At 34.4% G+C, this 72,089-nt stretch overlaps 3 protein-coding genes and 1 long non-coding RNA gene across 4 annotated transcripts; 3 read left to right on the forward strand and 1 right to left on the reverse strand.

Annotated features, from left to right (window-relative positions):
* Positions 1–26,034: 26,034 nt before the first annotated feature.
* Positions 26,035–32,745, reverse strand: LOC111407764 (probable xyloglucan glycosyltransferase 6). Its single transcript, XM_023037427.1, has 5 exons — positions 31,877–32,745; positions 29,605–29,913; positions 28,450–28,740; positions 28,251–28,364; positions 26,035–27,099 (listed from the first exon to the last, which is right to left on the reverse strand). The coding sequence occupies exons 1-5, from the start codon at positions 32,585–32,587 to the stop codon at positions 26,461–26,463; spliced, it is 2,064 nt and encodes a 687-aa protein (XP_022893195.1). The 5' UTR covers positions 32,588–32,745; the 3' UTR covers positions 26,035–26,460.
* A 3,759-nt stretch (positions 32,746–36,504) lies between these two features.
* Positions 36,505–38,674, forward strand: LOC111408499. The gene is made up of 3 exons (XM_023038248.1): positions 36,505–37,124; positions 37,190–38,155; positions 38,359–38,674. Exons 1-3 carry the CDS (start codon positions 36,505–36,507, stop codon positions 38,672–38,674), a joined length of 1,902 nt encoding a protein of 633 aa, XP_022894016.1.
* A 7,317-nt stretch (positions 38,675–45,991) lies between these two features.
* Positions 45,992–46,776, forward strand: LOC111408240. Its single transcript, XR_002705311.1, has 2 exons — positions 45,992–46,318; positions 46,411–46,776. It is a non-coding gene; the product is annotated as an uncharacterized LOC111408240 (long non-coding RNA).
* A 23,513-nt stretch (positions 46,777–70,289) lies between these two features.
* Positions 70,290–71,775, forward strand: LOC111407765. The gene has a single exon (XM_023037428.1). It carries the CDS (start codon positions 70,560–70,562, stop codon positions 71,451–71,453), a length of 894 nt encoding a protein of 297 aa, XP_022893196.1. The 5' UTR covers positions 70,290–70,559; the 3' UTR covers positions 71,454–71,775.
* The last annotated feature ends 314 nt before the right edge of the window (positions 71,776–72,089 follow it).

Below are 72,089 nucleotides of genomic sequence, written 5' to 3' on the forward strand. Positions count from 1 at the left end.
AAAAAATAAGAGCAAATAGTGAGTTGGAGAAAAAGAGAGAAAATGTTGAGATAGCCATTAGAGAGAAAAAGAAAGAGCAATCACAAGAGAGACAAGAAAGAGAGTGCCCCGAGAGAAGAGAGAAAATACAAGCGAATTTCTTAGCAAAAGAGAGTAATTTGAGGAGGGCGGTAGTTGAAAGAAAAGAGATGATTTTGTTCATTTATAAGGAATCACTCCTCAATTTTGAGGAAACTAACCCACCCCTCCCTAGTTTGGCTAAGTCTTTGTTGCAGGAATTCGACAATGTATTTTCAGAGGATGCACTAAGTGGATTGCCACCTATTTGAAACATTGAACATCAAATTGACTTCATATCCTGAGCAGTCATTCCAAATTGACCAGCTTATCGAAGTAATCCCGAGGAGACTAAGGAGCTTCAAAGGCAAGTGGAGGACTTAATGAGCAAAGGATACATGAGGAAAAGTATGAGTCCTTGTGCGGTACCGTTTTTGCTTGTACCAAAAAAAGATGGAACATGGCGAATGTGCATGGATTTTAGGGTTATCAACAACATAACGGTAAAGTATCGTCACCCTATACCTAGGTTAGATGACATGCTTGATGAATTATATGGTGCTTGCATATTTTCTAAAATTGATTTAAAAAGAGGGTATCATCAAATTCGTATGCGGGAGGGTGATGAATGGAAAATGGCTTTTAAAACTAAATATGGTTTATATGAATGGCTGGTTATGCCATTTGGACTCACAAATGCACCTAACACTTTTATGCGTTTAATGAATCATGTTTTATGTGCTTTTATAGGAAAGTTTGTTGTGGTTTATTTTAACGACATCTTAATCTATAGCAAAGACCTAGGAGAGCATTTGGAACATTTAAAGTGTGTGTTAATTGCTTTAAGGAAAGAACAACTCTATGCTAATCTTAAGAAATGCACGTTTTGTATGAATAGAGTTATTTTTCTTGGTTTTGTGGTTAGTGCTAATGGGGTAGAAGTAGATGATGAAAAGATAAAAGCTATTAGAGATTGGCCAACACCCAAAAGCATAACGGAAGTTAGTAGTTTTCATGGTTTGGCTAGTTTTTATAGGCGATTTGTGAAAGATTTTAGCACTATCACCGCACTGCTCACAAAAGTAGTTAAAAAGAGTGTAGATTTTCATTGGGGTGATGAACAGGAACTTGCATTTAATACTATTAAAGGTTGATTGTGTAAAGCACCTGTTTTGGCATTACCTAACTTTGATAAAACATTCGAGATTGAGTGTGATGCATCAGGAATAGGGATTGGAGCAGTTTTAATGCAAGATCGAAGGCCTATTGCATATTTCAGCGAGAAATTGAGTGGAGCTGCTTTAAATTATCCTACATGTGATAAAGAGCTTTATGTACTTGTTCGAGCTTTGGAGACTTGGCAACATTATCTATGGCCGAAGGAGTTCGTAATACACACCGATCATGAGTCACTAAAGCACTTATGGGGACAAGGTAAATTGAACAAGAAGCATGCATGGTGGATGGAATTCATTGAGACCTTTCCATATGTCATTCGATATAAACAAGGTAAGGAAAATGTGGTGGCGGATGCGTTGTTGCGAAGGTATGTATTGCTAACTACTCTTGATTCTAAGCTACTTGGGTTTGAACATATTAAGGAATTGTATGAAAAAGATGTTGAATTTTTGGATATTTATTTGTCATACATAAAAGGGGCGGTTGATAGGTTCTTTAGGCATGAGGGGTATTTATTACGGAAAAATACGTTATGTGTTCCTAATTGCTCTATTCGGGAGTTGTTAGTAAGGGAGGCACATAGTGGTGGATTGATGGGACACTTTGGGTTTCAAAAGACTTTAGATGTATTGAAGGAGCATTTTTATTGGCCTAAGATGAAAAGTGATGTTGAGCGAATTTGTAGTCGATGCATAGGTTGTAAAAAGGCTAAATCTAAGGTTTTACCTCAAGGTTTGTACACACCTTTACCTACACCTAGTGAGCCTTGGGTTGATATCTCGATGGACTTTGTTTTGGGTTTACCTAAGACTAAGAGAGGTCAGGATTCTATTTTTGTGGTTCTAGATAGGTTCAGCAAAATGACACATTTTATACCATGTCACAAAACTGACGATGCCACAAACATTGCTGACTTATTCTTTAGAGAGATTGTGCGTTTAAATGGGGTTCCTAGAAGCATAGTGTCAGATCGGGATGTCAAATTTTTGAGTCACTTTTGGAGAGTTTTGTAGGGTAAGTTAAGCACTAAGTTACTATTTTTCACAACTTGTCACCCACAAACGGATGGACAAACCGAGGTAGTGTATGACATAATTGTTACGCATAGTAATCAATAAAAATTTGAAGAGTTGGGAGGAGTGTCTATCATTTGTTGAATTTGCATACAATCGAGCTGTTCACTCTACTACGTCATATTCTCCATTTAAAATTGTATATGGTTTTAATCCACTAACTCCTTTGGATTTAATTCCTTTACCTGTGAATGAACGTGGTAGTTTAGATGGCAAAAAGAAAGCGGAATTGGTTAAGTCACTCCATGAAAAGGTAAAAGCGCAAATTGAAAACAAAAGTAAGTTGGTTGCCTCGCAGGCTAACGAAGGTAGGAAGCGTGTGACATTCGAGCCAAGAGATTGGGTTTGGGTACACTTTAGGAAGGAGCGATTTTCGGAGCAAAGGAAGTCCAAGTTGCAACTGAGGGGCGATGGTCCATTTCAAGTGATTGAAAAGATAAACGACAATGCTTACAAGTTGGACCTTCCAGGTGAGTACAATGTTTCGACTACTTTTAATGTATCTGATCTCTCTCTGTTTAATGCAGGTTCAGATTCGAGGATGAATCCTTTTGAAGAGGGAAGGGATGATATGATCTAGGAGTCGAGCCCGACGAAGGCGAGTGCGAGACGAGACCTGTTGATAGTCGATGGCGGACCAATGACGCGATCAAGGGCAAATCAAGTTAAACATGCGATGGGATTGCTCGTTCAAGAAACCATTGATGGAAACATGTTCGGAACTCAAAATGGAGTAACTTTCATGTTCGGGTCGAAGGCCGAATCAACTTGGATCAATTTAATATCGAAGGCCGAAGACGGAGGAAATTAAGCCTATGCGACCGCATAGGCTTATGGGGCTTGAGACCGCATGGAGGCACACCGAAACTCAAGTCTGGATTTTTGGTTGAATCATGCGACCGCATGGAAAAATACTATGCGGTCGCATAGTTATTTTTTTTGGCGAATTTTCCAGTTTTGGTAATTTTCCATATTTTGTTAGATTTTGATTCTTTTCCATATTTTGGGGATCATGATCTAATTTTGCACGATTTTTACCTAGTTTTTAGGTTTAGTATAAATAGGAGTTTTCATTCAATTTGTTAAATAAATTTTTGACATTATTGATATTGAATTAAAGTGAAGCGTATTGTCTTCTCTTCGTCGTTCTGCATTGAACAACTTCGAACTTATCAAGTGTTAACTTATTGCGTTCAAACAACCGGATTTAATTCTTGGTTTGCGTGATCAAGGGGTCTTTCAAGCGTCGTTCTTGCTGGATTTTTTGGTTTGACTTTCTTTTGGGATTAATCCTAAACTCTTGGATTAATTTGGCTTTCTTGGGTTCGTCAATCTCATTGTGGATTTCGTAGTCAACGTTGCTACGGGGTTCGCATCACTTTCACTTTGCATCACTTTAGTCCTTTTTCGCATCTTTTCTCCTGAATTTTACCATGTTCATCGTTGTTCTCTACAATTCACAAATGTATGAGATTAAATCACAATTCAATCATTTTGCTCATTATTAAGTCATGTTTGTGACCTAAATAAGTGTGCAAAAACACACTTATCAAACCCCCCCAAACTTGAAATATTGTTTGTCCTCAAACAAGGTAGTGACTAATTCTAAATAAACATGGCTTAATACTCTGTTGTGGCTCAGGATTGGGCTCAGTATTTAAAAATTTATCTGTGCAAACATGACATCAACCTTTACCTGTTTAATGCAAATTGACATGCGTGTGTGAATTCATGCCAACATAACAGATTTATGATGAATTTGAGTCCCGACCCCAAGTGGTCAAATATATTCTTACTCGCTCAAGAGATACACAACCCCCCAAACTTATTCTTTTCACTCAATTATCCCAGGGTTGTGTTTTAAGATTAGGAATTTATATAGCTGTAGTCCTCATCCTCTCGTAGTTCGGATTTAGCATCACTATCACAAGTCTACATTCCAAAAAGTGAAGGCTCTCCTAGAATTGATTGCTTTAACACTCAAGATCAAACTAGATTACTTGTCTCGCCTCAGAGGTACAGTCTCTTCAACCAAATGTCTAAGGGCTTTTCGTCATGTTTTGTCTCCCCTTTGTTTTTCTCACCTTTCTTTAATTTCTGATTGATTGTCATCTTCTCATTTGCTTTCTATAAAACTCATGTAACAAGCTTTAGGCCGGTGATTCCCAAACCAGTTGGCTTTATGGCACCAGGTTTTAAACCCTTGCAGGCTTATTCACTCGAGTTATAAAGGCTCGATAAGATGACTTTTTATAATCTTCTTTCCCTCTTGCTTTCTATATGACTCATGTATCGAGCTTTGGGCTGGTGACTCTCAAACCAGTTGGCTTTAGGGCACTAGATTTTGAAATATCCTTACAGGCTTACTTGCTCGAGTCATGAAGGCATGAAAAGAAGTGTTTTATTCTCACATATCAAAATTGCGCCCTTTGTTATTTTTTTAGACATTTAGTTTCCAAAACCAATCCCCAATTTAAGATTTTCACCTACTCTTCATCCCACTGGTCTAGGCAATCCACACAATAAATTTCATGCACGGAGCCCCCGCTCATCTCAATGTTTTCCTATAATAGCTCAACTATCACCAAACTGTCTTAAGGTAGTTCATGGACTAATTCAATAGGAGGTTATCATTCGTTTCCTATGTTATGCCCAAAATCCAGTCATTCTCCTAATATGTCAAGCATGAATAGCGTGCATAGATAAAGTCAAGTGTTGCATCAACAAGTATCAGGTAGTCTAATTAGCACCAGATCCAAAGTTTTTTTTTTTGCAGTTTAAACTAGTCCAATAATATCATCATCGCTAACAAGGTTATCAAGCTCACACAAGCATGCACGAAGAAAATGTAAAATAACTTGATAAAATGCAAAAAGAAAATTATTTTTTATTTTTTAACACGCATCATGCACACATTATGCAGTAATGAAAAGTAGTGAAAAATAGATAATGATAAACACAGATAGAGACTTAAAATTATGTCAACCCCCCCAAACTTAGTTAATACATTGTCCTCAATGTAAGATTAACAAAAGATGAAAGACATAATTTGAAGGATAAAATGAAAACGAAAAATCAAAATGGGGAAAATAGTACTCCCCTGATCAAAACGGTGGCTGTGATGGAAAACTGGGCCCGGCATTATATCGGCAGGAGGGGAGGGGAGGGAAGGCGGGACAAGATCTCTCTCAACATGGTAGACTGCTGGGTCTGCTCCATCTGCATGGCTTGAACCCTCGTCTCCAAACTCCCTAGACGGTCCCAAGACTCGTTTACTCGCCACTGTATACCGTCCATCTGGCCAACGCACATGCCCAGACACTTGTCAAAGGTACTCATCTGTCGGCGTGCTGCGATGGATTCACTGCTGGCAATGGACGCGAAGTTTCGTGCAGATGCCATATCTGTCTGCACCTGCTGGATGGTGGTAGTTAGTGCCCCAAAGGATTGCTGAAGCTGCTGCATGTCTCAACCGTGTCCAGTCATAGTAGCAAACATCTGCCACAATAACTGGGTGTCCACGTCAGCCAGTAGTGGTGGAGCCTGTGGCATTTCAAGGTCCTCAGCTGCTGGCCCCTCTGCAGCCTATTGCTGTCGCCGGTGCTCGTTTTCCAATTTCTGTTGATGTTTAATTCTGGCGCGGTCCTGGGCCTCGAGTGTGAGGCGTTTGATAAATGGACTTGGTTTCTCGGGTGCCTCCCCTGGCTGAACTTGTATGCCGGCAGCTCTACAAATTTCACTTATCAGGCTCGAAAAAATCAGTGATGTGTGCCAGTCACCCCATGCGCCTATAACGTGTATCTGATTGTAAATGTAAGTGGCCAAGTTAATCTTGTTGCCCTGAACTAAGTGGTAGATAAAACCCGCCTTCTGATCTGTGAATGTCGTCCTATGGGAGATAGGCTCGATGTTGTGGTAGATGAACAACCATAGGATGGCTATAGACTGAGTGAGGTCAATCTGATACCAATCAGTAGTAGGGAGCAGCCAAGCATTTTCCCATCCCAATAAAACTTCTGCAACTTCAACCTAGTTGAAATCATGCGGGACTGGGACTATATTTGTCCAAGTGAGCTGATAGTTATCATGTATTACCTCAGGTGAAAACATTATCCATTTGCCCCGAACCCAAGTCTGATGCAGATGGTCGAATCTCAGTGTGTCTATTCAGCTTTGAAATTTGCATAGAATTCCCGCACCAAATTTTCATAGACGGGGTGTGGTCTTTCAATCACCTTCTCCCACCTGCAGTTTTGGACTAAATAAACCAATTCAAAACCTGGGAAATCATCTAACTTAACTGGTCTCTCGAGAATGAGCGCCCATTCCCGGACAACATTGGCATAGCAGGCTGCTTGGTCGGAAGAAAGAAAACTCTGGACTCCCCCTTCGGGTATCCTAGTCCGGGCTGTACCAGATGTGGAACCAACTTTCTCCTTTCCTTTTGATGTACGCTTTGGGGGCATCCTGCAAAGGTAAAGAAATAATAGTCAGTAAACTGCAGTATTAAAAAAAACGATAGGGAAAATGAGATAAGCGAGACAAATAATACACAAATCTCCCAAACTTGCTTCAACATGTATATAGAACACCATGGTGTGCACTTATCAAAATATGACAAAGAGGGAAGTGTAAAGAGAATGCCAAGGTGAAAAATTGGAAAGTTAGGCCAAAACAAGCACATTTGAAAAAAATTGGATCCATGACCGAGTGCGCATGTTCTGCCCCGGACATCGTCAAAAAATATCAAAATTTCCACGGGCAAGCTCCGGCATATGAGAGTATTCAATGAGATCTACCACATATTCAAATCTCAAAGCAAATGGACTTCGTTTGGAATGCCAAATAATGGTGGAAAGTAAGGGACGTAGGGTGCCGTGACATGCCGTGACCTAACCATGTGCCGACGTGTTGCAAAATGGATGTGATGTGATACGTGGCCTTTCAAATGATTTTGCATGTTGTAACATGCAAAGGTCAAGAAGACATGCTCAAGAACATCTAAGGAAGGCAAAATAACAAGTTACACACAAATGGAGGTCCAAACAACCAAAATGAATCAAGTAACTTGATGATTAAGTGTGCATGTTCGCCCCCGACATCATCGAGAAAACTTGAAGTTTTCGCGAGGAACCTCTGGGCATATGAAAGTATGTAGTGTAGAGTGACACATATTCATTTTTCAAGCTCACTGGACGTCGTACAGGTAATTAACGCAAGGGACGAACTGGGTGCGATGAGATGACGTGAACCTAACACTTAAGCCTAAATGTGTGGGGTTGGTATGTGAGTGTCTCGAGGTCAATTTCAGTGGCATTTGGGCATCAGGTATATGGGAATGCATATACTCAAAATGTCTAATGCGGAATTGTGCAAAACATACTACAATTGTCACGTAGGCAGTTCATCGAACACGTAGCATGCAAGATTGAAAAACCCTGCACTATACCAAATTGATAATGTTCCACCAATCCACAACACAAGCCAAGTTTAACATACACAAAACCAACGAAAAGCATTGCCCATCCTCCACAATCAGACTCAAATAGCTTATTCTCTTAACGAACCAAATTAGAGAAGACAAATACATAGAAGAAGGAAAGAGGAACATACCTAGACTTCGCACGGGATGCGTGGAATGTTGATTTACGGGTTAAATGGGATGGGGAGTCGAGTGAAATGTGGTGTGTTGAGTTGTGTGGGAGAGTGGTAAGTATGGTGTGTGAGGAAATTAGGGGAAAATGGGGGATAATGGCTCGGTCATGGTTTAAAACCATGACCGAGAGACTACTATGCTGCCGCATAGTAGATATAAGAATCTCCCTTTTGTGTTCGGTAACAGGCTATGCGGTCACATATAGACTCACAGTCTATGCGATCGCATAGGCTTTTTTTTTCTTTTTTACTGCAATGCATAAAGATATGTCCCTCGTAAAATTTTCCCTCTTAATTTTTTTTTTTGAAAATAAAAACGTTCTTTTATTTAGAAATGCGTGAACTCTACTCCCAAACACCAAAAATCATTTCAAACTCACTGACCATCTGTGTAATGCCTAGACAATTAAGGGGATGAGAATTCAATCCAATTATCATGCATGTACGACCGATGACCTAGAAAAATGCAAATGCAAAAATGAAATAATTCTAAAAGTAATGTGAAAAGTAAGCTAATAAAAGGATACAGTGGGTTGCCTCCCACGCAGCGCTAGATTATAGTCAATAACTCGACTTTACCGTGTTGCTTCATTCTGGTGGTCTAAGATGAACGGTAGACTTTTCCTTTGAAAAATTGCCGCCCCAATAGTGCTTTAGACGCTGCCCATTGACCTTGAATGTCCCCTTGCTGTCGTGAGTGATCTCAACTATCCCATGTGGAAAAACGTGTGCAATAGTATATGGACCAGACCACCTCGATCGCAGTTTTCCTGGAAACAGCTTAAGCCTAGAGTTGTAGAGTAGCACTTTCTGCCCCACCATAAATTCACGCCTCTGAATGTGCATGTCATACCATTTTTTGGTGCGCTCTTTGTAGATTCTTGAATTCTTGTAGGCTTCCATTTTGAGCTCATCCAGCTCATTAAGTTGTAGGAGACGTTTTTCACCCACAGCCTTCAAATCCAAATTCAATTTTTTCATTACCCAATAAGCATGATGTTCTATCTCAAGAGGTAAGTGGCATGCTTTCCCGAAAATCAGTCGATATGGTGACATTCCTATAGGGGTCTTGAATGCAGTCCTATAGGCCCACAAGGCGTCGTCCAGTTTCTTAGACCAATCCTTTCGTGACGAGCTTACTATGACTTCGAGTATTCGCTTCAATTGTCTATTGGACACTTCGACCTATCCGCTGGTTTGGGGATGATATGCAGTGGCTACACGATATTTAATGCCATATTTAGCCAACAATTGTTCAAACTGACGATTGCAAAAATGTTTGCCCCCATCACTAATTATAGCCCTCGGTGTTCCAAAGCGGGTAAAAATATGTTTCTTTAGAAACTCAATCACCACCTTCCCATCATTGGTAGGCGGTGCAATGGCCTCTACCCACTTCGATACGTAATTCATAGCCACTAATATGTACTGATTAGAGAAGGATGGGGGAAATGGCCCCATGAAGTCGATCCCCCAGACGTTGAATAGTTCCACCTCCAAAATATTATTCAAAGGCATTTCATTTTTCCTGGATATATTACCGGTGCGTTGACATCGGTCACACCTTTTCATGAATTCAAAAGCATCTTTAAATAGTGTAGGCCAATAAAAGCCTGATTGAAGGATCTTCACCACTGTTTTCGAAGCACCAAAATGCCCAGCATATGTAGATGAATGACAATGTTCTAATATTAAAGGCACTTCTTCCTCAGGTACGTAGCGACGAACAATTTGATCAGCCCCCCACCTGTATAGAATGGGATCCTCCGAAGGATAGATGATGCCTGAGTCGAGCAACTTCAAAACCTCAGCCCTAACCACTTCCTTCATGTGTAGATTCAATCTCCGCTGATCATCAATGCTTGGTTTGAATTTTTCCTCCATGAGTATTTTGTGCATGCATAGCGACGGGTTGATCCCCTTGATATCTACAATCGACCATCCAATGGCTATTTTATTCTCCCTTGGCACCCGAAGTAGTTTCTCTTCCTCCACCTCATTGACAGTACTTGAAATAATAATCGGAAGTGTAGAAGATTCGCCAGGTAAGCATATCGAAGGTGTGGTGGTAGTTGCTTGAGTTCCAATTTGGGAGGTTGCTAAATAGATGGTACTGACTTTGTAGTCCTAGTTCCTAGCTCTTCGAAGTAACGTCTGGGCACGTATGGCGGATTAGTTTCCAAAAATCGTGCACATGTTTCAATCTCACTTGAATCGGTGTGAGTGGATTGAGAATGTGCAATGCACGCCTCGTATGCATCGAAAGGATGATGTAGCCGAAATGTATCTTGAATTATTCTGTCAATTACATCGATCTGGAAACAGCTGTCTGACTCAGTAGGGAATTTCATTGCCTTGAACATGTTGAACAAGATTTGCTCTTCGCTAAGCCTCAATATAAGCTGCCCTTTCTGAACATCAACAATCGCTCTTCCAGTAGTTAGGAAAGGTCACCCCAATATAAGTGGAACATCCTTAGCTTCCTCCATATCCAAGATAAGAAAATCGACTGGAAATATGAACTTCTCCACTTTTACCAATATGTCTTCAATGATCCCTCTTGGATGTGTAAGGGATAGATTTGCTAACTGTAATGTAACTATTGTGGCTTTAGTTTCTCCCAAGCCGAGTTTTCTGAACACAGAGAGAGACATTAAATTAATACTTGCACGTAAATCACACAACGCTTTATCAAAATGACAATTTCCAATAGAGCAAAGTACAATAAAACTCCCAGGATCCTTTAGTTTTGGAGGCAACTTTCTCTGGATTCTGGCACTGCATTCCTCAGTTAGCATCACTGTTTCATGTTCTTCTATCTTTCGCTTGTTAGAGAGGATATCCTTTAGGAATTTTGCATAACTCGGCATCTGAACAAGTGCTCCAGCAAATGGGATGTTGATGTGTAGTTTCTTGAAGACTTCAAGAAACTTACTATATTGCTGATCCAATTTGTGCTTTTTCAACCTCTACGGGAATGGAATAGGAGGCTCATGAGAGTTGATAGGAATGGTAGTTGTACCCCGTGATGTATTGGAATTCTTCTTGACCACATCCCCTGTTGTTTGATCGGTCTGTTCTACAATTTCGTCATCTGAGATTGGTGCTGACCCCTTGCTAGCTACCGTTCTTTTTACATGTATCTCTGGTAGTTGTACTCCACTTCTGGTTGTTATAGCCTTTGCGTGCTCCTTAGGGTTGATTTCAGTGTTGCTGGGCAGATTTCCTAGTGCTTTACCCATCATGGAGATTGCCATCTGTCCCATTTGTGTCTCCAAATTTTTTATTGCTGCACTTTGATCTTGAAGAGTTGCATCTGTCTTTCACATAAACTGATCGTTGGCTTCCATATACTAATTGGTTGTTACCATGAACATTTCAAACATCTCTTCCAATGGTGGCTTTTTATCCTGCTGCTGATATTAACCTTGTGGTTTGTTTTGATTTTGATTGCTCCACGAGAAGTTTAGGTGTTTTCTCCAGCCCTGATTGAAGGTTTCTGAATGTGTGTTATTCTGTTGGAGTTGGCCCCATTGCACAAAATCTGCATGTTCGACCCCCTGTGCGAGAATTGGACAATTAACAGTATTGTGGTCTGTTCCACATTCTTCACAACTGGGCTTCTTGACTTGTTTAGCAGTGGCGGTCTGTGAAATGATCTCAACCTTATGGAACAAAGAGTCTATCTTTACAGACAGTGCTGAATAAGTATCTACTTCATAAACCCCCAACGATCTCTTCTGAACCACTCGATCTGTAGACCACATGGCTGAAGTTGTAGCCATTCTCTCAAATAGCTCACATGCTCCGTCAATTGTTATTGTGGAGATAGACCCGTCAGATGATGAATCCACCATGCTCTTGAAGGATGGAAGTAGTCCAGTGTAGAAAAATCGAATATATGTCTTCTTGTCAAAGCCATGTTGCGGGCACTTCCTTAACATATTTTTGAAACAATTTCATGCTTCTTCAAATGATTTGGACTCACATTGGTTGAATATAGAGATATCATGCCGCATTTTGGCTACCTTAGCTGGCGAGAAGAACTTGGTGCAGAATTTGTGGGCTAGCTCATTCCAAGTGTTGATACTTGCGACGGAAAGCGAATCTAGCCATTCAAGTGCCTTATCCCGCAAAGTGTGTGGAAACAACTGCAATCTTATAGCATCGTTCGAGATACCTTGATACCTAAAGTGTTGGCACATATCCAGAAATCGGGATATGCACGTTTGCGGATTTTCACTAGTCACCTCGTGGTATTGATGCCCATTCTGAAAGAGTTGAATCACATTTGTTTTCAGCTAGAAATTTGGTTGCCCAAATGGAGGATATACAATGCTAGATTGACTTTGGACCACCAACGGAGCTGTATTCCCATCATCTTCAACTACCATGTCTTCGTTGAGTGGAATTACCGGTCGATTTTGCTCGTTAGCCATTTGTTGTGCTGCTCTTGCTTCTCTTTGCCTATGACGGAATGTGCGTTCGATCTCTGGATATATGGGAACCAAAATCTTGATCAGGTGCTCCTTGCATACAAGCCCTGATATTGCAAAATCAGCACAAAATTAAATTGAAGTAATAACAAACTAAACCTAGTAAGATAACTATTACTAATCTAGATAAGTTCGAATTAGTGTCACAAAAGATAAAATTTAAAACTAAATTTAATCTCCGACAACGGCGCCAAAAACTTGTTCAAGAAATTATTTGTTTCGATTTTAAATCTACCGCAAATGTTCGGTTCGTTAACAAGTAGTAAAATGGACTATGAGTCCAAGTATCGATCCCACGAGGACTGAATTAGTTCGAATTAATCTAATATGACCTTAACCGAAACATGACAACCAAATTGAGGTTTTGTACTTTAACTAACAAAATATAATTGTCGATGCAATTATGAATGAAGAATTATACTAAGTGCAAAATAACTTGGATGAAATTTAGCTAGAATTTTATAGAATTAATGGATGTTCTAACACATTAGGATCACGAATCCCCAAACAATACCCGTTCAATTGCCAATTACGCAAATTTGACACACAATTCCACAAAAGATAAATCGATATTCCTATTTTAATTTAGCAATCTCTCTCGAGCAATGCCAAACCTATCCCAATATATGATTCGACTATATTTCTATGACGAATACTAATATACCGACATGCATTATAAATTCACGAATATCCAATGATTCACACAAGGCATAGAGGTATATTTCTATCCCCTATCGGACCCTATGATGATTTATACTATGTCGAACCTATTTTCCTTCTTTCGAATGCATAAAATAGGTCACCACAATCATATAATTACGTGCACAATAATTATATGAAAATAAAAACGAAATAAATCAATCAATTTTGGAACTAGTGTTCAAATACGTCAAAAATCCAAAACAACAATTAAACGTAGCATTACAAGGTTCATCGATCTCCTAGTAGTGATAAATCTCCTAACCTGCTAAAAAGAACAAAATATAAAAATATTTGAAGAAACGACATCACCCGAATCAATCTTCAATCCGATCTTCACTTGGCGCGATGTTGTTCTCTTGTTCTATCCTTCGTTTCTCCTTCAAAATCTCCCAAAAACATGTAAAAGCGACGTCCCCTACATTCTAGTCGAGTTTTTGTATTTATAAGACCCTAAAAATTGTTGTTTCCATAAGAGTTTCAGAAGAAAAATGAAACTAAATTTTTCCTCGATAATTGCTCTATGCGGTCGCATAGAGTAAACTTTTGCACCAAATCTTACACCAAACCAAAATTCTTCTCCAACCATTACATCAAAACTTACATCAAATGAACAGTGCTTTATTATTTTATTCATTCTTTCGATTTTTGATAATGTATTTATTTAAAAAATTTATTTATTTTATAACTATATAAATTACTAAATCATAATTTTGTTAAATTAACAAATATATTGATTATTAAATTATTCACGTATTTTATATATTATGTTAAATTGACAAAAATAGTTGATTATATTATTGATTTATGATAAACAATTACGTTAAATTTAAAAAAATAATAAATTTTAATAATATAACTTTACGTTAGATTAAACTTTAAACGTAAACTTTACGAATTAAACTTTACATTAAATTAACAATTACGTTAATTATTATTGATTATATTATTAAAAATAATAAACTTTAATAATATAATTAATAGTGTAATTAATTATCATCATCATCATCCTCATTATCATTACTATTATAGAACGAAAATGACACAAATACCCTTCACCATTATCTTTAAAAATGAAAAATAAGGGCAAAATGGACATTGCACCATTTGGTGTAAAAAATGGTGTAATGAATAGTGTTGCACCAAATACAGTGCAACACTTAATGTTGCACCATATTTGCAACAAAATTTGGTGCAATGGTTGGAGGATATTTGCACCAAATTTTGGTGCAATTTGGTGCAATAGGGCATGCATTGGAGATGCCCTAAGCATTTCATTAAAACATACGAAAAATAAAGCACAATCAATATCCAAAAGCATTTCATTAAACCCCATGACCCTTGTACGTACCCCAGACAACGTGGACCTCGTCGTCCTTGTGGAATGACATAGAACGAGCAATATACTTTGTCATGAGGTCGGAGGACAGGGAAGCACTCATCAAGACACGGCAAACACTCGACGGCACCGTAAAATGGGCCTTCCTGTTCTTGCGCCTGGAGGAGGAGACTCGTGGGTTGTGCTTCATTTTTGTTGTGGGGATTCGGCTCTCTAGCACCCTCTAACATCTACAGAGTGGAGAAGAAAACGAGTATAGGGTTTCCAGAATAAATAGGTAGTTGTTGGATTTTAGAATGGGCCAGGGGTAAAGATTTAATATACTCCCTCAGTCCCAATTATATATACTAGGTTTCCTTTTTCTATTGTCCCAAATATATAGGCATGTTTCCTAATTTAGAATATTTTGTTTTATTCATTTACCAATATATCCATATTCAATTTTTCCAACTTAATATGCCAACTTCTTGAAATCATTCAAATACACACATTTCCAACTTCTTGGAAACATGGAACAATTCTCATTTCTTCTTCTTCAAATTAAATCATTCAAATTATTTACTAATTTCAACAATAATTTACTACTATATACTGAAAATTAAATAGGGGTAAATTAGGAAAAATCTTGGCAAAAATTAAATTTTCAATGACATTAAAGAAAATTTCTTAATCCGTGTGAAAAATGAAATAAGTCTATATAATTGGAACAGAAGGAGTACGAGAGTGTTTGGAAACCTGTTAAGAAAAAAAATGTATTTTAAATAGTAGATTGATGAAAAATGTACGGTTGAAAAATATGAAAAAAATTATTTACTTGTAATATTATTTTAATGACAAATCTCAAGAATCAAATTACATAACGCATTTTAATATTATTTGCTTGTCCTCCATAACGCACTACAACAACTGGGGTGAGAACCGGGAGATAACTGCCAAATTGTGAAATGGGAATGGATTGAGTTAGGTTAATACTAAATAAAAGAGAGAGAGAGAGAGAGAGAGAGAGACTTTTCGCAACATTCATAAAACGTTGTTAAAAGTGATTTTTCGCAACGTTCACACACACGTTGCAAAAAGAGACATTTTGCAATATTCAGAAAAATTGCAAAAGTGACTCTTCGCAATGTTCTGCAAAAGTGTTATATTTTAACAACGATCAGTGAACTTTGCAAAAAAAAAACTTTTCGCAACATTTAATGAACGTTACAAAAAGTAACATTGACAATATTTATTTGAAAAACATTGCTAAAGCTCATAAAATTAACAAATCGTAACATTCACCCACTAGAATATTGCCAAAGACCCCCTTTAGCAACATTCAATCAATGAATATTGCCTTCTGGGTGTTGCAAACGAGTATTTTTGTTGTAGTGAGCATTATATGTGAATTCGTTGGATTGAAGACTCTCCTAGTTCTTCATTAAATAATCATTTGAATTCTCATTTTGCATCATTATTGATCTAGTAATGGTCTAACTAGACATGTCGACAATAAAATATTAGAGTTATTGAACATATGGTTTAGTACAATGTTTATTTAAACTGCACAAATAGTGCACCAATTAAAAAACATTATTAGAAACTTTGTTGGTTTCTCTTTATTTAATGGAGAACAAATTACAAGGAATAGCAAATTTATCCCTCCATATAACATAATATTGACTTTTATGGAGATTTTATAAAATTCACGAAAAATTTCAAATCAAATCTTTGTTTGATATTCTTCAAGATTGACAAAATAATATTCTTTGGAATATTAAAAATATAATGTCATGCTCTTCAAGAGCAAGTAATATTCTTTTGGAATAGTATAAACGTTATACTTCTTCAAGAGAAACAACAACTTAAATATATCAATTAAATATATACAACTAATATATTTTATGTTGCGATTAATTATAACATGTAAATCGAATACAAAAATTGAATATGCATTAGTAATGATTATAATCTAAATATAACAATCAATTAAAGAAAACATGGCAGTTTATCGATTGGAATTTATAGGTGGATGTGTGCACTCGAATAATTATTTAATATAATCATACAATTTGTATAATTGAGAAAATATCCAATTCGTGTATTAAACGACTAATTTAAAAGAATTTGGTTGTTGTAGATATCTCATGAATGGACAGTTAGATTTTAAGAACAATGAGTTATAAATATATTTTTCAAATTTCACGACAATCAAACCACAAAACACCAAGATATCAATATTTTATTCATAGCTGTAAAAGCTGTCCAAATTCTGCATATTTCTACACTATGATTACAAAATAATAATACAACTCTTTCATAGTATATGGAGTCAGTTTTTTAACGAGTATCAATCCATTATTCTTTTAGAATATTGATTCTTACTTTTATTTAGGAATCAACAGTAAAATATTCTTTAAAAGTTTAAAATGTACAAGGTTTATACTTCTTCGGGATTATTAACGCAATATTTCTTAGAAGATTGCTTAAATAGATTATGTTTCATCAAGAATATTGACATAAAATTCGTTTAGAATATAATACGTACATATATTATGCTTTATCAAGAATAACAAGATAATATTATTTTTAAATATTAATTTTTGTTAATTTGTGATTCTTTAGGAGCAACAATATAATTCGAATAAAACATTCCTTTTCAAAAAAATGCTTCAATATTCTTCTAGAATATTCATTTAGATTGTTTCTTCTAGAATAATGATATAATATTCTTTTGGAAGATTGCACTGAGATATTGAACAAAAAAATTAAATTCAAGCAAATATTTGTCCATAAATAGGTATAGTCAAAACGGTATAACTAGATTGAATATTTATACCACTTTGTTATGTAATTCAAAGTTAAGAGAATACTAATATATTCTTTGTAAACTCAATTGGATAGAATTTCTTGACTTTATTTTATCCAAAGAAAAATTATTCTTTTTCTATCTCAACTAACTAGAGATTTGTGACTTCAGTAATTAAAAAATACAATTTTTTTGTTAGTGAATAATTTGGAGAAATTAAAAGGAATTTTGTGTGCTATACTGGTCAACTCCGTAAGCTTTTGCTGAATCAACTAGTTCATACATTGATTAAGGCTCATCAAACTCATGATTTTACCATATCATTTAGGTAAATAGTTTGCTGTAAGACTTTTTATATGAACACCTATTATGGTTAAAACAAGTTTTGGTATAAAGAACATGATTTCATTGCATTATAAGCAAATCCTCTCATGCTTGGAGTGAAAGTTAAAAGACTTTCCTTATTTATATTTAGTAAATATTTGACCATTCTTTGATATTGATTCTCAGATTTAATCTAAGTTAAAATCAAACAATCAATATTAATTACATATTTATTGGGGTCCCAAACTTTTCGACCATACATTTCAAAAACTTTTATCAAAATCTATTAAAAATCTAATTTTAATCCCCACCAAACAGGACTTGATTAGATATTATTTGATGTTCTTTATATAAGCTCTCTTGTAACTATGTTTATAGTAAGTAATAATATCTTTCCTGAAGATACTTGAACATCTATTAGGAAATAAATTAAAGATAATTTTCTTGTAAATGAAGAAAAAATTTGATCCTGTAAAGAAAATGGGACTCGATGTTTTCTCCTATACCTTCTATGCATTAATCAACCATACTCAAAACTTTAATATATTTAACAATCTTAAATCACATTCAGAATAATGGAAAAATCTACATTAATTTTTCAAACTTGAAATATTTTACATTTTATTCTTTCATATATGCTTTTGACTTCTTATACTTGCGGCAGCATCTACCTGTGTTCGTCTAGTAAGGTGAATTGTATAGCACCGAATAATTAGTAAAATAAAATGTCCATTATACCATGCAATGTTACATATTGAATATATCAATATGAAATTATCTTATTTAGTTGGGCTATTAACGTTCAACACAAACACCACGAAAAGCTGTCTTCATCTCCCACAATGGATTATAGCACATCAACATAGAAGTTTTGTAAATGATGAGGCTGAGATTGTATCTATATATTTGCCAACCTCTGATGGCCTTGTTGTACACATGTAGAAATGTACTCAACGAATTTAAAAAGAGGAATAACAGCAATGGTTGGTCTTTGATAAAGGATAATTTTTAGCTCCACTAAGTGCGCCAACGTCAAGTCGATAAGTCTTTTAAGGCCAATCTTACAAAGTAAAAAAGGAAAGAAAATTTTGAATCAAATTTTACAATGGACTATAGCCAATTTAGCTATTAAAAGGTTCAACCTAGGACTTATCTCCGTAGTTATCACACGGCCACAAATCACAATTTCTACTATTCCTTATTACTTTCAAATAATTCTCTTTCACTTGCTTCAGTTCCTTATGTCTAAATTATGTATTAAGCTTATACGTGCTTCTTATTGGACTAGTGTAATATAAATTGAATTGACTAGTCAAATGATACCCTATTGTTTTTCTAGTTATGAAAATGGCAACTTGTCATTTAAATGTCACATTGTCATTTATCGACTTTTGAAAACGAACTTTACTGTGTATCACTGAGCATTACTATAGATTCTTTGTATTTGTTCACTGATTACTTAACATGATCATTTTAGTTTTGTATTGCAGAAATGGAACATTCATTTGAGTATGTAATTTCTATTGAACATAGAATTAAATGCAAACCTTCACATAAAAGTTCCCTTCAAAAGCTTGAGAGATGTTAGATAATGTTCATAAAAAAATGTCAATGGAATCTTGTTTTGGGCAACTATATTGAATAAAGCTTATACCTTTTGAGCCCTAATCCACCAGCTTGCAATGAGGATGATTGTAACTAAAAAAAGAAAGCGAGATATGGTTTTCAATGTAGTTGGGAAACAGGTATGTGGATGCTGATTTTGTGTAGTTGGTAGTGATTTTTATGATTTGATTGGAACGTGTTAAATGATAAACTTTTCATATGTTTTTATGAATTAGTTAAGCTTGAAAAAACAGATTATATTAACTGATTATGAAATACATTTAAAATGATCACATGCCATTTTTGGTCACATGGTCTCAATTTCACCACCAAACTAGTAAAAACAATGTTTGGAACATCGTAGATGAATTGCATATGTTGAATAACTGCATGTGCTATCTTTTGTCTATCATACTTACATTTTTCCTTTGTGGTCAAATATAGTGTCGTTTATAACCGGATGGATGGTGTAACTCACTATAGTTTGAATTTTAAGTAGATCGCCTATTCCAATATAGTTGAAACTTCATTCTTACACTTTCAAGTGGATACGAGCTAGAATGAGGGGAAATGAACACAAAATTAGTAGACATGATACACATACGTTTAAAACAACAACATGCCATTTTGTGTCACGGGGTTTCAATTTCACTTTGAAATTAGTAAAAACAATGTTTGAAACAGCATAGATGAAGTGAACATATTTAACGACTGCACGTGCTATATTTTATACACCATACTTGTTACTTATATTTTCTATCGTTGTCAAATATTGTGTAGTTTCTAATCCGATGTATGGTGTGACTAACTATAGTTTGAAATTTGGGTAGACCGTACGTGCAAATGTTGTTGAAATTTTCATTATTACACTTTCAAGTGGATACAAGAGGGAATAAAATGAAACAAACGTGAAATTAGTAGAAATGATATCTATAAGTTTAAAATGACCATATGCCTTTTTGAGTCACTGACTCTCAATTTCACTTCAAAACTAATAAAAATAATGTTTGAAATATCATAGATAAGTTGTACTTGTTGAACAACTGCACATTGTATGTTTTGTATATAATACATGTTAAGTTTTCCATTGTTGTCAAGTATAGTGTAGTTTCTAATCGTATGTATGTTGTGACTCACTACCGTTTGAACTTTTGATGGACCGTGAAATCCAAATGTAGTTGAAACTTTCATTCTTACACTTTCAAGTGGATGCAAGCGTGAATGAAGCAAAATGAACACGAAGTTGATATAACAATACTCATATGTTTAAAATGATCACATGTTATTTTGAGTCATGGGATCTCGATTTTAATTTGAAACTAGTAGAAACAATGTTTGGAACATCATAGATGAGTTGCACATGTTGAACGAATGCAAGTGCTATGTTTTGTATACCATACTTGTTACTTATGTTTTCCTTTGTTGTCAAGTATAGTGTAATTTCTAACTATCTGCATGCATTGACTTACTACAGTTTGAACTTTGGATAGACCTTGACGTCAAATGTAGTTGAAATCTTCATTCTTACACTTTCAAGTGGATGTGAGCGAGAGTGAAACGAAATGAACACAAAATTAGTAAAATCAATCCACATACGTTTAAAACTACGACATACCATTTTAGGTCACGGAGTCCTGATTTCACTCCAAAACTAGTAAAAATAGTGTTCAGAACATCATAGATGAGTTGTACATGTTGAATGACTGTATGTGCTAGGTTTTGTATACCATACTTCCTACTTACGTTTTCCTTCATTGTTAAATACATTGGTGTGATTCACTATAATTTGAACTTTGGGTGGACATCACATCCAAAAATAGTTGAAACTTTCATTCTTACGCTTTCAAGTGGATACGAGCGAGAATAAAGCGAAATGAACAAGAAATTAGTAGAAACGACACTCGTATGTTTTAAACGATCACTTGCTATTTTGGATCACTAGTTCTCAATTTCACTCTAAAACTAGTAAAAACAATATTTGAAACATCATATATGAGACATATTGAATAACTATATTTGCTATATTTTGTATGCCCTAAACCCTAATCCTGAACGACACCCATATGTTTAAAATAACCGCATGCCGTTTTGGGATTGAACAAACAGAGCTTTCAAAATTTATCCAAAAATCACAATTTAAAGAGTACATCAATATATCCATCAAGACTGTCTGTCCATCCATAAAAATTTATCAAAATAATCAAAATGTATCAAAATTATTACAATTTCTAGATTAAGGTCAACAAAAATAAGTCTCATTAGTCTGTCAACTAGTGTAAAGTATTTTTGCGATTAAGATGGTTATGACCCCTCTGACCACACATACTATATATATGTCCTTTTTTCTCCCCTTGTTAATAGAATCCTATGTCTTTCTAGACATCCAATCCACTTTGTCGTCTATTCGAAAGGATTGGCAACACATTAATTTGATTCATCATACAACACATGAAATATTTATTGATACAAAAATATTTATTACAGTGTCTTGATCATTCTCTATCCATTACCAAATCCATATACTTTGGTCACTCTTTTCAAATTCAATGAAATAAGAAATGATAATCATTGCACCAGAGTGTATATCTGCAATTCAACAAAAATATGTAATATATTAGTCCATTAATTGTCAAAAGTGAAGATTATAAAATACAGCTTCAATAATAAACAAACGACAACCCATATTATTATAGAGCAGATTTTAAGCCGGCATAAAATGGCATTCTATAATTTAAAATGTGTATGTCCCATTTAATTTTTTTTTAAAATATATTATTGTAAAAGAATGGAGGAATGACTAATCTGTAAACAACTACATCCACAGCACCGTTAACAATTTAAAATGAACTATGGAAAAAACGACAACCAAATACATAAATTTGTCAACATTTCGTTTTCATATTTCATGCTTAATTTTGCTTATGCAATTGATTTTTAATAATCTGGAGGTAGGAAATTAAAACAAAAAACAAAAATCTTGTCCATTTTCCAATTATAAAGCGTACCTTCAACTCTTTGGAATCGATTCTTACTTGCGCACTTCCAAAATTTGCTCTTTGATTTATTTTGGTGCAAATAAAGTTACTTTATATACGTAATTGCCAATTGCAATGAAGGATAATGCATGTGAAGAAGAAGAAAGTAGAGTCTGTTAGTAGGTTTAGTATATAGAAATGCGTTTAGAAATGTGAGAACGAAGGAAAACTTAGGAGGACTTATGTTTGGGAAATTTGATAAATTTTGATTTGAAATTGGACATTTTAGACAATTCAAATGAAGGGCATTTAAGACTTTTAACCAAGGATAAAATAGACTAAGCCCATGTTTGACAGCATTAATTGAGAAAAATAAAGTTTTGAATGGTATTTTTCAGGAGAATCTATGGTTAAAAAATAATAAAAATTTTGGATTTACATTCAGAATATTTTATTGTGCAAACGTATAATTAAAAATGAGTATGTAGAAAAAATAGTTTTCAAATAATAATTGTCAAACATGAGCTGAAGGCTATAGGTGGTTATATTTTTATCACAAATTTTATTTTATACGTCACATTTTAATTGTAATTATGCTCCACAATTTTTGCTCAATTTTTTCAATCAAATTCTTATTTTCAACCTTCCATTAATTAGTACGTTTTGTTCTTGATGATGATTTATATCAAAATATTTTATTTTCATAGTTTGCAAAGAGGAAAAAATAATTATTTTTTTTGCATTATTTATCTATTTATTTATTAAAAATATGATGAAAAATAAGTTTTATGACATTTCAACGAAATTTTCGACATATATATATTATCAATACAAAATGTGATAACAAATGGAAAATTTGAGAATAACAACTTGTTTGTGAGATATTAAAATCTGATTTTAATTTAAGTCAAAGTCAAACCATCAATATTAACCACATCTTTCAGGAGTCCCATAATTTTTCAATCACACATTTCAAAAACTTTTATCACAATCTACTAAAAAATCTAATTTTAATCCTTACCTAACACCCTCGATGAATGATATGAAAAATCATTAGAGACATAAGTGCTATAATGAGCAAAGATTAAGAACCTTAAGTGCAATTAAAATGTGGTACAAAAAATAAAAATTGTAGTGGATTATAATTACCAAAAGGCTATTTACCAAATATTATTGACTGTAGACCATTTTACCAAATATCATTATTGATTTGGCTTTTTAAACAAATTTTCTAATTTTTTGTTTAAATATAGGTCCACGTGCATAGTGGTCAGTATATTTTAACAATTTTAATTCAATTCTATCAAATTGCTTGCAGCATCTCCAATGATGTTGTAAATTGATATCTTCAAAATCATTATTGTATCCTCATTTACATTTCGATATATTTAAATTCAAATTTTGCTACAATAAAAATATCTAAATTCATTTTTTGCCTTTCTTGAATGTAAAAATAATAATAAAAAAAATGAAAACTTATATCATTTTATATATTTTCTGTCGAAAAATACAATTTGTACTTCCTATGCATCAATCCATCGATGAGGTGTTCGGCCACTTTGAAGATCTAAATTACAATTTAGATCTATTTACACCATAATTGCAGATAATCTTATTAAATATACTAGTCATTTGCCCAAGCATTGCACAAGTTGGGTTATTTTGAAAGTAATATTAGTATGTTAAATGTTTTGAATTTTCGTGAAGTACATCTCAATTCAATGTTTACTCGAACAGTCGAACTGATTTTCAACCATTCATCTCTGAATAATTTGTTAAAATCTTGTAAAAAAAAATAAATAAATAAAAGAAGCAGAAAATGAAGGCAAGTCACCAGCCTAAGCTAGGAGAAAAGGCTTCAAAAGACGCTTAGCATTCCCTGCAGTAGCAATCAGCTTAACTTGCAGTTGATGTTTGGGAGGCGTTGAAGGAGCTAGTTTCTTTGGCTCGATCTTTTTGAAAAAGCTACGACCAGTCCTTCATCCAACCCAAATACTCCAGAGTCGTCCTCCCACTTTCAACAACAGTAACTGTAAAACCACAATTTCAAATTGAGAACATTGAATTATTAACAGTACCAAACCTTTGCAGCTAAAAACCTTAACAAATCGCTCCATGATCTTCCTATCCACAATCGCCATTTTGATGGGCTCCCACGAACACATCTAGCTGCTTCCTTGGCGCATCTTGGCTCAAATAGATTTTCAAACGAAGAAAAGTTCACATCTTGTTATGTTTTGAAGCTGCTGAAGAGCTGGAAGCTGGTGGAGGTGGCTTTTGTGACAGTGGAAGAGGTGGTGGAAGAAATGGAGATGTTGCAATAATATGGTTTGTGTTGAGGAATAGTGAAATACAGAAGTGATGTGGAAAATAAACGTAAAAGTGAATATAAAGACTGGGTATTTGGCCTCTTTGTATAGTGAGATAACGAGAAACAAAATATATTTGGGAAGCTACCAATACTGAAAACCCAGTTCCTCAATCAACAATTGTGGCAAGAAAGAAATATTATCGTTTGTCCTTTTTTGCCCACGCACAAACTACTTTCTTTACAAGTGTTTAAGGGTAAAATAGGAAAACAATAGTTCTTAGTCCCTATTTGTTTCCCATTGTTTGGCCATTAAAATAAAAAAATATGACCGTTATAATCATCATATTAAACCACCATATTTGAATTTTCGTAACGATTATATTTTTCATTCTCATTTTTACATTAATGGGAACAAACGGGGCCTAATGAATGAGAAGTGCAGGATGGATTCTCTCTTTTAAGAGTAATGATTTATATATAGTTAGGTCTAGATTCTTGCTCTTCAATCAGGAGTTGGTCGAACTACATGCACATTTTGACGTTTGAGCGTAGATAAGTTGATGTCTGAGATGACACCGAGTGTTTTGGTATACTTTCCAAGAAATTCTTTATTAGTTAAATATGCAAGTTCTTTGATTTCAAGCTTGGATTTGTTCTTAAATCTATGTGGAAACGTTCTATAAACTCTACATTATCTTTAAATATTTTAAATCTATTCTCTTTTTCTTGCATGCTATTGTAAATGCGTCTTTGTTGAGCCATCCATTGCTTGTGTTTCAATGACATGCTATAATCTAAAAAAATATCGAGGATATTGCAATTCATGAAAATGATGCTCTTTTAGAAAGTGAATTTTTATTCAGACTTATCCCGTTTGGCCTCCATTATATTAAATTTTATTACATTTCATTTTTTTCTCTCCTATTTTTAATCACAATATATTTCACAAAATAATATTACACATAAATCGAAAATTTTTACTTCTTTTTCAACCACTCATTTTTTAGTGTTTTTCCGTCCATTTTTACTTCAAAAAATGGGGGCCAAACGGGGGCGATGAGTTCATAGGGAATCTGCAGCTTGTAATATATTTTGGGATAAAATCTTATAAATCATTTAAATTATATTCTTTTTACTCTTTCTTTCATTTCCTAAAAGAAATTATGAATGAATAAATAAATTTGGTTCTATTAAAAAAATGATTTTTTTTTTTTTTTGTTCTTCCATATCTTTATTTACATTTAATTTTTTTATGATCATAATTTATGCTAAGTTAAATAAAAAAATAAATAAAGTACACTTATCAAATATCAAAGACATAATAAAGTTAGAATTGAATAATTAAATTTCAAAGTTCAGAATTTTTGTTACATTTGCAATATTTGTTCATTGTTTAAAAAAAAAAAAAAAAAATTTGAAAAATATTATTGAGATTTAACCATTTGTGCAAAAAGGAAAAAATGAACATTTTTAAGTTAAAAGACACTTTATCTTATATAAGCTAAATTTGAGTTAAAAGACATCACTCATATCTGATAACATAAACTCCAAGTGAATGTTCTCTTTTCCCATAAAAATGTATGTAATTGTACATCACATAATTAATTACAGAGATAAAGACTGAAACATTTAACCAAAATAAAAGCCTTCAAAAACTTACACAGGCAACATGTACAATAAAATCAAATTGTTCTAAGAGATTCAGATAAAATCCAATGATCCTGCTACTATATATACTCTTCTCTTGAGATCTTCACCACTTGAAAGCCGCTTGCATCAATTGAGGGCATATAATTTAACACTAACAAAATGGTATAAAATCTTTCTTCAAACGTATGGATCTGGACCTTTCCCGGGGTCTTAATGTTACTTGAATTATAAGATAAATGCTTGATTTCTTTCTATGTTCCTGGCTTGATCCATGCAGAACAGCTAGCAACACAATGAGAATCAATTGGATTAACTCACCTGTTCTCCTATCAAATCAAGTCCAACAACTAGGAAAGTGATACCTTGAAACAAGAGGAAATAGAAGTGAATTCCCTGTGCGGATAACAAGCTTCTCATCGATGCAGTCAACAATATGAATGCAAGAGCAAGTTCCTTCCTGTATAGACGGTTTCTTCTTTTTTTCCTGGTCTTTTTGGTCATTTCTAGTTTGTTAAGCTCGGCAAGACCTGATTCGGAGGATGACCTGTGGACCCAGCCACTTTCCACCAAAGGCGCCGATTCATTTTCCACCATGGCGACTAAATCTGCTTCTGATGATCTACCCAATTTCTTGGTGACGATCCACTCATAAGAACTTCCCAACTGGAAGAGTCCTGATACCATGGCATTGAACTTGGTCACAGACATGGTGTTCTCGAAAAGAAGATAAGGCACGATAAATGGAAATGATCGAGGAGACGGAAGGATGTTCAGTATAGAGACAAGTCCTGGGATATAACAAACAACCCAAAAGGGCAGCTGAGCTTCTGGCAGGAACATGGTCAACGGAAGAATAATGCAGAAGAGAGTAAACGAATAAAATGGTAGTATAAGCTTCCGCAGGAGGAAGAAGAGAAATATCAGATTTGCTTTCTTCACCCAGCTCACCTGAAATGTTAAAAGTCTATAAAAGTAAAATGATAGCCTACAATCAATGCAATAACTTGGTAGAGTGCGGAAATTTTGAACTTGATAAGAAGAACTAGTGCATAATAAATAAATATATGCTTCATTCTGTGAGTGTTTTGAATTGGTTGTAACCTACAAAGCATTGACACTGACACGTGTGTCCGACATGACACGAGTCTACTACACCGACACGCGATTTTTCAAAAAAAAAAAAGTATTAACATGACACGTCGTCGACACGTTAATTAAATTCTTTAAAATTCTTCATTTATATAGTATAAATTTAGTTTTATATTCATTATTAATTATTCTTCTTGAAATTTTTTAAATATGAGTATATATTTGTTGTTTACTAATTACTTTGAATTAAAAATATATAATATTTCAAATAAAAAAAATATCATGGTAAAGTGTTCGAGGAGTATCGGTATCCGACCAGTGTCAAACAAGAAACACGCCACCCTAGTTGAAATGTCTGTGCAACAGAGGTAGTATGAGGATATTGATAATCATTGGATTATAGAAATTCTTCACGGATAAAGAAAGATTTACTTAAACTAATTCATGCTTATGAGCAGTCAAGCACTTCTAAAACACCTAATATGTGTGGGTGAAATATGATGTAGAAATCTGTGGGTAATATGTGAAGGAGATGGGGGACTCAGACCCTCCACTATGAAAGAAACAGGAAAGGGACAGGGACAGGGATCAGAGCTCGTGTGAAGTGCCTCAAAAAACATGGGAAATGATGCAATCTCTTTTAGAGATATACTTTATTTTCTGTACTGACAAAAATTTAAACTAGAACACAAATGCTAGTCACATGTACTGTTCAGATGCTTAATCTCAAGTGCAAGAGCTGTGTCGAAAACTACACTCTATTTTTTGAAATCAAATTTACCATTTTTTCATCTTCATGATTGGCAGAATATTTTCTTTCCCATGAAAATAAAGTTAAAGAACTCGCTTTTCCCTGTCTTTTTCCATATTGATTACACCTATGAATTCAGTACCTACTACAAAGCTGAATACCTTGTTGTTTAGTCTAATTTTCATTTCACCCATGCATGCTACAAATTCACTTTAGGCTAGAAAACTGACTGAAAAAGTAGATAGTTGGACTCACCAACCTTCGAGCGTAGTATGTCAACAAAGCACAAGCGGAACAACTGCATGGGTCCTGAGTGCCAGCGGTGTTGCTGTTTTTTGTATGCCTCGTAAGATTCAGGTAGTTCACATAAACACTGCACAAGATGAAAAAGAACTGAACAACCATATGGCACAAGTATTATGTGTTAAGGACAGCAAAATTCTAAATAGCTGACAAACCTTGACATCATTCAGATAGATAAATTTCCAACCATAAAGGTGAGCACGGACAGCAATATCCATGTCTTCAACGGTTGTTCGCTCCAACCAGCCACCGCAGTCCTCCAGGGCTTTGATTCTCCACACACCAGCAGTTCCATTAAAACCAAAGAAGTTGATGAACCACCCATTGACTTGTTGCTCGACCTCAAAATGGAAAGCCAGATTTATGTTCTGCAACCTTGTCAGCAAATTCTCGTCCTTGTTGACGAAACTCCACCTGGTTTGAACCAGGGCAAGATCATCTTTTCCCTTCAAAATACAAGAAACAATTTGTTCCTTCCACAATATTTACATCATCCTAATTATTATTTAGCCTCCGTTAGGTAAAATTTATAAATCATTTATAAATGGCCAAACTTCATTTTCAACCACTTATTTCAAAGACTTCCGAGTATTATCCACTTATCCACCACTCCTTTCTATCTATTCATAAATTGGATCTTTATAAATTCTTCCCAAACTGAGGCTTATAAAGCTCGGATGATTTAGACAGTTATGTATATAGAAAAGTGTTTCAGCCATGTCCAGATCCTTCCGACGTGAGGCTCCATATGTCAACGACATGGGAAACATGGTTGTTTGAAGCATAATTTGTCATTATTCATATTCAACCTAAACAAGGTGAATGAAAAGCAAGTACCCACTTTACAAGACACTTTCCCACAGTTATTGGTTTTGGCCATCTTTCCCCATATATTATACTCTTTTTGGTTTAAAAATTGCAGCTTTTCTTTACTTAAGGACACTATGCAGCCTTACACTCATCACTCCAGCAGGTCTCAAGTTTTAAGCTGGACTCAAGGTGTTAATAAAACTACATTACGCCTTAGGCCAAAGAGCAACATCATGTATTAGTCATCTCAGCCTTAGCATTCGGACTTTGGCACTACAGCCTAGTAATTGACTCTTATAGCTGGTATGGGAGTTACCCTGTGCTAAACAAAGACTGAAAGAAAATGTGCAGAAACTTCCAATGTCAATTAAAAAGATGAAAAAATGAAAAATATGCGCTTATAAAAGGATCTCTACAGTCCATGTATCAACGTATAAATCAATTTTATTTTTTAAGAAAAATTACGTTCTTGATCACTTAAAATGTGTTATCTAGATTACCTTAAAATAAGGAATAGTTTTCTTCAGAAAATCTGAAGCGGGCTGGAAATCCGCATCAAATATTGCGACAAACTCATAATCTTTGACATAATCACGATGCATTGCAGACTTAAGATTCCCTGCCTTATAGCCTGTGCGAACAAGACGATGTATGTATATGATGTGCACACCCTTTTGTTGCCATTTATGCACTTCTGCCTTAATGAGAGCCTGAACATCTGTATCATCAGAATCATCCAGTATTTGTACAAGCATTCTCTCCCTAGGCCAATCTTGAATACATACTGCTGCAATAGATTGTTGATATACCTGAGCACCATTGTACAAAGAACTCAAAATCACAATAGATGGAACTACTTCAATATTGTAAAAACGGAGATATGCTATCTGAAGTCAATGACTGATTGATTTCATTTTTCACTTAGTGTCTCCAGATAGAAAAATTATCCTGAGGAGAGGATACTTCCACTTAAAATGACATTGAGACACTCTTTCGAGCCAGACACAGAGTTCGATAAAGATAGTTTAAACTTACATCATTAAATTATGTAAATAGATATTAGTTACCATAAGTTAACATATAGTAACTTTTTATATTAATAGAGTTTTATTTACATCACTAAATTATGTTTCAGTATGAACAATAGCAATAATCTTAAATAAAAAATTCAATTGGTTCTATGTTTATAAATATGAATGTATCAAGAAAGCGTAATCATGTCTAAGTGCACTCATTCTCTAATGGAACAGAAATGTTATAAAAACAGTCTGTTGAATGAAGTTTTTCTATGAGAGATGGATAGCCTCAACCTAATATGACATCATGAGCTTCATAGGCTTCCAGTCATCAATAGCAAACAGAGTTTGCTAATAATTATGACATTTCTCAACCTCTTTTTTTATATTGTTTACCATGCTCTTCCTCAGGCTTATATGAATTTGATTCTTCATTGTCCTTTTATTCACACATTTCAACCAAGCACCACAACATGATGATTCCAGATAAACCCTTGTTTTCAAAAAGTTCTCTTCTTGTGGGGAGTGTAAGATTTAGGCAATAAAGATAATAATATTTACGAAAAAGATCAACATGATGATTAAAAAAAAAAAATTATGAGACAATACTTTTGCAAGTGAATAGTACTTCAAGGATATACCATTACAGAACTTAACTTGAAAAGATAAATGTGAAACCAACGAATTTGTTTGTCCATGCTAATCATCTGATACCTTGATAGTGTCTTTGGCAATTTTAATATGAAGGTGTTTTCATTCAAGGTTTAGAATACTGTCATGGAAGATCTGGAGCCCATAGACGTTAAAAATAAATAAATAATAAATAATAAAAAGCTATTTTGTTTATAATAAATGGCATTTATGATTGTTTTTCCAACTAAGGACTTTAGCTCAATTAGAACAAGTGACATTTTGAATTTAATATTTTGTGGCAAAGCTAATTGTATGAACAATAAAAACTTTAATTAATGATAGTAATGCAGGGAAAAAGACATAACACTTTCCTCTGAACATATATGCATCTTGTGTGAAAAAAATGTCTATTAATTGAATTTCATCATAAATGGTATTGTTTGCTCAAGAAGGGTAAATATGTTACTAGTACACAAAATAGTGACCAACAATTCACCATGTCTAGAGCAAAGGTTAAAACATTCTCAAGGTCACATATCAAGTTGTGTTGTTTGAATTGTTTTGAGCATGTTGCACAATTACAGTCAGTCTCATCAAAGAAGTAAAGAAATGATGAATGTGTTTCATATAGAATAGTTAAGACTACATGGACTTAAATATTGAGACAAAGTTAGTGAGAGGAAATTTAAAGACATGAAGTGGATGGCTTGTGGTAACAATTCTTCGAGTTCAGAAGTTGCAAGAATATCCTATTCTTTCCTCATAACAGGTCCTTTCATTTGGCTTTCAAAGCTGAGGACCGAAAGAAATTGAAGTTACGGAAAAATGAGCAACTCTTTGTTCATTTTGAGGATATTTATAACCAATCAACCAACTAATAAATGTGCTATAGGAAGCTGAACGAGGGCTCAAGCTAAGAAGCAACTTAACATTAGGATGCGTATTTGCACTAGCAAACAATAGTTTACTCTAAGTATCCACCTAAAACAAAACTTAATATCTACACCATCATATGCTTTAGTACATTCACTTCAATCAATATTCATTGTAGTAAATAAAATAACGTGAAAATTAGTAAAAAGATAAATCTCCTTGGGGATTTTGAAAACGTGCATCTTCTTACCTCCCTCTCATTGCACATTGGTATTTGCACCATCACCATTGGATAATCCTCCAAATTCACGCCCCCATTTTCGGCATCTTCCATGAACTCCATCTCCGCTTCTGGTCTCAGTCCTCTAAACTTGATATAAAAACACCCCAGCACCAATACTAACCGATCCACCGATTGTATCATGAACAACACGATGCACGCATTTGTCAAGCTCTGCAATGGCGGTGCCAGGTAATTCGCCCTTATTCTTAACCATTTGGCATAGATATACTCAACTAAGTCCTCAACCTCCGATTCCAGAGTCGGAGGACTAAAATGCCAGCCTTTAAAGTAGGCAATGAGCTCGAAAACCAACAAAACAATACTCATCAACAAGAAAAGCTTAATGATCTTATAAAACCTCGATTCAGACCGATAAGAACTGGAGGAGCTGGACGAGACACGGCGCTTCGCGGTGCGAATGAGGGTAATAAATCCATTGGTTATAAAGGCCAAGAAATGTGCGATTTGATGGACCTTAAGGAGGTAAATCCATGAAAGCTGGCGGGCACTGCGTGTCCGGTCCTTCTCCGACACCGAAGCCGCTGCCGCCGTGGAGGCGCTGCGTATATCAACCGTCAAAACACTGGAAGTTTCCGATGAAGATAATAGCTCGTTGTGGTCGCTTGCTCTTTGCTTGTTCCACCATTCTTGAAATTCATAGTTTGGTGAAGGAGACATATGTAAATGGGTATGGATATAGATACACAAAGGGAAGTGTATGTATAGATTGGATCTGTGTAATTTTCTGTATCAATGGCGGATCATTGCAGTGCAATGGGATCCGGGGAATGGGGGAGAGTTGGAACTTGAGACGAAGCTAAATTTGGGAGATGTATTCAATTGGGATTTTAAAAATTTTGATAGATTATTTTTTTAAATTGTGATTTTTATGGATTTTGTGTATTTTTTATAAATTTGTACGAAATTAGTGGAAGTTTTTTTTTAGATTTGTATGGATTTTCATTTTAAAATTTTTATAGATTTTTGTGAAATTCAAGAGATTTTTGAAGTTTTTTATTTTAAAATAGAATTTATGTGAATTTGGTATTAAATTCTTACACATGAGGTGCTAGTTTTCACAGTTCTCTTTTTCCTTTTCCTTTTTCTTCCCATATAATAAAAAAAATTAGAAAATAAAAATTTAAGACTTTAATTAAATAAATAATAATCAAAATTATGTATGTGTAATAGTATACTATTAAAATAAATAAAAATCAATATATTTAAATTTAATTATAAATCTTCCATATAAGATTTTATAGTTTAATAAAAAAAAGATATTTTTCAAAAAAAAAAGAACGAAAAAAAAACTGCTAGAGTCCAATTTAATTTTTCATAGAAAATATAAATAAATAATAAGAGAGAACGAAAAATAAATGAAATATAATTAATAGAAAAAAATTTGAATTATATATGTCCATGTAAAGTTAAAGGAAAGAAAGATTGAAATGTTATTTTATTTTATTTTATTTTATTGTGAAAATCTCCCAAAATCTCGTAATTAATGAACAACAAATTTTAAGGTTGTATATGAATACTTTCTGCTTAAAAGTTAGTATTTCAGAGACTTTTGTAAAAGTCTCTAAAAATCATTAAAATTTGAATACATCAGATTTATAGAAACTTTTAAAAAGTTTTAATTGAATACACCGTAATTTTTAGAGATTTTTTAAAAAATTTATAAAAATTTTAATTGAATACACCATGACTTTTAGAGAGTTTCTAAAACTCTCAATTGAATACACCTCTCTTAGAAGTCAAGAAGAGGGTTTTTTAATCCATTTTTTGTTATTTTCCTCTGTTTTTATAGTGTTTTATGAGCATGTTTGGATAAACCTAAAAAATATATAATGACTTTTAATTTTTCATTTTAATAATACTCACTTTTTCCTTGTTTTTAAATAAAAAATTTTAATTTTATAAAGAGTAATGTTACACTGAACCCATTTATGTGGCAATAGTTAGATTATTAGAATTAGAGCAATGCTAAAGGTACACAATTGTTGTATATAGAGGTGTCCACACATGAGGTGGAGCCTGAGCAAGGTCAGCCCTACCTCATGTGACGGGTGCGGATACTCATATGTACAAATATAGATATAAGTTATAATGAATGTTTATTAATGAGAATTGTTCCACTTCCCCTTAGATAGTCATAGGCATAATTTTTAAAAAAATAAGTCTAACTTATTATGAATTATAAGTAATTTATTTATATCTTTAATTATTTAAATTAGAAAAATGATCTACTAATAATTTTTGTTTAGTTTATGTTAAACAACGATAATAAAATATCAATTAATCGGCAAATCATTTAATAGCCATTTTATATTCATTTATACACAATATTTTATTGAATTCTATTAAAATTCATTAAAATCTATGTGTGTCAACTGAGATTTTAATCAATTTCATAAAAATTCATTAAAAAATCGATGTCATCAATAACATGTAATTGTAAAGAGATTCCAAGGAATTTAGATGGATTTCTAGTTCAAAAATACACAAAACAAACTCTTTTAAAATTTCATATTTTATTAATGAGATTCTTATACATTCTGACAAAATTTATTCATATTTACAAAATATGAATCACTCGTATATGATGGAAATCAAATTTTGTCCTATCTTTTATTAGAGATTACTCTGTGAAGAATACGAATCGGAGTTTTAAAATCTTTTAGAATCCATTAAAATTCTAATAGAAGACGCTCCCCTTAGTTTGTGGAATTTATTATAAATTTGTTCATCAATTAATTAATATGTCATGTTATTTTCGCTTAGCGTAAATTAAATATTGGTACTCAAGTAGATATTTAAACTATTATTATATTGTAAATTCACTTATTTACTTATAAGTAATTTGTTTAAACATTTAGCCAAACATTTTGATACTGTGTTCTTGTCCAATCAGCAAGTAATCTTATTTCTGGCATGTGGAAACAGCTCATGTGGTGGTAGCCCGAGAATTTTTCACGCGCCTTTCATCAGGTGTTAAATTCCACTTGCTCCAGCAGCATGTTTTGTACATAACAATATTAAACCCTTTTTGGTATAAAAATTTTAATCTCAAGTCAAAGTCGGTAATTGATTTAAGGGATAATTGCAATTGAGGTTCCAAACTTGCAAATAGTAATAGACTTTTTACTAACCTTTCAATTGTTGTAGTCGTCGCTCCAAATCTTTCAAATTATAATAGAAGAGGACCCAATGGACGATTTCCATACAATATATCGCTAGTTGACTCAAAAAATAAACTTTGACCATATATTTCTCAATTTAAAAGGGAAAAATAGTAATTTAATATATTTTTCCATAAACTAATTAAAAACTTAAATAAAATAAAAAAAAGGAAAGAGAAGGAAAGGAAAAGCAAAAGCTATCATCTTCTCTCTCACCTCACCTTCCCTCAACCCCACCCCCAATCCCTTAACCCAAAATCAGAAATCTGCCATACCATTGCCATCGACCATCACCACCGTGTCCTTCGACCACCACTGCTACCACCGCCACCATATAAGGAATAACTTCAAGCTTGTCCTCAAACCACAATCTTTTTTTGCTTGTAGTTTTATATTATTACATTTGCATCTCTCTCTTAAACTCTCTTGACCGAATGGAAGTTTCAGATTTTGAACACAAACTCCCTCTAGACAACTTCAATTGCTGTTGGAGCATCAAGACCTTGGGGGTGCTGCTACTAATCTGATTTGTCTCATGTAAGAACCTGTGGGCTTATGGGCTGGTTTGTCTTCCAGATATTGGGTCAGTCTGTCTTCCTATTAATTCCTTTAAGTATTGTATTGGGTCATTAGTTAATAAAGTCCAATGGGTTATGCTTAACCCAGTCCAGTAGTAGGAATAAATGCCAGAGTTGACTGAGTCCACAGTCATGTCCGAGTCTTTAGGAAGAGTCTGTAGTGCAGTAGTCATGTTCCTTATTTTTCTGAAGTAGAGTCTGTTAGAGGAAGACGTGGGGAACTGGAAGTTGTGGTCATTTGTTTTGTATTTAACCTTGAAGATATATGAAAAAAGCATCTATCTAGCAAGTTGCACCATCACAGGTGTTTGGAGGTGAATCCCTTCGAAGTGATTCAGCATTCATTGTTCTTTTTCACTCATATATCAAGTTGATTCCTAACATTTTGGTATCAGAGCCAGGTTGTCCTTTAATGGAGACCAGGAATATGCAATTGGAGAAGGCAATTGCCAACCTAAAGGAGTCTCAGGTGGCGCAACAGGAAGCTACTGAACAGAGGTTCTTGCAATTTCGAGCAGAGCACCAACAGACCATGGAGGCTTTAACCCAACAGATGCAGACACTCTCCAGTCATATGGCCACTCTTGTGAAGTAGCAAGGCAAAAAAGTAGAAGAACCAGAACCCATAAACAGTGCACGTCAACAAGTAAATTCGAATCCCATAGCCCACATTCAACCCGTTGAAGATTTGGGAGGTATTCAAGTCCGCTCTGCCAGACTGGATTTTCCTCGTTTTAATGGAGAGGATCCTAAGAGTTGTATCTATAGGGCAAATCAGTTTTTTGCCCACAACCAAACTAACCCTCTACATAGGTTGGTTCTGGCTTCATTCCACATGGAAGGGAAGGCTCTTTCTTGGTATCAAGATTTAGAAGCTACGGGTGGGATAACTAGTTGGGAGGGATTCTTAACTTCCCTTCAAACTAGATTTGGCCCATCTGCATTTGAAGACCCTATGGCAGACCTAACACGGTTGAAGCAAACGTCTACAGTAGAAGCCTACAAGTCAGAATTTGAAGTGATTTCCAACCAGCTACGTGGGTTGGCTGAGCCTTATAAACTAAGCTGTTTTATAAGTGGCCTACGAGAAGAGATAAGGTACCAGGTGAGAATGCTAAACCCTACAACTCTAAATTCTGCATATGGACTGGCTACAATGCAAGAAGAAAATGTGGCTGCACTCAAAAGGGCTTCTAGAGCCCTTTCAAGTCCCAATCGTGCTACTTATAGCCCACCTTCAACTCAAGGGGCTACAATTGGGGACCGTCGATCAGTTGTTTCAATTCCAAGGCTCACACATGCTCAAATAAAGGAGAAAAGAGAGAATGGCCTTTGCTTTAGTTGTGATGAAAAATGGGGCCTAGGACATAAGTGCAAAACAGGGAGGGTGATGCTCATGGAATTGGGAGAGGAAGAACCTGAGGAAAATCGACCCATTACTCACAATAGGCATCGGTTACTAACCAACTCTTCTCAAGAGATGGTGGAAAGGTCCACATTAATGGGTGGTACTAGTGAAGGTTCAGAAGTTCACTTGGAGGAGCAATTGGTGGAACCAGAAATTTCAATTCACGCTATCTTGGGATCTCCAAATCCCGAGACTATACGGATGAAAGGCCAAATATTGGGGCTGAAGTGGTGGTATTAATTGATACTGGCAGCACCCACAATTTTGTGGATCCAGCCATTCCCAAAAGGGCCCATGTGCAGATAGAAACTTCTAAGGGGCTGTTGGTTAAAGTGGCCAATGGAGATGCTGTTTACAATTCTGGAAAGTGTTCTGATCTGCCCTTGAAGATGCAGGGTAAAATCTACATAGCAGATTTTTACATGCTTACCTTGGGCGGTTGTGATGCAGTCTTGGGAGTTCAATGGATGCGCACTGTGGGGCCAATCCTTTTAGATTTTAACAAGCTCAGAATAGAGTTCAAGTTAGGAGACCAACAACATTGCCTGCAAGGTATTCCTCCCTCTGGTAACACATTAATTAAGGGTACTAAGTTTGGTAGAGCTAACATGATCAAATCTAAGGGAATAGTAATACAGCTAATGGATAATTTGGAAATGCCTTTTTATTCTATTGAGTCTATTCCATGTCCAGAAATCCAGGCCCTACTCCAACAGTTTTCCAAAGTGTTCGAGGAACCGAAGGGATTACCTCCCTCTAGAACCCAAGATCACCATATTATGCTAAAAGATGAAGCTAAACCAGTTTGTGTCCGACCTTATAGATACCCCTACTTCCAAAAGGCTGAAATAGAAAAATTAGTTAATGAATTGCTCAAAAATGGTCTTATCCGCCCAAGTCAGAGCCCTTTTTCATCCCCTGTCCTCTTAGTTAGGAAATCTGATGGGAGTTGGAGGCTTTGTATTGACTATAGGTCACTCAATGCTGAGACAATTAAAGCTAAATTTTCTATTCCTATAGTTGATGAACTCCTAGATGAGTTACATGGTGCCACAATCTTTTCTAAGTTAGACCTAAGGTCCGGATATCATCAAATTTGGGTGGCTGAAAATGACATTTCAAAAACTGCCTTTAGGACTCATGAAGGCCATTACGAATTTTTGGTTATGCCCTTTGGACTAACTAATGTCCCTTCCACCTTTCAAAGTCTCGTGAATGACATATTTAAACCATTCCTTAGAAAGTTTTACTTGTATTCTTTGATGATACACTCATATACAGCAAGAACATGACGGAACATCTATTCCACCTCAAGTCTGTCCTAGAAACTCTTCAACAGCACCAGTTATTCGCTAAAATGTCCAAATGTAAATTCTGTTGTCCAGAAATTGATTACCTAGGCCATATCATCTCTATAGAAGAGGTAAGGCCGGATCCTAGCAAGTTGGAAGCCATGCTTAATTGGCCATTCCCAACATCCATAAAATCTTTAAGAGGGTTCTTAGGCCTTACTGGCTACTACAGGAAATTTATTAAAGGTTATGGCCAAATAGCTGTCCCTCTCACAGCCATTCTAAAGAAAAATTCCTTCCATTAGACTGATAGTGCTAAAGAGGCATTTTTAAATTTAAAGCAAGCAATAACTAGTCCCCCTGTGTTGGCTCTCCCTAACTTTGATTTACCCTTTATGATTCAATGTGATGCTAGTGGACAGGGTATAGGGGCGGTTTTGATGCAACAAGGGAGGCCATTAGCATTCATGAGTCATACAATCAAAGGGAAGGCACTACAGCTCTCTACCTATGAAAAGGAGCTCATGGCAGTGGTATTGGCAGTAAAAAAGTGGCGGCCCTACCTGTTTGGTCACTTATTCACTGTACAAACTGACCAGCAGAGCTTGAAATACCTTTTGGAGCAGAGGATAGGTACACCACAGCAACAAAAATGGCTTACCAAGCTGTTGGGTTATGATATGAAGGTAGAGTACAAGCCAGGAAGAGAAAACAAGGTTGCTGATGCCTTATCTAGAAGGGAAATAGAAAATAATGAGGGCCAGTTACTTGCTATAACCTCTCCTCAGTTAACATGGATGGAAGATTTGAAGAAAAGCTATGAAGACGACCCTACTTTACAGTTGAAGTTGCAACAATTCAGGGAAGGAAAACTGGATTCTAACTTGTACTCTCTAAGGAATGGGTTACTGATATATAAAGGCAGAATCTATGCAGGTTCTAATCCTACAATTAAGGATCAGATAAAGTACTACGTTCATAACATCCCTATGGGAGGACACTCGGGCTATCTAAAGACACTAAAAAGGGCAAGGGCAGAGTTCATTTGGCCAGGCATGCAAAAAGAATTGAAGCAGTATGTGAAAGAGTGTGACACATGCCAAAGAAATAAAACCGAGATTGTTTTACCAGCTGGACTTCTTCAACCGCTACCAATTCCTACCCAGGTATGGACTGATATATCCATGGATTTTATCGATGGACTTCCTCATTCTAACGGCCATACAACTATCTTGGTAGTGGTTAATCGCCTATCAAAATATGCCCACTTTATTTCTCTAGCCCACCCATATACTGCAGCCAAAATCGCCCATATATTCTTATCCCATATCTTTAAACTTCATGGCATGCCAAGTTCCATAGTTACAGATAGGGACAAAACATTCACATCTATGTTCTGGAAGGAGCTATTCAAATTACAAGGGACTAAACTTTGTTTTAGCTCAGCTTACCATCCTCAATCTGATGGTCAAACTGAGATTGTAAACAAATGCTTAGAACAGTATATCTACGATGCTTCTCAGAAGACAAGCCAGGAGAATGGGCTAAGTGGCTACCGTTGACTGAATGGTGGTATAACACAAACTACCACATGGCTACGAAATTGACTCCCTTTTGAATCTGTATATGGCTACCCACCGCCTAAGTTGCATGCATACACAGCAGGGACCACTAGTTTACAGGCTGTGGAAGATTCCTTGCTTGGCCGAGATAAACTACTCCAGCTCCTTCGCCAGAACTTGGTAGCGGCTCAGAACCGCATGAAGAAATTTAGCGACTTAAAGCGTTCTGACCGTCAATTTGAAAAAGGAGATCATGTTTTCCTTCACCTTCAACCATATCGGCAACACTCTGTCACAACTCGCAAGAATCAGAAACTCAGTCCTAGATTTTATGGGCCATATAAAATTGAAGAAAAGATTGGAGAGGCTGCTTACCGATTAGCTCTTCCACCAGAATCCTTGATTCACCCCGTATTTCATGTGTCATGTTTGAAAAAGCAGCTGGGCGAATCACATGCACGAGCTCCATCCGTGCCACCAATGTCTAATGAAGGGTCAGTGAGGCCAGAGCCAGAACAAATCCTCAAGCAGAGGACAATTCAGAAGCGAAATAGAGTGGAAGAAGAAGTTTTAGTTCGTTGGAAAGGACTAACAGTTGAAGATGATTCTTGGGAAAAGCTCCGTGACTTACACTTCCATTTTCCCAACCTTGCGGGCAAGGTTTTTTAAGGGGTGGGGAATGTAAGAACCTGTGGGCTTATGGGCTGGTTTGTCTTCCAGTTATTGGGTCAGTCTGTCTTCCTATTAATTCCTTTAAGTATTGTATTGGGTCATTAGTTAATGAAGTCCAATGGGTTATGCTTAACCCAGTCCAGTAGTAGGAATAAATGCTAGAGTTGGCTGAGTCCACAGTCATGTCCGAGTCTTTAGGAAGAGTCTGTAGTGCAGTAGTCATGTTCCTTATTTTTCTGAAGTAGAGTCTGTTAGAGGAAGACGTGGGGAACTGGAAGTTGTGGTCATTTGTTTTGTATTTAACCTTGAAGATATATGAAAAAAAGCATCTATCTGGCAAGTTGCACCATCACAGGTGTTTGGAGGTGAATCCCCTCAAAGTGATTCAGCATTCATTGTTCTTTTTCACTCATAGATCAAGTTGATTCCTAACATCTCAGCTTTAAAACCAACTCCACTGACTGGCCTTCAAATTGGCTAAGCAAAGTCAACGACGACTTGTGGTCGTCTCAAGCCGCTATAAAGGACACATCCCAAGTGAAACTGGAGTTCGAAGATGGAATAGACAACAACATTTGGTCAAGAAAATCATCATGCGACGACGTCGGATCGAAGTGGGATGACGTCTGGGGTTGACCATTTTGATGATTATTCATTTTTTGGACTGATAGTTCTTGGTTTAACAAGGAATTGGTGTTCGTGGCTTCCAATTCCCTACAGCCAACCGAATCTATAGATGTCTTGATATGTAGAGGGAGAGTTGAGGGTGGTCGATTTTGAATTGGGTGGAGTTGAGTGTGGAGGATTTCAATGACCTGATTTGGTTATATTCATGGCAGTGGTGGCCAATGGTGATAGTGGTCGATGGCGGTAGGCGTGACGATGGCAAATTTCTAGTTTTGGGTTGAGGGGTAGATGAAGAAGATAGTCTTTCCTTTTTTTCTTGTTCTTTTTTCCTTCTTTTTATTTTTATTTTTTGTTTTTGTTTTTGTTTTTTATTTAAGTTTTTTATTTTTTTCTGGGAAAATATTAAATTACTATTTTGCCGATTAAAATTGAGTAAAATGTGGTCGAAATTATTTTTTTGGTCATGTAACAACAAATTGGATGGAAACCGTGCATTGGAGCCTCAACTATTACGATTTGAAAGGTTTGGAGTTATGGCTACAGCAATTGAAGTGTTAGAAAAGAGTCTACCATTGTTTGAAAGGTTTGGGACCTCAAGTGCAATTATCCCTTCATTTAATTATATATTTCATGAAATTCATAACTTAAATTCATAACTTGTTAACTATATGTTTAAATAACTTTTATCAAAATCTACTAATAATATAATTTTAAATTACACCAAACGGAGGCTAAAGGGTAAAAAAAATGAAAATCTCATTTGTTTATTACATTGTATAACATAATATATTGTTCTTATGATCAATACGACGTTTACAATTATAGGTGGGATTGATCTTACTCTTCATTAACATTACATCCCTATTTGGTGTGGATTAAATCCTTGACAAAAAATTAAATCAAAGTTAACAATTAATTTTAATTAAATATTTCATGAAATTCACAATTTTTCAGCCACACATTTCATCAATTTATATCAAAATTTACTAAAAATATTATTTTTGGCTACACCAAACAGTGGCATAGTTTAAGGATTATGCATATACTTGGGAATGTGTTTATAAATACTAATAAAAATAAAATTTGTCAAATTGCTTTTTATCCACAATCTGCAAGTACACTTCTTCATCATTCATTTTTATTTATTTATAATCAGCTCCTCGGACATATACTAAATTGAAGTTAGATGAACAAAGAATATGTTAATTGTCAATTAAAGTCATATGAATCGAGAATATACCTAATTTGAATCTTTTATTGCGCATACATACATTGTATATCATTTTTATGGGCCGAAATGTAAAGCACCCAATATGTCAACGTATCATATTTTAAAGTCACAAACCACAATAAGAATTAAATTAATTGTATGTTTTTGGTCTTTAAAGTTTAAATAAATCAATTCGATCCAACCGATTTTGATCGTTAACATGAAAGTGATCAATAATCCACGAAAATAAAAAGAATACTATTCGCTTATTGTGATCGAAACTTTTCGAAACCTCCCCCTTGAAAAAGAAAAACGTTCAATCCGTCTGATTAAATTGATTTTTTCTTGAGAAATTTTAAGTTTTGCCAAACAAGAATAAAACATGTGAGGCGTGTCACATTGGGAGCCACTAGACGTACAGAAATTTTTTTTACAAATCCTTTACAGAATACATACAGCGTGGAGTGGGTGAATAATTTTTTGGATTATTTTACTCACATGGAATCCACTCTCATGTGAGTATCTCGAATTCTTCTGTGATGAAAAATTCTGTACACACGTAATTTTCCGTGTCACATTGCGAACGTGTGTTTGGACTTTTGCTGGAACAATGTATTGGGCCATAATCATTGGCTTTTTATCTATTTGGAACCTTTTTTGTCATTGTGTCTCAATGTTACTTTCAAAGCCCGATATAAGATTACTTATTAGTCCCTAATCATACAATTTACTGATCGACCAAGATAACAAACTCAATTATGCACTCGTTTGGCGGGATTTAAAATTATTTTTTTAACAAATTTTAAAAAATTGATGAAATTTGTAATTAAAAAGTTGAGGATCCCATGAAATATATGATTAAAATTAATTGTTGATTTTAATTTTAATTTAAATTCTTACTGGGACTATATAATATATTAGACAGTTTACTATGTTTAATTCAAAATTAAATTACGAAAATCTTATTTAGTCCTTGTTTGATGAAAATCAAAATTTGAGTAATTTTAATGAATGCTTATTGAACTTTATTTTATATAATTATTTGCTCATTGAACAATAAATTATAACTCGTTACTCGTCCATCTATCTAACATCTTATCTATCCAAGTAGGGTTGTCAATGAATCGGATATGGAGCAGATCTGTCCAAATTCGATCCGATAATCCAACGAATATTTGATTGTTAAATCCATATCCGATTTGCTATGTTATTGGATATCCGATACGATAATCTTATCCGAATTTTTTTCCACCAATTTTTTCCAAAAAAATATATTTTAACTATCTTGATGGGCTCACCTAATATACTATAAGGCCCAAATCAATTTTTTATCCAAGTGATGCTCCTTTAGTTCTTTTTAAAGAAGATTTCTCTTGGAATGTTTTAATAATCTTCCTATGTGGGATACTACATTTTTAAAGGGTACTTCTCTTCTAATATTTTAGTGGTCTTTCAATGTGAGATACTACTCAATTGTCAATTCTAAGTGTTTACTAATTTATTTTATTATTTTCATTAAAAATCATAGCCTTAACAAAATTAAAATAAAAAAGAATATCAATTTTAACAAAGTAAATTATTTTTGGACATATTAATTATTAGTTTTTGATGTTATAAAACAAATTACTATAGATATTTTTATCTTATTTTAATTAATAAAAAATTAAACATCTTTGAATGTTTCAAGGAAAAATATTATACTATTATCTAATATTATTTATTATTCGAAAATTATGCGTAAAGCATAATATAAGTTTCAAAATGGAAAAAATTATGTTTAATAAATTATGATATAATATATAAAATATATATTATTATTATAATAAATCGGATCAGATCGACATATATCTATATTAGCTCTATTTAGTTAACGGATTATCGAATTCGGATCTTAATCGGATTATCGGATTGAAACTTTAAATCCATCTCCCATTAATTTCATCGAATTCGGATCAAAATTCAATCTATTGACAGCCCTATATCCAACACCTGTATTATCTGCGCTATAAGGGTGATTAGCAAAAAAGTCCCTAACGTTTACATGTATTGCTAAAATAGTCCCTATCGTTTTAAATTTGACATTTGCACCCTCATTTCAAATTTTTCTTGCAAAATTGGTTCTTTCCATCACTTTCCGTTAATTTCACCATTAAATAAATGCATGAAATTCACTTACATTATTTGAAAAGGGTAAATTAGTCAAGTCACTATAATTTTATGGGGGGGGGGGGGGGGAGTTCTTGTAGTTTGCATAGAGTTATACAGTGGCCAACAAAATCCCCAAATTGAGTAAACCACATCAAACCTCACTTTTCCAAAATCTTCCAAAAGGAAGAAGCAGCCCTTCGAACCCATTATACTACCATCTTCCCTCTGCCATCCCAACACTAGCAACTGCAATGTTGACATCGCTAAATTTTATTTTCAAATTTTGAAATGGATAGTGGTTTTCATAAATCAATTTTACTTTGGCAACCCACTCCATGACAAGGCTTGCTACCCAACCAATGATCACAACATACATTTTATCACTTGAAGTTCCCCTTTTGTTCATGTTAATTTATTTTGTACTTTTCCATCTGGAAATGTGTACAGATTTGGATATGTAATTTATTTATACAACCCATTCAATGATGGCATTTGATGACATTGGAAAAGCTATTTTTTGTTTCAAATACAATTTTAACCTCTTATCCTATTTCAAATTTGGAATAAAAAAAAAATGTAAGACAAAAATCTAAAGTTTAGGCTGTCAAATAGGATGTGCCTATTTTTATCCTTTTCTTTTAAATATTTTAATCAATATAGTTTTTATATAGAAAATGTTAGGCTTCATCATTGAACATATTGAGGTGAATAAAGTTATCTATCTAAAGAGTTCTCTATATTTTTTAACAGATTTTCATAGTTGAATTGCATTAGTTATTGAAATTTATAAACATTTATTTACATGTTTATTTTATAAACGGATTTTATAAACAGATTTGTATGTTTATTTACATGCTTTGAGATTTGCTTAATAGTTATTTGTGCTAAATGGCTAAGGGATTAGGTATGATATTTGCCGACATCGTTTTGAGATGGAGTATAAACTTGTAAATTATATCAAATCATAAGGATGATATTCACCAAAAACTTTCAGAGGGGAAAAATATATAGTGACTTGACTAATTTACCATTTTCAAAAAACGTGAGTGAATTTCATGCATTTATTTAACGGTGGAATTAACGGAATGTGACGGAAAGGACCACTTTCATATGAAAGGTTTGAAATGAAGGTACAAATGTCAAATTTGAAATGATATGAACTATTTTAGCAATGAATACAAACGATAGGGACATTTTTTATTATTTATCCACGCTATAATCAACTAATGGAATATGACATGTAATGACGAAAATCCGACATGGCACGTAATGGATGTGAAATCGAGCCAAAGGTGCAAAAAGGTCCAATGTATTGATAACATGCTTTTCAATCAACCGTTCCAAATTGAAACCCAAATTCCCCCCCCCGCAAAAAGGTCCTATGTATTGATAACATGCTTTTCAATAAACTGTTCCAAATTGAAACCCAAATTCACCCCCAAATCAATGAAGAACCCTAAAATTCGCCACCAAAATCCCAGCAGAAAATCTTGATGTTCGGAAACTATACACACACACAGACAATTGACTCAACGAGAGGCTGATTAGCTGGTAGTATGGTTTCTTTATACGCGAGAAGAATGGGTAAATAAGGAGCTCGGCATTTCGAATGAAATGGAAAGTGGAATCTGATGCTCCATTCGGCCCCCAGAGCAAAGGAAAAATGGAATTTTGAAAGAAATGAAAAGTGGAAAAGTAAACTCCACTTGGGACTTTGACTAAAAAGAGAGGTTGATTAGTTGGGTGAAATTTTTCTTTTTTTTGCATGTTTTCACAACAATATTCTGGTCTCTTGTCAAAAGCAAATAATTTTTTTGGTTAGGTGACTGGTTTATTGCGAGAACCTCTGTTTTTCACTTTCATGCTGCATCCATGAGTCTGGAATAACTTATTGAAGTTTATGAGCGTAAGAAAACTGCTTGGTATCAACTTGTGGTCTACTCCAATTCGAGAATGAATGCAAACAAAAGTGTCTTCATTATTGGTGCCACCAACAGGCCTAATATAATCAATCATGCGCTTTTTCGTCATGGACGTCTCGATCAATTGATTTACATCTGTAAATAAGTAAAATTGTCTTAAAGATTGGAACCACCATATTAACATTTTTCCCTGTATTGTAGTAGGAAAATTGATGGCTTGTTTTCTGATTGTATTGAAGCTATAAATGAATGGAATGGAATTTAATCCTTCATGTGTTTTAAGGATTAGTTTTAAATATTAATCTTTTCGTGTTTTTTATATGACACTTGCTGGTTGATGAGCATCAACTATCAGGATGCATCCTGATTCATGCATTAGAACTCTGATGCATTGCGTCAAATTGCATTTAGCCTGTGCAATTCGATGTTTAAAAACTGATGCAAATTACAACACCAACTAATTTTTTGCAAATAACATCAAAAAAGCTTCCATTCATTCCATTAAGAAAGCACAGTATACTAATTTAAGTAGCTCTATACAACACTAACTAGTTTGCTGCAAAATATGGCATAACTTTTAAAGTAAAGGACTAAAAACGATATGTGTTTTACTAAGTAGCTGCATGGGTCTTTTTCGTTGGAGGTGCAAATGGCATCGAGCCTCTTACCACTCTTCTGTTCTTTTCTCTAGCTGCCCTTTTCCGTATATTTTCTTGAATTTCAATATGTTGCAAATCTTCCACTACAATTTGGAGTGGGATATTTTCAGTTGGGATTTGCACAAATGCTTCAGTTGCCACGCCTTTCTCAGCCCTTGAAGAACCTGGCTCAGTAAGTGAAGGGGCACTCGAGTCATATTGTACAACATTTCTCGAACCTAATCCAAGCATTGGCATAAACTGGAACTCAAATGGTGGAGGTGGCTGAACTTCATTTCTCGAACTCTTGTCTGATCTCCTAGGCATTAGCTTTGCCTATGACAAAATGGAAAGAGCAAAAATCGGGCAATAATCAGTTTGGATGCATATTAAACACAAGCCAATACTTGTACGCTCTACATCATAAGCAAGCAAATCCTAAAATAAGTAGATGGGATAAATAATTATAATCATTTTAAGAAAAATATGAAATCTTTAAAATTAGAACTATTTAAAAGAAAACAAACCTCTTGTGGTGCATCAAACCTTTGGTGGTATCATTTGTTTGTTCCGTTGGTCCACAGCACTACAAGTCATAAGTACAGTTCCCCCATTTTTCATTTTTGCCTTTGAGCCTGAATGGGTGATGACATCTATTCACTAAGAATGTAAACCGCAAGTACACGGGTCGTATTCAAGTAATAAAGTGGACTCTTTAAGTTCGAGTTGTCGATCCCTCGAGAAATGTTTACTTTCGATTACACAAATTTAATTGATTTAATTTTAATAATAAAAACAAACACACAATAAAATTTGATTTTGAAAAATAAGAAAAAATAACTAAAAATCTGAAAAATAAGAAAAAATAAACGCTTGGAAATTTTAAAGGAAAAATGTGGTTGAGATTCTTTTTTCATTAAATCTTTGTGGAAATAGTTCATTGGATCACCTATGATCAGGGGTAATCTCTATCCTCTACATAAACTTAGGATTTCTATTATTTGATCTAAAATGCATAATATTCTTCCGAACAATATACAAATCACTGAACATAATCATTCATTGGTCACAAATGAAAAAGCAATAATAATAATAATAGTAAAAACACATGAAAATAAATAACTTAACATTAAAGAGCAAATATTAAAATTAATTAAAAGCTAGATTAAGTTAATACCATAAATCTCAATACAAATATTTAGCCCATCTTAAATATATAACAAAAATGAGGATATTTTACATAATACATTGCAAATAGAAGATAATAATGAAGAAAATACAATTTCAGAATACAGCCCCTTTTGGTTAGATTTGTGAAGATAATGACTAACTCTTGATTTCTCCAAAATTTCTAACTCCTTGATTGATTTTCCTTGGCTCTATGACTTCCCCCAAAATACAATAAAACATAAAAGAAGAAGAAGAAGAAAAATAAAAAGGGATGAAAGAGGAAGCCCAGCAAAAAGCTGCAGCCGAAAGAAGCCGAATGAAAATCCCAGTTGCTGTCTTTTTTATTCAACTAAAACCTTATTCAGAAAATTGCAACACAAGTTCCTAGAATTTCGGACAAAAGGCAAAAAGGTCCCCAACTTCTTTTCTAATTAAAGGCGGCGCCGAGGCTCTGTCCAAAACTAAGAAATAGTTTCCTTTTGCAGCCAAATCCCTTAATAATTGTGCGTCAGGTCCCTCAACTTTGAACTTGTACAATTTGGTCTTCGGATTTTGACTTTTCACTACAAAAAAAAGGGCTCCACCGACCAAAGGTTTAGCGACCAATAAAACATGGTTGCTATAAAACGCGTTCAATGACCAACTAATGGTGGGTATAGGTTTTGGTCTAATAAAATTGGACAAATTTTATTATGTTCTATTACGACCAAATTATGGTAGCTGTTTCAGAGAATTAGAGGCCATACATTTGATTGGTTGGTAAAGGTAGTACAGAAAAAGAACAAAAAATTTTCCGCATATGATACCTACTCTAGCGACCACTGAATGTTCCTGGCTTCCAGTCTTCTGCAACCATCTATGTCATGGTCGTTACAATATTTGGCACAATTTTATCCCGCTTTTTTTTCTATTTGGTTTTTGCATGTTTTATTGACCAAAGGCGATGATTGCTAACACTACACCACAAAAGCGACCATTGAATGGTCCCAGATCCTAGTCTTCTGCAACCATTGATGTCATGATCACTAAAATATTTGGCGCAATTTTATCCCACCTTTTTCCTTTTGGTCTTTGCATGTTTTAACAACCAAAGGCGATGGTGGCTGATATTACACCACAAAAACGACCACTGAATGGTTCCAACTCCTAGTCTTCTGCAATCATCGATGTCATGGTCGCTAAAATATTTGGCGCAATTTTATCCCGCTTTTTTTTCATTTGATTTTTGCATGATTTAGCGACCAAATGAGATGGTTGCTGACACTACACTACAAAAGCGACCACTGAATGGTCTCTGAATCCCAGTCTTCTGCAACCAATCATATCATGGTCGCTAGAACATTTGGCGCAATAAAATCTCGCTCCTTTTCATTTGGTTTTTTGCATTTTTAGCAACCAAAGGCGATGATTGTTGAATACTACACCATAATAGTGACCATGGTATGGTTCCTGGTACTATTATTCTGCAACCACTCATACCTTGGTCGCTAAAATAGTTGGCACAATTTTATACCGCTCTCTTTTCATTGGTTCTGGCATTTGGTAGCGATCCCTAATGATGGTTGCTGAATATTGCACCACTCCAACGACCAGTTAGTGGTCCCTGATCCCAATCGTTTGCAACCACTCCTGTCTTGGTAGCTAATATTCCTGCTTTTTTCATTGGTTTTGAAATGGTCGCTAAGCCCAGATCTCTTCAACCATTGATGTCGTAGTCGCTAAACCATTTGACACAATAAAATCCATCTTTTTCTTTCAATTAATTTTGATATTTTCTAGTGATCAATTGATATAGATCGAATCTACAGATATAAGATACTAACAACTCAAATGGATTGAACTCAAAAAATAAACGTTTTCTTATTTCATAAACAGCCAAAAAATCCTAGGAGACGTTTCTGGGTCTTAAATATGAAAAGAACAAATAACTTATTGGGCAGTAGTCCCTTAATGGGCAAGGCTACAAAGCGAGAATAATAAACTAAGAAACTTTAAATGCCGTTTTGACCCAGTAAACGAATTCAAATGGCAATTATACATTACAAAGCTGTGAGTTCATCCAGAATCGTCGCGAGCTTTTCGGAATAGGGTTATGGGCCCAAAACGGACATTGTATGTAAAAGTTACACCAATTTCTTGGAACGCCAACAATCCAAGCGTTCCATATACGCAAGTATCTATTCCTCCACACGAACTTCATCACCAATACTATTTGTTTTCTTTGTGGTGAATCTAATAGGGTTGGTTTTATATGCCACAACCTGATTGACCCCGACCACTCTACGATTGATATCTACTCGACCAAATTACATTATTAACGAAAATGGACAGGATCACAATACAAGGAGTCAAACGATGGAATTTAGTCCAAACTAGTCGAACATCATGGCAAAGATCTTAATTTCGCTTATTAGGTTGTTCACACTTAAAATAGACCCATTTTTTCATGAATTTTTACGTTGCAATAAAATCTAATTCCAAAATTAATCAACCCAATAAAATACCAATAAAAAGCTATACTCTCCTTGCATATTTATTTCATATTTGAATTAATTCAACTATACATTTTATCAATTATAATTTTAATTTAGAGATTAAAATATATAGAGAATTGATTTTAATTCCAAAATCATAATTTTAATCTCCATTCAACATAGCCTAAAAACATAGCCCAATTACAATTGATTTTCAAAATAAATAAATCTATTAACTATCCATGTAAAAGGCAGAGGAAACGCCATAACCCACGTCCAGAATTCAACCCTTCTCCACGTCTTCTTCTTCGAGCCACTGCCGCTGCCATTGCATCTTAGCAATACACAATTACCTGGTTCAGTGTTTGACACAAGCTGCCGCTGCCATTGCATCTTCAGTATCACCACTTCTCTGTATACATATAGTCGGGTTCTTTCGCTTGTTGTTTTTCAATCATGATTACTGGTTCTCTCTATACATATAGTCGGCAATATCTTAGCCCTATTTCTTGATTGTGTATTTATAATTTTTCATTCAAAATATCTGGTATCACTAGTTGTTTTACATATAGTCAGCCAATATCCAGTATCACTCGTTGTTTTACATTGATTGTAAATTTGAATGAGGCTGAAAGATTCATAAATTTTTTTTTCGAAATCAGCTTTAGGAGATTAAAAATCTGATTTGGACTGGGACAAGTTTCTGAGAATTAAAATTACCATGGGTGATATTTACTAGATATGATTAGGGACATTTACTGGACTTGCTCATTTTGTTGTTTTTTCACAGTTTTGATTTGCATTATATTTATTTTAAATACAAATGAGAATGTTCCAGATAGTCATGACCTTGATTTTGTATAGATAGCAAGCACAACTCAATGCCTTTTTACATTAGAGCAGTTGGTGCAGATGGAATGTGGTTTGGGACCTGATTCTTTGTAGCATTCTGTGATGAACAGGCCATTATTTATTGTGCCATGATGCTCTTACAAGGCCAACAGACAGCATAAATTTGATATTTCAAAATACGTGAAGTGGTGAAAAATGTCTAGCATTGAAGGGTGTTAACTTCTAATGGTTAGTGGGACACACTTCATGGTAATGAACAGCAGTAGACTGCTTGAAGTCGTCTTTGCTGAACATGGGAAAATTTTGCCTGATGAAGAAACGTTTTTGCTATAATTCCCCTCAAATATGATCACCTTAATGTCTTAAAATCCGAAAAAAAAAAGAGAAAAAAAAACCAGAGAAAAGACGTAAAACAATAAAAGATAACAAAACGGGTTCTAAGAGACTTCAAACAGAGATAAATCACTGGGAGACGCCCAACCACTTTGAGAAGTTCTCAAATTCGGTGTAATAGCTATCTGAGATCATAGTCTTGTACCATGTCTTACTTGCAGACTTAATTGCAGAAGCCTCCTCCTGCAGAAGATAGCAAATAGAAAAAAATGAAGGCAAGATGTACGATGGTTTTGAGATACAAGTAAAACGTGAACTAGGTATCATACTGTGTGAGGCAAAGGTCCACAGAGCTTAGTTATAATAGTTTCTTTATTACTAGAGTACAAAGCCACACAAGTCATAACAATACAAGAAGAGAAAAATATCAGAAAATGACACTGTGATATGATTGTATGCAAAAAAATTTCTAAGTTTAATTCTACATTTCATATAGAGATATTGGAATTTAAGGGTGTGAAATGAAAGTAAAGAAAGCATCTTACCAATTCCAAAAGAAAATGAAAATCAATAGTGAAACATCACAGTAGTAGATTACTTTAAGAACCAATTCTTTAATATATTTTCACCGAATTTATACACTATCTTCTTTTATTTTGAGTATTGGTGTCAACATAGAAAAAAACCATTTCTTTTTGCAATTCATTTGTTATCTTCCTTCTTCCCCTTTCCCTACTAGTAATTTTATTTTATTAAGTGTCTGAAAAATACCCTTATATGCATTTTGATGGTTAACCATCTCCAGTAACACTTAAATGTATTTTTCCCTTTCTCCTTTTATGTTTATCTTGTTCTTTCTCATTTCTCTTTTTGTTAATTTATCTATTTCAGTTAAGTAAATTCTGGTATCAACATGGATAAAAGTTGGATATGGTGTCAAGATAAGATGTCAGATGAATACACTAATGGGGTTAAATCATTCATCGAACTGGCAAAAAATCATCTAGACAATGATAACAAGACTCGTCGTCCTTGTCGGCACTCTTGTAATGTGTACGTTCAAAATATTGATGTGGTTGAGCGGCATTTATGGATGAAAGGATTTTCTCGGGATTATCAAAATTGGATTTGTCATGGAGAACCAATGATAGTGAGTGCTGTTGAAGATGATTCAGAAGGTGTCCAAGATGATGTAGAAGATAAGGAAGATGATGATATGATGGCAGCATTGCAAGATGCTGCAGGGGGTATGTATTTTAATGTTAGTGGAGATGATTTTCCTGAAAAACAAATTACATATAAAGATATTGTTGTTGGTATGTTAAGTTATTATACTACGTTACAATATTGTTAATTAGAGCAGAATGAATGAGATGCCAAATTATTCACTTTAAGATATTGTTGTTGGTTTTAAGAAACGATCTATAGCCGAGAAACTCAATCGTTCGAAGCTTCTTTATAATCACCATGGAGGGACTAGATCATTTACCGCAACTAGGGAAGTACTGGTAATCCAATAGACTTAATCTCTTACACTTTTAATAATTAGTTTTTGTTAAACATGTTGACTTCTAGAGTGAGTATTGGTCTAGCTTATTAAGCAATTAAAGTTTGTTGGTTAAATAGTATTCAATTTTCTTAAGCTGAAATGTTTTATTAATTGTTGTTAATAAATATCACTAGTCTACTTATCATTGCTCACTATGTTAGAATTATAACCCTTTGGACTTAAATGATGAATTATGTGTTTTTTTCCGTAGTTTAAGCTTGAGTATGAGGCTTAATATTTTAAATTTGCTTCCTTTAGTTGAAATAGGAATAATTAACTGTCTTTTGATTGATCCAACGTCATTATTTCATGTTTAGTTTTACTAGACTATTTAACTTCTAAGTGCGCTTCATAGAATACATATTCAGAAAGTAGACTTGATTTCTGAAAATGAAATTAGTTTTTTTTTTTTTTTTTTAAAGGTTGTCATTAGAATGTTGGGTGACTTCTAGAAGGAGTATTAAAATGTTTTCTATCCCTCGACTGTCATTAAATGTTTTTTAAATGTTGATGGCTATGCTTTTCAATCCCTGAGGTCATAGTTCTGTGTGATATGTTTAGTTGAATTTAAACTTTGACAGGTTTTATATTCTTCGCTACTTTGGTAACATGTTGAGGTTATCAATTATTTACTAATTTGACTATATTATGACGTTTTCTCCACCTTTTACAGTCTACAAATGAAGAATTAGTTGGACATATTGAATTATTTAGGAGGATGCATTCCACATCAAAAGGATGAGATAACCAACTAGTAGAGTCTCGATATATAAGATACATCATTTATTACACAAAAATCTTAACATTAATATTATTTATTTTAACAAACTTTTTCTATTGTATGATAAAAAGAAATGATGGAATTACAACAATCACAAGCAGAGCTTGAAGATGAAGCATCTATAATGGATGAAGTAGAAATATGTGGTCAAGTTCTTGGTAAGAGTGATGGGACTATTTCTGGGATTGGACCTGCTCCACGCAAATCATACAGTAACGCAGTTACGGCCCCCCTAAATTGATAAACAATTGGAAATTCTTACAAAACGAGATAAAGAGAAGGATAAAGCTATTAGTGAGCTTACAAAAAGTCTCGAACAACAAGTGTTACTTATCCAGAGCCTTGTTGCACGAATGGATATGAGTCAGCATCCTCCAATAGAACCAACCAATGATCCACCTCCATCGTCTCCACCGCTGCCATCAGTTGGTGATGCAGTACTATGATTACATTATTGAAGTTAAAATTTATCTTTTCGTGGTTAAATATTAGACATTTATAATTATACATTGACTATTAATAGTTATCTACGCAATACATTTTTCTTTTGTAGCGACATATTTTTTGTTAAATTTAATATTCTATAGCTTTCAATATTGCTAAATTAGTAATGATGGTTGAAAATTGAAATATTGGACAAATTATTAGCATGAACAAAAAAAAATTAATATAAAAGCATTGATACATACATCTAGCAACCACATATTAGTTGATAATATCTATTCTGCAACCAAATTATGGTCATCGAAAAATAAGGAAAAAATTGTTGTCCTTCACCGTCCAATGATTGGTCACTATAATTATCAATGTTTACCAACCAACAATTGGTCCACGAAAGGTAGCACTATTCACCTACCATAGGTTGGTCGCTATTTCATTATCTTCACCAACCAACTATTGGGTTTGTTCTTAGTGTGAAAATATTTTGTTCTAATATATTTACCTACCAACGTGTGGTCACGAAAGCGTATAAGTAACAAACTTCTAACAATTATGAGCGACCAAAACACTATCCTTTTCGCGACCATGTTGGTCACTAAATATATAACACTCAGCGACCATCCATCTTGGTCGCAAAAGACATTTGACGACAGCAAATCAACAAATTATTCAATTTATTAGCTACCAAAAATCAAACCCTATGGTGACCAATATGTGGTCGTTGGGGATGACATGTACAACGACCATCCATACTGGTCGCTGAAGAGATTTACCAACGGCGAATTTGCGAACATTAAACAACCACAGATACATGGTCGCAAACGGGCTCCAACGAATAGGAAAGACCTTTTAGCGATCAATCTAGATGCAATTTTTTTGTAGTATTTATATCAATTTTACCCTCGCACTTGTGTACTTTGGCCCCCAACTTCATGTTTTTGTACGCTTTTGGTCCATTTTCACTTTCTTTTGCCTTGTTCTCTTACCTTTTGGGGTTCATAACATATAAAAGTCAAAATTACCCAATTGAGAGTCGATATCCGCTCTTTTAATCGATAATTAGTTTGTTAAAGTATCTAATAAGTGCGCAAAAATACACTTATCAACACTTTCTTCATGTTGTCTCCTTCTCTTCTTTTGTTTTCTCCCATTTGGGCATAAACCAGCCTGGTGGTGTGATTCGTGGAGCATCAACTGGAGGCCACAACTTTGAGCCATTTATAGGATTAATAATATTCTCATAGCAACTAAGGTATGTATCAACTCTATAACACTCATTGACATACTTCTAAGGCTCATCATATCCGTCTACAATAGCGACAACTACACGAGCACAAGAAATCCCTATCAAATATCATCTCCTACACGCAAATGTCCTGTTTGGTAGATCAACAACGACTTCAACCATTTTCGAGCACCTCACGGTATTTTCAGAGAGTCCGAAGATTTGATCATTTCTATTCTCCACTCGAACACTTCACATAAGAAAGCGAGTCCACCTCAAACCCCTTCAGCCATTTCACTGCTCTTCATTAGTTTCTGTTGTGTTTAGGATACAAAGGTCCTCTGACTTTGCTTATTTTGATTGTATCATTTTCATGAAACTTATATGTATATCAATCAACATGGTCAATATGGACTTCTCCCTATCCTCCAACACCACATTGTTGAATACCTCACAAAGATTATTCAAAACTACACCACTCTTCACCTTTCTTAGAATGTGTGCTTTACTCCACTCACTAGGGTACCTCTTCATTAACCAACCATGTACAGCCTTACTCACCTTGTCAATTTCATCCATCCAGAACTTCCAATCAGGAATTGTTGTCGACTTCGCAGCCATCCATAAGTAGTCATTTTAGAGTCAGACCTTTAAAATTAGCTCTAAAGAAATTGGTGTACATGTGTCTGACACAAAAATCGATTTTCAGCCTCTGGATATAGATCATCTATCACACTGTAAACCTTTTGCCTATTAATCATAAAATTCCACTCATTGCTATTCATAATCTTCAAATCTTCACCCCTCGTATGAACCAGTTCCAAGTAATAGCATTCTCTTTCTCCACTATAGCATATGCTAGTAGATAAATACAGTTATTGGCACCTACTACCACTGCCATGAGCATTTGACCTCCATATATCCCTTTTAAGAAACACCCATCTAGTCTTAAAGGTTGCCTACAACCGTCCATGAACCCTTGCTTGCAAACATATATTCCTTGAAAATTTTCAGCATTCAGGCAATCATACATGTAGAACCGAGATTGGTTCTCAAAATTTTAGCGGCAAAAGACCTAAGCAAGCTAAATTAGTGCTCATTAGAACTGTTTAATAGTATCCTAGCATATCTTCTAGCCCTCTAGGTAGTAACATCGCTGATTGTCATCTTCAAATCATCCTTCATAGCCTTTGTAATCAATCTAGTCTCCCAATCAATATCAACTTTGATCATCTCCAAATACCTCTCAGTTATATGCCTAGCAGTATATTGTCTATTTGTTCTATCCCTCGTATATGTATGCTCTAATTCTTAGATTTTATTTGCACACAACCAATCGCCTTATTCAACAATGTCCAAATCCTGAATTTACAATTGTCCATTTTAAATATGGCATGTGCCCTCTCATCATCATTCGGACTAAATCTAAAATTGTGCCTAGTTACAACCCATGATTCCAAATAGCTTGCTTTAAACTCCTCAATAATTTTGAACTCCTTCCCAACCTCTAATTGCGGGTTTCCTTTTCAGCGTCATAAACCGGAAAGTGATAACTCTTTTCTTCACTAGAAAAATTATCATGCAATTCCTTCTCACTAGGACAATAACCATCATCATTTTCTAACTCTTTCGAACACCTGCACATATGCAAATACAATATAAGCATATAAACGAAAAGAAATATAGTCCCAAGCAAAGAAATTATTGTCCCAAACAACAAAATGCAGATTCAATTAAAAAGGATAAAAATGTGATTCCAAAGAAAAAACTGAAAAAGACATTATAAGAATATAAACACGCATGAATATAGTTCTAAACATAGAAATTGTTGTCCCACGTAATACAATGCAAATTCAATTTGTTATGTAGACATTAGACTCAATGTGCTTCCAGAGAAAAAAACATAAAAAGATGCAAATAAACGGAGATATTACAACAAAATAGTAGTCCCATAAGAGAATATTCAGAATCCATTGAAAAGTAAAATAAATTTATCATGTGGTTGCCCATCCTCATCTATCACCAATCTTGTTTCTTCCATAGTGACATTGCATTCCATACCCAGGGCTGGTGATTTTTCTTCTTCCAAATATTTTGGGTTTGCTTAAGGTTAGGTAGAGTGAGATTATTCAATTTAGAATTTCGATCTTTCGATTCATATTTGAAAGAACGTTGATGAAGATGAAGCATAAATGGGGGCCCTTACTGTCTGTAGAGAGAATTTTAATTTTAGGGAAACCGTGTCTTGAATGTAAGACAAAGAAATAAAATTGTCATAGGCATGTTGCACTTTTGACCCATTTAGCCTGATTTCACTTCTGTTATGTGACATGTTGGATTTCTGTCCATCATGTAGCACATTTCATTAGTTGAATGTGATAGAGATTGGATGGGTGATGGATGGATGGATGGGTAAGTAATTGGATGGATGAGTGAGCAAAGGGTTATCTTTTATTGTTCAATGAGTAAGTAGTAGTATAGATTAAAGATGGGTGAGCATTCATTAAATTTACACATCAAAATTTACTAAAATTTCAAATCAAAGTCAATAATTAATTTTAACCACATATATTATGAAATTCGCAATTTTTTAACTATTCCTCAACTTTTATTAAAATCTACTAAAATTTAATTTTAATTTACACCAGCCAAGGGCTTAGTCTCTCGAAATCTCCTCTCATTTCTATAATAGGTTATCCAATATATGGGCTTCCGTCAACCAAGTTCTTAAAATACAAATTTCCTGTGATCACTGGTCTTTTAGCAAGTTTTAATAATTGGATAAAAATTTGTCTTTGGTAGGTCATTAAACTTCATTTTGGCTTTATGCGAGATTATGCACCTCTCTTTCCTAGTTATAAAGGAAATCATTATTCTACTTGTGCATATAATTTTGTACGGATAAGTTGATAGATAAATGTGTGGCATGCATCTGTCACAGGAATTCAAATCAAGGGACATGTAGCAGACTTCTGATGGAAAAAAGTTTAGCTGTTTGTTTTTTTTTTTCCTCAACAAGATTGGGTTGGTGTTTAATGTACCAAATCTTGGGTACAAGATTAATATTGTCAAATCTCATCATTGTCACATTTCGTATCCCAAATTGATAATAATTGCTTAATTGACAGTCACGTCCAACGATATTTTTACGTAATCATTGTATGGTATGTGAACTTATCACTATGTCACAACATAAAAGCCATAAAATAAAATACCATGCGTTTTAACTTTTGAATAAAAAAAAAATTGCTATGAACCTCATTTTATTATTTTAGTTTCTCGAGTGTAATGTAGCTGTTATTTGAGAACTCAATTCTGATATAACCATCAACAAAGCAGCTTCTGTCTATTTGGGAAACGGTAGTTGACTAAATATGACAGAGTAATACTTTTTTGAAATTAAATTAAAGTCTGTTGACTCAATTGAGACTTCATTGAAAGATCTGGGACTAATCTGAATAAATTTTCTCATTTATTCTATAAACCTTCCTCTAATTTCTGTAATAAATTAGCCAATACATGGAATATGTTGCATAAAAGTTCTTAAAATATTCATCATTAAATACTTCCTTCTACCATATTATTTTTGCTTAATTCTTTTCTAAATTGCCTCGTGCCTGAAAATTTGAATATTAAGTATTGGTTTTCAGAACCTTCGACCAACTTAAACAAAGACGTTAAATTATGTTACCCCAAATGCCTTGCGATGTTTGTACAAGTAAAACAATGTCAAATACTTGTGTCTAATGCAAAAAAAGTTACGATTTTATTTATAAAGGCATTGTCTAATCGTATTCGAGTCAAGATTACAACTCAAATATGTAGTGAGCGAACTTTGTCGAGGTTACAAAAAATATATATATAAATTTCACGAGATTTGATTAAATATTAATAAATATTTCGAGATCATGGATTAAGAAAAGATCTCCTTTACAATAATCGTAATACTTTTGTATTTTGTCTATTCTGAGACAACGATATTGACCTATATAAATTTAGAAGTTGCACTTAAATTTGTATTGTAATTTTATCTTATGAATCAATTGTACTTTCACTTTCACTTTCCTAAAATAACAATTTTAAGATGAAATAAACTACTAAATAAAAAATAAATACACATTAACCATTAGACTCATATAAATGGCTTGGTCTGTCAAACGCACCGGGACATGAAAGTGTTACTGTGAATGATTTAAATTAAAACTGTGCAATGCCAAGCCTGCACAAGGCCCACAATTGAAAGTAAAATTGCAAGAATGTTTGAACTTATTTTTTAAAATTTATTTTTTCCTCAAACTCACTATTAATTATATATTTTTCAAAAATAATAGTTTTACACATAAATTTTAAAAAAAAAATCTCTATTTTTAACCACATATTCTCAGAAAAATACTTTTTACAAAACATATTCTCAAAACAGGGACTATATTTTCAAATAAGTAGAATTAGTATAGTGAAATACGGGATTAGCTACGCCAGCTAAAAATAAAACTTTAACTTCTTGCTTACGAAAAGACCCAAAAATCATGTTTCTTACGTTATCTAATAGTAATTGTGTTTGAATGGAAATTTTGTGGTGTTGGTTTTCAATGAAGGAATTTTGCGATATGTCGTTTTAAAGGCACTCTTCAATAGACTAACCTTTAAAGCTCTTTGTTAGATGAGGCAGACCTTATACGAACAAAATCAGTATTCAAAAGATTAACGCAAATTGCTAGAGTTTTGAGTAAGGTAGGCAATGTTACAACTGATAAGGACTTTTGGTAAGGCCTTAGCGATGAGAAATCACCAAATGTGTCCCAAACACTAGTTGATGAAGACACATATTCACGGAGCTCATCTGGGGAGATTCTAATAATGATAGATGATGTTTTTGTTGGATATTGGTTAAATAAATCGAGAATTGAAAATCGATTAAAGTTCGTATCGACTTCGGCCAAATACTCAAAAACTCGAATCAATCCGTTTAGGCAAAATTGTTTGCCACTTCGCCGTTTCGGGGCGCACAAACGGGGATCGACCTGCCCGATCAAGTCGCGGGGATCGAGGGGGCAGCGCCCCCCGTGGGGGGTCGGGGGCAACGCCCCCAAAAGAGAATTTTAATTTCTCTGCATGTATTGAAGGGTATATTTGGCATTTCGAAAATCAATATGGGATGAATGAGAAATTACGAAAAAGGACGAAAATCAGTGAATAGACACCTTTTCATAAAAGTGCATTGTTTGGAAAGGGTGCATGATTTGGCCTCAACCATTTCGTCCACACCCTTTCATGGTCTATAAATAGGACCCTTTGGGTGTCCTATTTCTCACAATTTGATATGCAAAACGTCTCTCATCCTCTCTTCTATCCAAAATCAAAATCATTTCATTTATTTTGATTTTCTTTCATTTCATCCTTGGAGTACATAAGCCTAAATTTGGTTCGTTGTACTTGTGTTTTGGAGTGCTACAAACACAAGTGTAGCCGTTGTATCTTGGGAGTCGATTGCCGAAATCCGTAGGCACCGTTGCGGGGCAAATTCGACTTAAGGACAAAGAGTCCAACTCTTGCCTCGGCTTTGTCACCATCATTATACTTATTTCGGCGTCACTATTCACAAAATTCCTCCAACAGTTTTTAGCAGCGAGAAAACTATCGAAGCTCCTTGGGTGGATCTTTTTAAAGATTACAGGAGATCTAAAGATGGTTTCAAGCTGCGATGATTCAAAAATCTGCCGGAAGAGGTGGTTTTGATCGAAAAATGTTTTGGATGATGTTGAGAAATCTTTGGGGTACTACCTTGTCAGGTACTTTACGAGTAGATTCCTGGGCAAATCAGCTTTGCTACAACTATGTGACTTATGGAAGTTAAAGTACTAGTACTTAGTGCACAAAAGTGGTGGGTTGATCTTCAAGTTTGAAGAAGAATCCGAAAGATTAAGTGTGCTTCATGGAAGGCCTTGCTCACCGTATGGGGTGGATAAACTTACCGGGTTTACCCTTGGAATTCGGAACCCGGTAGCATTGGGGAAGATTGTTTCTAAAGTTAGTAAACCAATTTCCACCGACAAACTCACTGCCACATGAGGCAGACTTTCCTATGCAAGAGTACTCATTGAAGTTGATGCATCGATTGAATTGGCGCTGTTAGTTTTATTCGATGTAGGATTTACCCTTACATTTCTCTGCAAATGGTAACTCGTTTGAGTATATTAGTCTTAAAATTCGAACATCCATTTGAGTTCTAATAGACTTTGGTATCATAAATTTGTGAGTTTATTTTGAAAATGGTCAACTTTATTTTCAAAAAATAATCTCGCTCTTATATGTACCATATTTATGTTACCTTAGTTTGATAAGGATTTACATTTAACACAACCTTCTTGAACTAGATTCTAGAAACTTGATTTTGCCTTTCACTTTCACATGTTTTTTATATACATTCTCTTGAAGTATTCAGAATCTTAAGGAATGTGATGCTAAATCACGTCCAAATACAATCCATTGCTGTCTAGAATGTGACGCTAAATCATGTCCAAATACAATTCAGTTAAGTCTTCTTTCAAATTCAATTCTATTTTTGATTATTTTTCGTTCTACAGGTCGTCAATAAGAGTTTTTTAATGTTACATATCACGGATAATGTTTAGTACCAGTATTTTTAATAATGTATTGACAATTCAATTGAATGCTTAGAGGTGTGCAAAAGAATCGGAACCAATGAGAAAAGGTCGATTTTGTTTGATTCCGCTTATATTTCAAATGGTTTTAGTTCCTCAAAAAAAAAAAAAAAAAAAAAAAAAAAAACCTAGTCAATTCTTGTTCGATTCTGTTTCTAGTACCTAGAACCAAGAACCAAAAATTGGTTCTAACCCAATTATTTTTTAAATAATTATGTTTATTTTTAAATCTGGTTAAAGATTTTTTAGGCAATATTATGTATGAAGATAGTATTCGATGTTTGCATTGAATGACGTTTATTATTTGATTTTAAATGTTAATATTAATTTTTCGTATTTTTTTTATGTTAGGTTATAATTGTATTGGCTATTTTTTAGACAAAATGATTATTATACAAGAGTTGTAAAAGTCAAAAAGTCTATTGAGATGTTGTATAGATGAACTAGGAGTCTTTGATTCAACTATGAAACAGGAGAAAGAGTCGTCGGAGTTATGCTAGCCTGTCACTAAGATGATGCTCGAGCGTCCAAAATAGAAACATTGTCACCCGCTTGTCGCCTTTGACTGTGCTCAAGCGACACACTTGTCGCTTGTCTCGCATTAGCCTAGCGCTCGAGTGATAGTGTTTTTCGAAAAACACCAATTTGCATTTTTCAACAGTTTTTTTTGATCTATACTATCCAAAATATGTCTACTTTTTATACCCACGCCCCACTTCATGAAAATTATGGTTGATCATTATATTCAACCTCCACAACTTCATTTGGAGCGAAAACAATTATTCTACATTTTAAGATTAATAAACCACAAGTTGGAAAAAACATCAAAATCACATAATCCAAAACACACACTTCCTAACCATCGTCAGGAAAGTACACCTCAATAAATTTCAAATGTTGCTGAAGATTAAGAGAGGTTTGACCAAAAATACAGAAAATGTACAAGAACAAGGTGTTCTTGATGATCTACAAAAAATAGACAATTTCAAAAGATCGAGGAGAATGTTTAAGTGAAGGACGTTCTAGCGGGTCTAGGAGATTGCAGGAATTAGATAAGCGAGTCTAGCAGGTTTCTAGGCTGTATCTTACTGTAAGTTCTTATTGTCTATACTGGAAGTTTTTGGTTTGGTTCCAGATATTTTTAATCCCGTGATGGATTTTTTCTGTCAACAAATTCTGCGTTATTTAATCTTTTATTAATTATTGTGACGATTCAACATAAGATAAAATTGACTTGTTTGACTAAACATCTAAAACAATTAAAAAGTGAATTGTTGCTTTTAATTGGTAATTTTAATTCCGTCTTATTCACCTATTCATTCCCTTTATGTGATTTTAAGGTTGAACAAGTAACTTTCAAGTGGTATCAGAACCCAAATTCGATTCCTAACCCTATCTTTCAAAATGAGTAATTCATTGTCTGTCTCACCGTATTTTGATAGTAGTAACTACGCCTATTGGAAAGTTAGAATGAGAGCCTTGTTGAAATCGATGGATGAGCTTATTTAGTTAAGCGTGGTGCATGGTTGGACCGCCCCTTCTAGCACCGTTGATAGTGTTGTCACCCCCACTCCCATAACTAATTAGTCGACTAATTTAGATGAGTATAATTGGAATAGTATGGCCGTGTCACCAGAAGAATTTAGGCGTGTGTCTATATGTAAGGTTGCTAAAGAGGCCTGAAATATTTTACAGACCACACATGAAAGAACTTAAGCTGTTAAGAATTCTAAATTGCAAATGTTAAACACTAGTTTGAAGAGATTAGGATGAAGGATAATGAGACCTTCGATGACTTTTATACAAGCTTGAATGACATAATTAACTCTAGTTTCAACATAGGTGTAGGAATGTCAAACGGGCTCGGTCGCTTGGCTCGTGGGCGGCTCGAGCTCGTCAAATGACGAACCTAAGCCCGAGCTTAGCCGGGGGCTCAATCCCACGAGTAGGCTCGTCAAAAAATGTGTAAATTTACAAAAGAAAAGTCAAGAAATGTGTAAAGGGCCGAGCCGATTGCCATCACCACATAGGTGAGAGACATCCTGAATCCAAGATTGTCAAAAAATTCTTTAAATCCTTACCTAAGAGATTTAGGCCTTAAATTACGGCTATCGAGGAGAGCAAAGATTTAGATATGGTTAAGATTGAAAAACTAGTTGGATCTCTCCAAACTTATGAACTCACCGTATCTCAATCGAAGGAAAGCAATTCTATAGCCTTGAATACTATTAGGGATAAAGAGTATGACTCTACAGATATAGAGACCATTAATGAAGAAGAGATAGCTTAGTTTGTTTGCTAAGAAATTTCAAAAAATGTTTAGAAATAAAAAAAAAAAAAAAAAAAAACCTAAAAAAAAACAAAAGGTTTTCATAGAAAATCTAAAAAAAAAAAAAAAAAAGCCTCAAAACAGACATAAGGTTATCCTAGTAAATCTAGAAAAATATCTCATTCTATGAGATGTCATAAGTATCAAGGTTTTGACCACTACAAGAGTGAGTGCCCTGCTAGTAAGATAAATAATGGTAAAACGATGAATGCAACTTTCACTTATAACGAGTCTAGTTCGGATAATCAAAGTGAGAGGTCCACTCATGATGAGAGTGAGAAGTTTATGGCTTTCACTACTAGGACTAAGAGTGAATCTGATAAGGACAACGAGAAGATTGAAAATGTAGATAGTGCTAAACAATTTGAAGAAGATTCTGAAGATAAGGAACAAATTCCTGATGCTTATAATCAATGATTTGATGGATTCTTAAGATTAAGAAAGTGAATAAAGTCATGTTTAAGATTGTTAATACATTTGATCTAGAAAGAGAGTCAACTAAAAACCTTAGTGAGTTAAGGTTTAGTCAGGGAGAACTTCGAGGCTAAGGTTAAAACCCTGACAAGCGACCTTGAGAAATCAAGTACTCAATTCTATTCCTTACTGAATAAAACTTAGAAGCTGGACAGTCTTTTAAAGTTAAACAAGCCTGCTTGGAACAGGGAAGTTCTAGGATATAAGCAGACCGATCATAATAAAGCTAGTACTTTCAAAACCATTTTTGTCCCTGCCATCAACCAGCCTAAGTATGTTCCTAATCTTGAACTGAAGAACAAGTATATCGTAGGGAAAAGACCTACTAAACAGCGTAAGACCTACCAACCTAGGCATAAATATCGATGACCTCATAACTATAGACTAAGTTTATCCCTACGCATTTCAACTATGGTGAGTTCGGACATATAACATTTGATTGTCATAAATTTTCGAATAGAAATAAAAATAGAAATTTCACTAGAAATAGAAATCAAAATTCTTATAATCGGATTGACTTCCTAACTAATCAGGTAAGTCAATTGATCGAGATACTAACACAGGTGATTTGAAATAAGTCTTCCACTAGATAAGTTTGGGTTGAGAAGAGTGGTCTCTATGATCAGAAAGATTCTGACTGATAATGCTGTTTGTATTGCTCTTTAGGAAAGAGTAGTTTTATGTCTCACTGGGTTGGTATTTTTGGTGCATGCTTGTAATTATTCACTGTGTTATTATTGATAGCATGCATCTCATTTTATTTGCATTGACACGTGTATTTTATTTTTATTTTTTGTGCTGCACATTTTTTGTTTTGTGAGTTGGTGCATTCATGTTTTATCAATTAAAAAAATAATAAGTAAAGGAATTCTTTTATACTACAGCGTGATATATGAGTCACTTGAACATGTGAGTTGTGACCAAGAATGAGTTTAATTACTGTGCTATAATATATTTTCCATTACTTGATCACGTGTATGAAATTTAGGATGATAGTCATGTGTCTATAAGGTGATTTTAAACATGAATTGACCTTACACTAGTTGACCTAAGTTTGAGTATATTATCTTGAAATAAAAGTATCAATATCAATATCTTACTCTTCTTTGGAGTTTATTTGACTCGAGCAATTAAATTCGTGGGGTTTTTCACAACTTGGTGCCTATGGTCATCTAACGTAGGTCAACTGGCCTCAAGCTCTGTATAGTGGTCATCTTAGTCGCTTAATGAAGAAGAGATTGCACATAAGATAAGACAAAAGGAAAAATTTATGAGCTTCAAAAAAATAAATATATTTATATGCTAAAATTCAGGAAGAGAAAATAATAATATACAAAAAAACGAACTTCTTTTATATGTCTTAATATGATATTATTGGTTTGACTTTTATAAGTAGAGGGATAAATTTATTGGCAGTGATGATTAGCATGTCCTTTATCACAAAATTAAGGTTTGGAGTTCTGCTTACAAGGAATTGGTGACACTTTACACATATACGTCACTTATACAATTTACCCCATTTTAACATGAACTAAGTATGTTTGTGAGTTTATTGACCATTGATTATGCTTGTTTGTGCTTTCAACTGTATGTTTGAGTTCTTATATATCGTTGTCGGTTTAAAATAATTATATTTGATGTAGTTCCCTTTGTCATTTATGAGAAAAATGAGGAGTGGCAGCTTTCTCTTCTTTAAATAAAATGATTATTATAAAAGAGTTGTAAAAGTCAAGGAATCTGTTGGAATGTTGTATTAATGAACTAGGAGTTTTTGGAGAGAAAGTTGCATGACCGTTAACTGTATCTTTGAGTTTTAATATATCGTTGTCGGCTTATGATAATTACATTTGATGCAGTTCCATTCGTCATTTTTGACAAAAGGAAGAGTAGCTATTCCTTAGACAAATTTGATTATTATAAAAGAGTTGTAAAAGTCAAAGAATCTGTTGGAATATTTTATTTAATGAACTAGAGTTTTTAGGTTTCCAGTATGAAACATAGAGAAAGAGTCGCCTGAATTACGTTAGCCTATTGCTAAGCTAATGCTCGAGCTTCCAAAACAAAATCATCATCGCTTGTCTCGCTTTAGCCTGGTTCTCGAGCGACTTTGTTTTTCAAGAAACCCTAATTCGCATTTTTTTAGAGTTCTATCTGGCCCATATTAACCAGAACCTCTCTACTAGATATACCCATGCCCCACTTCATGAAAACTGTGGTTGATCATTATATTCTACTTTCATAACTTCCTTTGGTGAGAAAAGAATTGTTCTATATCTTGAAATTTATCGACCACAAGTTGAGAAAAACATAAAAATCAAATAATTCAAAACACCCACTACCTCACCATCACCACGGATGTACCTTCTCAGTAACTTTCGTTGAAAATTAAGGGAGGTTGGACCACAAGCACAAGAAGAAAATAAGAACAAGGTGTAAGTGAAACACGTTCCAACAAATTTTGGAGATTGCAAGAATTAGATCAACGAGTCTAGCTGATTTTCTTAACTGGATCATACTGTAAGTTCTTATTGTTTATAATAGAAGTGACTTGCTTGATCCCAGAGTTTTTAATCCTTTGAAGGATTTTCTACGTCAACAAATCCTACTTTATTGACAATTGTGGAAATTCAACTAGAATAAAATTGACTTGTTTGACCAAACATCTAGAACAATTAAAAAATGATTTGTTACTTTTAATTGATAATTTTAACTATGTGGTATTCACCTATTTATCCCCTTTAGTTAATTTTAGGCTCGAACTAATAACTTTCATCTTATAAGACTTGCTGACATAGCTTCATATTATGAAGCTTTGTAACACTAATTTACATTGATAATTTAAAGATTTTAGTTATGGATTTAAATCTAACCAGATCAAACATGAACCATTTAGTGCGATTCCACATATGCAATCAAACAATGGTACACTTATAAGATAATCATTTGATTTTCAATTGCATTCTATTTGATATCAAATCGAATTGAAACGGAATTAAATCAAACCAAATTGTGTCCTCCTTTATTTGAACATGTAACTCAATACGCTACGTTATCACCTAGATAAATTAATATTAAACACTCGTAGCATCATCTTTTTCTCATTCACCCTTCCTTCTCCGAAGAGTCATTGATGGGGCCCTACCTAAAATTAGTCTTGAGATAAATATTACAATTTATTTTAATTAGATTATCCCAAATTCATATTAGGTGGCCCACTCACAAAATTTAGTTGGAGCATCCTCTCTCAGATAAAACTCCACATTACTTTTGAGACAATTATTAATTCGCTCCAATCTGTGATTTGACAGACAGACATTTTATAAGAATTATAATTTGTTCATGCCGTAGAAAATATAAAAAGATATATTATTTATCAATACGATTTGACATATCAATCAATACGACATTTTGTTTAAGTTTGTGCAAGACATTTTTTTAAGTACTCTAATGAGCACTTTATATTTACACTTAATTTTATTAATTCCAAAAAATATTTATTATTTTTTACTATTTTTTATTTTCACCAGATTTCTTCCAGATTATTATATTATTTTTTTTCATTGAAAATTGAAATACTTTGAATGTCAATTTAAATTGTGCTCAATGGTCAGGCTTTGAATTTGCTCTCCAATGATCACCAGTTCGAGGTCCCTCAGAGTCATTGAGTAATATTTGACCGTAAATTTCAAGACCCAATAAGATTAGTTGAGGTACGCGTAAATTGGCCCGAACACTCATAGTCATAAAAAAAAAGTCAATTTAAATAGTCTCTTTGGTCGTAATTTTAATAATTAACTTTTTAAAATATAGATCATCTTATATTTAAAAAGTCTCGATAAATGATACTTTTTCTGCTTTAACATTATTATCGTTGCATTTTATCTCATCAATGTTACATTCTTAACACACACTATCATAAAAGGGAAGAAAAGTCTTTTTGGTATGTAATTGGTTATTTACTATTTTATCTGATCAAAGGTTTCCCACTTGAATTGCACCGCATTAGCTTTAATGATAAAAATCACCCCAATTGGCCCATTACACCAGCTCATTTTTAACACATGGCAATTGGTAAGTGATAAGTTTTGACTTATGATTCTCTAAATAAACAATTCAACATTTGCTATATATTTATAAAAATTTATCTTCTGGCAAAAAATTTTATGGGTTTTAACAAGGAATTAATTGTTCCAACGGTTACAAAACTTCGATTCATATTTTTGATTGATCACTAAAATTTAAATTGTCGAGTTTTGATCACAGAATTTACGTTTATGTCTTTGATTGCTCATTGAATTTTAAAATGTCGAATTTTGGCTACTGAACTTTAAAAAATATTGTACATTACTCACTAAAATAAATGTTGAATTTTGAAAAATTTCGAGTTTACAATGAGTAAAATACAACGATTTTCAAAACTCAGTGGTCAAAACTCGATATTTTAAACTTCAACGAGCAATCAAAAACATGAACGTAAGTTCAGTGATCAAAACTCGATATTTTAAATTTCACTGACCAATAAAAAATATGAACCTATGTTTAGTGACCATTGGAACAATTAACTCTTTAACAAGTGAATTGATTTTCTTATTCATTTTCGATAATTGGATTTGATATTATGATAGATAAGACTAACAATGCATGAAAATTTTATTCTTTAATTTTATCTAATATATCATGAAATTTACTTCTGAGCAACTCAAAAATCCCATTTGACCCAATCAACTCCGTCCAAAGTCATTGATGTGCGGTGAGAATAATCCGAAGGTGCAATTGGATATCCGTTCAAGTTATGATCACGGTACCATATCTAGTATACACCACCGGTATATCCTTTAAATTACACCACTCCAAATCCCTTTTTAATTCCCATATTTCAGATTAATCACTTTTTTTCAATTCAATTATTTAAAATAAGTTCCTTAGAATATTCCATTCGCATATTGTACTTTTTATGCAGAAGTTCTACTCTTTTTAAGGACTCATCATTCTCATCCCTCTCCTTCACAACCCAAACAGATACAGAAACGCTTAATCATAAACATGTTTTTGTGGTAGATTGTAAAAAGCTGTTTTAGAAAAAAAGCACTTTTATTAGATAAGCTCAAACGGGAGGAAAGCATGTCTGCTTTAAGTAGGATGAAGAGAGTCACTGACCCGTGGGATGAGAAGGTGATGGACCGGATCGTCGGCATAGAGAAGATTGGAACCGCTTACGTCAGCAGCGGTAGTGAACACCTCGACCAAGTCGAAGATGACGTCATCTCGCCGAGTTTGTCCGAACTTTTCTACGGTTTTACTGTTGAAGACCCCGGAGACTCGTCGTTGGAGGTAAAGGACTCCGATTCTGAGCGCGATCCTTCAATGTATGAGTCAAGTGAGGTGAATTTAGACTTCGTCAAATCGATTCTGCAAGGTGAGAGAGAAGCGTTTGAAAAAGGACTTTTAGGTTTTGTTTTGAAAGCTGTGGAAGTGTTTTCCGACGTGAAATCTAATAGGCAGATTTTGCGAAGAAATGTCATGGCGTTTTTGAGACATAAAGGTTACAATGCGGCGATTTGCAAAACAAAATGGGAGACATCTGGCGGACTCACCGCCGGAAACTACGAATTCATCGACGTTGTTCGATCGGACTCCAAAAGATATTTCGTCGATCTGGATTTCGCTTCGGAATTCGTAATCGCGAGGCCTAGTAATTTCTACCAGCATCTTCTTCAGTATTTGCCGAGAGTTTACGTTGGTAAAAGTGAAGATCTAAAGCAGATTTTGAAGGTAACAAGCGACGCGGCAAAGCGATCACTGAAGAGCAAAGGTCTCCATCTTCCGCCATGGCGGAAGCACCGTTTTATGCAGAACAAGTGGCTCGGTCCTTACCGGAGAACGACCAATCTTTTCCCAGCGAAATTTTCCTCTGATACCCCGGCGTTGATTCACGGTTGCCGGACCATCGGTTTTGACACCACCGTCCACGGCGGCGGGCGGTGGTTGTCATCTGCTACAGCCCGTACCAGATGATTGCAATAAAGTAAAATAATATTCCAATTTTGTTGAAATTAAGAAGTGAATTTTAGCAAAGTTTGTCTCTTTGCCTTTCAGGCAGTGTACGCGGCATTTGCACGTCGTGTACATGACGGCGCATATTAGCCAATTCACGAGCGAATTGAATCATTCAAAGTTCAATAGTTAAAAAACAGTCTCTAAATCCGTATCGAACGGCTCTAATTTACTTTAGGGATGAGATGAGGATAAATTCACTTTTGTCTTTTGCTACTTTTAAGGACTCCTGGCTATACTAGAATTAGGGTTGTCCAAGAGCTGAATGGAACTATTGACTCCTCTATCTGCCTCGTCTCTTGAGTGCTTCAGGATATACAATCACAAACTTTTATGATTAGCTTTAATTTTTAATTACAACTAGTTAGACAAGGCCTTGGTTATGGTCACTCGTGGCCTATCTAATGAAAAAATTCGTACTCAAGTAGAGATGACAATTGGACGAATTCGAAGATCTACACTTGTTCGAGGTCAGGATTAAGTAGGGATGAGAACACAGAACTCCCATTCCCAATTTATAAATAATTTTATTTATTTAAATATTAATTAAGTTATATTATAATTACACTATAGTTATCAATTATTTCAAAAACTTAA

Source organism: Olea europaea, chromosome 13, assembly GCF_002742605.1.
Source record: "Olea europaea var. sylvestris chromosome 13, O_europaea_v1, whole genome shotgun sequence".
Lineage (NCBI taxonomy): Eukaryota > Viridiplantae > Streptophyta > Magnoliopsida > Lamiales > Oleaceae > Olea > Olea europaea.

Bases quoted from the DNA above. Each gene is read 5' to 3' on its own strand.
- LOC111407764 (XM_023037427.1), bottom strand. From the start codon at position 32,587: ATGTCTCCTTCACCAAACTATGAATTTCAAGAATGGTGGAACAAGCAA. The intron at 29,914-31,876 runs GTAAGAAGATGC...AATGGTGCTCAG, and splicing joins CAATGTGCAATGAGAGGGAG to GTATATCAACAATCTATTGC. The intron at 27,100-28,250 runs GTTGGTGAGTCC...TTAACATTTCAG, and splicing joins TTGACATACTACGCTCGAAG to GTGAGCTGGGTGAAGAAAGC.
- LOC111408499 (XM_023038248.1), top strand. From the start codon at position 36,505: ATGGAAGGGAAGGCTCTTTCTTGGTATCAAGATTTAGAAGCTACGGGT. The intron at 37,125-37,189 runs GTTACTAACCAA...GTACTAGTGAAG, and splicing joins ATTACTCACAATAGGCATCG to GTTCAGAAGTTCACTTGGAG. The intron at 38,156-38,358 runs GTCCGGATATCA...ACTCATATACAG, and splicing joins TTTTCTAAGTTAGACCTAAG to CAAGAACATGACGGAACATC.
- LOC111407765 (XM_023037428.1), top strand. From the start codon at position 70,560: ATGTCTGCTTTAAGTAGGATGAAGAGAGTCACTGACCCGTGGGATGAG.